The following is a 71,903-nucleotide window of genomic DNA, read 5'->3' as shown; positions in this document are numbered from 1 at the left end:
TCATGCTAGCTCTGTATGTGTTGAATTGGCTGTTTTGATTTGTTAAACAAAAATCTTGTTATTAGCCTTTTTAGGTACTCTTCTGAGCTGAAAATGAGGATAAAAACACCTAAATAAATAAATACATGGAGCAATGAATACAGAGCTAAAAAAACAGAGGTGCCCAACAGATTTTGGAAAAATGTCAAGAGAGGGGAGGAGACATATTTCTCTCTTTCCCAGGGCTAGGAAGTGAAATAGAAGGATGGGAAGGATGGGATTGTTTTGCTTAATTTTTTTTCCCTAAATGTACTAAGCTGGAGCATAAACCTTCTTGACCAGACCTCTGTACCCTTTATTCCTAATTCCAAATGTGAGGGGGATTATTATGGCTGCTCCTCTATAAGGAGCAGGCACTGTCCATGTGCCCAACACCACAGTCTTCCAAGGATAAAAGCACCGTATGTGTTGGAGAGGAAATGCTTTGTCAGTTCTCTGGATTGCCTCCTTACTCTCCCCATTCACCTATCCCTTCTTTAAAAAGTGCTACTTTGCTGTATAATTTTGGGTGAGCCCATTTTGAGGGGCTTTGTCACAATTTTGTGTGAGTCAACCCAGTCCAGGCAATGTGGGGTAGTAGAGAGAGTGCTGGATTCAAATCCCTGCTTAGCCTTTATGCTGGCTGGACAATCTGGACCCAGTTCCTATCTGCAGCCTAACCTAGCTCATGGTGCGGGGAGGACGGCCAAAACATTTTCTCCAGATTGTGCCTATGGGCTGCAAATGTCATCAATCCATTGAACTCTTTTGATTAGAAAAGTGTCCCTGCCATGATTAATCCATGCTTGTGTACAAGTACTTACAAAACCAACACATTGCAGATGGCACCCTAGAAGAGGCATTCCCTATTTTTCCCCAGAGAAGAAGAGAATGCCACTTCTTCCTTAATAACTGTGTCCTGCCCTCAAAGTCAGAGCTTCTCTGGGATGTTTTAGGGTTTCCCTGAATGCTGATGATATTTACTTGTGTTCTGGGCAACTGCCATGACTGCAGCTGTTTTGTTTTGCTGGTTTCCAATCACTTGGTCCTGTCTTTGTTTTGGACACTTGGACCATTTGGACTGGGTCAGAAGGGTGATTTTTATTTCAAGCAGCCAAGGGTGAAATTAATGAAGCTTAAGCTTCAGTGCCCCTAATCCCCAAGCAGCCCCAGAAGCGACTTTTGTCCACATTGCTTAAAATATTTGGGTCTGCTGTATGAGAAGTGTTCATAAAAAAAAAATTAAAATTAAAATTAATAGCACAGCATAGTAGTCCCACGACTGAAACTGATTAGTTTTTTGTTGTATATTTTTCAACAGTCCCCAAGTTTGAGAGTCAGTAGCACAGTTGTTGTAAAGGTGGTATGTCGCAGTATCCAATCCTACCCACACTTACCCAGGAGTATGCCCCATTGACTATAAAGGGACTTATTACTGAACAACCCCATTAAAGAAAGCAGTGGTTACCCAGACCTTGTTACTGGGGGGGACCCCCCATCACAGTTCAAACTTCAGGGTGCCCGAAATGTAGGTCCATCACTGCAAGCAGTTTGGGTTTCTTTGAAGAAAAGTGGGACATAGGGGTGGGGGGGAAAGAAAGAAAGAAAGAAAGAAAGAAAGAAAGAAAGAAAGAAAGAAAGAAGGAGGGAGGGAGGGAGGGAGGGAGGGAGGGAGAGGGGTGCTGTGTGCCGGAGTGGATGGGCAACATCTAAATTCTCTGCCCTGCTCTGGGCACCTTCCCATCAGCGCTTCTCCGCACGCACATCTCTGCAGATCCCACCGGCTATCGCAGTCACGCGATTCACCCACCTTGGCTCGCCAGTGACCCCACGCAGAGCCTCGCCCAGCCCGGCTGCACCTCCCCTCCCCTCCCCTCCCCTCCTTCCCCCCTTCCCCTCCCTCCTTGCCTGGCTGCCCCGTGGCGGGCCGCCCCTCCCCTCCCCCGTGCCTCTCAGTCCCCCCGCCCCTCTGCGCCTCGTCCCTCCCCCGCGTGGTCCCGGCACTCACCCGCCGCTCTCCGTGGGTGGCAGGCAGCGGCGAGAAGACAGCGCGCCAGCCAGCCAGCCAGCCGGCGACCCAGCCAGCGCGCCTCTGCTCCCTCCGCAGACACGCAGCCAACCCGGCGCCGCAGTGGTGGCAGCAGCCCGGGGAGCGCTGTCCGCGCGCTCGTGGTGCTGATCCGCCCGCGGAGCGCCGGCCACCCTCCTTCCCCGCCCCGGGGTAAAGGAGGCGCTGCTGCTGCCATGGGCGCCCGCCCAAGTTTGCCCCTGCGCCGAGCAGAGCCCAGCTGAAGACGGACAGTGGCCAGAAGTCCGTCGCCTCTCCGGACGGAGAAGGTAAGAGGGGAGGGGAGGGGGACCTCCAGTCACCAACCCCGAATTACTTACCCCGGAGCAGCATCCTTTGTGAGAGAGGGCAAGAGGGAGACTCTCCTCCCCCCTGTCAGTGCGCGCAAAAATTGGGCCGTAGGTACAGGGGGTGGTTTGCAATCCCACTTAGCGACTGGTCACACGGGAGCAGGATCCGTGTCAGTTACTCCGGATCAAGAATGCCGAGTAAGGGGATCGGAACATTTCAACTCTGCGCTGCACACCGAATCTGGGGTCGCAGACATCAGAGAGTGAGTGCATTGCCAAACCAGGGGGATGGACAGCCTGGGGGAGGGGGTAAGAAGATCCTGACAAAGCAGGGAGTGTACATATTTCTTCTTCCCCCCCACCCCCTAACCCAAGCCAGAAGGTGAAATAAAGGCAGAAGGAGCCCAATCCTATGCATGTCTACTCAGAAGTAAGTCCCATTATGATCAATAGGTCTTACTCCCAGGTAAGTGTGAATAGGAAATAGGATTGCAACCTAGAACTCGTAACTAGTCCTCAAGAATAAGGGCAACTCTTCCTGAAGCAGTGTGTTTGGAAAGTCCAGGAAAGACTGGAACAAGTGCCTACCACAATAAAATAAGAGAGAGAGAGAGAGAGAGAGAGAGAGAGAGAGAGAGAGAGAGAGACCTTACAGAGTGTAAAAGATTCTTCCACCCCCAAATATGATTTACAGATAGTCCCACCAGAGATAAGAGTATAAAAAACAGCTCCCCAACACCACCAATCAAGAGATGTGATTGATAATATCCACCAACCAGTACTATGAAATCTCCACCACCACCCCCATTTCTTTAAACCACATGCTTTTGGGAAATCCATAAGTAAGGTATGGGTTTGCTGTTGCCCTCCCACTCAGCAACTGGTATTCTCAGATATACTACCTCTGAACTTGGAGGTTCCATACAGCCATCATGACTAATAGCCATCATGATGGATAGACTTTTCCTCCACAAATGGGACTCACCCCTTTTAAATCCAGCTTTGTTAGTGGACATCACCACAAACCATCAGAGCAGCAGACAAGCAACAAAAGAGCAGAGCAGGGGCCAGGTGTGCAGGATTCTCCCCAAAGCCATTGAAAGTCTACTTTAGAGTAGGGTTTTGGGGGGGGGGCATGATATTTCTCCAAAATTAACCAGGCAAGAACAGGCGCTCTTGGATATGTTTGGGGAAGAAAGAGATTCCCCCTTTCTTACTCATGCATATCAGAACACTTGTTGAGTCCTTCGTTCCATGAGTATTATTGATTACATTTACACCCTGCTATTCTCCCATTATAGAACTCCAAACAGTGTACAATGGGCTTTGTGGTGGTCATCTGTCCTGGTAATAACCAGATACCACCCCATGTGTGTGTGTGTGATGAGACAGAACCCACAATCAAGGGCTGTGTACCAAAAAGAGTGAGACACAATCAGACTAGGGAGCTGAATATGAGAGACTGTCTAGCAATTGAGTAAGTTCAACAACTTGAACAGTATAAAGTCAAAAAGTGTGTGGTGTGGTGTGGTGTGTGACCTTGCCATTCCTCACTTCCCCACCCTCATGCACACACACACACAGATTGACTTCTAGAATAACTTCCTGTCAAGATTTGGGTAGATAGTTCAATAGAGGGGAAAAAAAATACCCTATATCCATATCATACCAGAGACTATGAAAAGTTATGAGAGCTTTCTTCTGACTCCACTGCCTTGCTTGAACAGAGAGAGAGAGAGAGAGAGAGAGAGAGAGAGAGAGCTCCTTCTCTGAGCTGGAAGTGGAGAGGGGGTTGTCTGCCAGAGTAAGAGCTCTTCTCCTGAAGGCAGGAATCTGTTCATCTTTTGTATGAACAAAAGATCCCACTTGGAAAACGGTGCCTGCTCTGACTATACATCAAACCCTTCTGAGCAGTGCTGTTCTGTATGAGATTCTCCCTCAGAGAAGGAGCTGCGTGTGTGAGAAACCTCCCAGCAAAGACTGAGTGGGTGTACGAATATTTGTCTGCGTGTGCTTTTTGAGTACACAGACGGGTGTTTGAGTGCACACGTATACCTTCATCAGACAGGCATCCCTCTGCAAGTGCCAGGCTGGCATGTCCTTCTCTCTCTCTCCCCCCCCACCCCATGCAATGGAGACAGGGGGGCTTTATCTCCCAACCCCCCCATGCAATAGAGACGGGGGGGGGGGGCTTGCTCAGGGCCAAGTCTTATGACGCAGTGTCTTTGGAGAGAGATCTTTGGGAGATGGCCTGGCAGAAGGAAAACAGGACTCTGCCAGAACGTGGGGCTCTTTCTCGCTGCTCTGTTCTGCAATGGCCTCAGAATTTGCCATTATTCCTCAGTACATATTCAGCCAGGGAAGGAAGCATGATGCAGTCATCGGCCCACTAGTCAGGGAGACCTTAATCTTGAGGGTGTGTGAGAGTCTCTCCAGGGGGTGTGATTGATGGCGTATATTTTGCGGGAGAGTCAGTGACAACTTTTGAGGGGAATATAAATGAAGAGGGCCTGGAAACGTAGACAGGAAACACACTCCTCATTTCTCGCCATCTTTGCCCCTGTTCTGAGGTCAACATTGTTGTGTGCATCTGCCAGTAGGATGTTTATGAACCCATTGCCAGATCCAGGATGTCTGTGCATGTTTTAGGCACGTCCACTGATTAAAGAATTTTTAAATAAACTCTTTTTAAAATGAGTTAAAATAAACTGCCTTTTAACTGGTTACATGATTGATGAACTGGTTCAGTTTCATTACATTTGCATATTACTAACATGTCAATATCTTTCCCTGGTAGGGGAAAGCTAAAAGAACAAGACACATTTTATGACCCATCCCTCCTTGCAAGAAGAAAAATTACATCAAATCTTATCCTTTTCATTCCCTTTTTCACTTTGCCATGGCTAAGATAGCCTAAAAGAAGAAAAGAAAAGAAAATTGATCAGTCCGTTCCATGAATTAACATCTCCCTTCACTGGTTAAAATTGGTCCCCACCAATTTATCACCTGAAGGCAGTGTGGTTTAGTGCATAACAGTGTTGGGGTCAGGGCTATGCAGAACTGGGTTCAAATCTTCACCCATTCTTGAAGCTCAGTGAATAACCATGGTCCAACCACCTGTTTTCAGCACAACTGACTTCACTGTTGTATGAGTGAACTGGGATTGCCCTGATAAACCTTCCATATAGGTCCTTAGGGGGAGATAGTATGACAGAAATGAGTTAATATGCAATCATTATGATCTACTGATTAAAGCTCACAGCCTCTGCATTTGATTCCTAGACTTCGGTTGACTTGGTGTCTACCAACACCCTTTCAGCCAGTTTAGATGGTTTCTTTCCTGGGTTGGGGTATACATGAACATCCCTAATGTTTGGGAGCATTTTGCTTAGTGCTGCAGGTGTACTGCAGACTGATTTTGTTGTTAGGAGAATGCAGCCCAGAGAATACTTATTGGTTTAACAGGTGGATTTACTAGGGAGAGACCAGTGTCCACAATTGCCTTCTTTGATAAATAGCATGGCTTTCTATAGATGTGCATATAATCACATCTCACTGTGCAACAGATCCTCTCTCCTTAGCTCAGGCAGACTATTAGCTCCAGCAAGGCCACTCTCTATTCCAGCTAGCAGAGCATTCCTGTAGCCCAAAGCGTCTTTCTCAGTGTGGCTATGTCTAGGGCCCTGCCTGTCCTGTCTAGGCATTACATCACTCTCCATTAAACTTTTGAGTATCAGATTTATCAATGACCCTCAACCTTTGCTCCCATTTTAAAGATACTTGATATTCTCAGCAGCTCTTCCTGGTAGCTAAAGGGGAGATGTAAGACTGCAAAATTTCAGAACTGGATTGCATTTTCCAATCTTGTATCTCAATGATAAAACCAAATTTGTCAAAAATCCAGGCTCAGAGATGGGCCTAGGCTGACATTGCCACTTCGGGGGGGAGGGGGGGATGGTAGATCAAATACTTTGTGTGCATTTTGAATTGCAAGATTTAGATTTGGGAAGCCAAATACAAACCCAGCACATGCAAGTCTTCCCAGGAAAGTACTGTGACTACTAGAAAAACTTTATTCCCTGCTAACCCAGTAGCGTTGCTAACTGAGCAAGGAGGCACTAATAGGTGATGCTTCTCTTCACCACAGCACGGGGTCTTTTCCAGTGGTGTCTCTTCTGCACTGTGAGTCCTTTGGGAACAGGAAAACCATTTCTTGATTTATTTTGCTACTTAAACCATTTTGTGAACTACTTTTTTGTTGTTGTTGAGAAATGCTATACAAACATTCTTAATAATAATCATTTTAATATTTGTTACAATCAATTGGGGGGGGGGGGGTAATGCTTTTGTGCCACTTTCCATAGCCAGCCACAGATTTGCACATTTACAGAGTCCATGGTTAAAACATTTTCATTTTACTTTAAACGTGAACAGTTTTGTGCTAAGAGAGGTTAAAATGAGTTTACCCTGGGAGCATTAAAGGTTGCTAGAATTTAACCTGTCTATATTTTTTCCTGAAACCCAGGCAGTCCAAGTGGTGAAATGCACTGAGTATATTTAATGCTGGTAAAAAGCATTCTTGATACTGATGCCTTCAAATGAGGTGCATATTATCGTTGTAATGGGTTGGCACACAGCAAAGAAGTTCCTACTATAGTGGTGGGCAAAAGAATATCATGAACCCCCTTCTTTTGATAACAGTAGTAAAAAAAAAAAAAAAAAAAGCAGCCAGGGAATCGCTTCCCCCCTCGTATCAATGACCATTTATTGGAAAATTGGGGGGGGGGGGAGAAGGGAACTTTATAAGTGGGGACCAGATACTTTCAGACCTTGGAAGACAGAGGAGTGGAATGGTCCAAAGCACATCTCGGTGTGAGTAGTCTATGGATCAAGTCTCTCCAGACTTCTCCATTAGAAAATGCAGACAGCCTAGCAGCATGGTGTGCCTTGTCAATTGCCAAAAACCTGGTGGTGTGCCTTGACCATTTTAGTGCCTTGTCAGTGTGCTGTGAGATGTAAAAGGTTGAAAATCACTGGTTTAGGGTATCAGTCTAGGAGTAGGGAGACCTGGGTTCAAATCCTCACTAGATGACTTTGGGCCAGCCACTCTGTCTTTCAGCCTAACCGACCCCATAAAGCGAGGATAAAATGAATAGGCCAGAATTATGTACATCACTTAAACTCCTTGGAGGAAGGGTGGGATATAAATAGGTAAGCTCTCAGGTTCAACTTCTCATTAAAAAGTCCAGATAGTAGAGCTGGGAAAGACCCTGGTGTCCATTGGAGTAACCAATCCTGTACTAGGCTGGGCGGATTGCATTTTTATATGTTCATTTTACTGAATGGTTTTAAACAAGCCCTACTATCCACTTCTCCAGGTCAAAAATACTGGCTTTCCTTATAGGGCAGTTGCAGAGATAATTGCAATAATGTATATTAAGTGCTTTGAGTTCTTAACAGTATTCGCTCATGTATGAAGAGTTATCTATATTGTCCAGCCAGAGAGATATGAGCTATGGGTTGTGCTTATACCGGCAGACCCATTTCAAATAGGCTGTTGAAAGGAAACAGGTTTTAGGCTGCAATCCAATTCACACCTACGTGGGAGTATGTCTCAGTGGGACCTCCTTCTGCTTCGACATGCATAGGATTGCACTGATTATCACTTGGGGTTAGATTTGGACTACTGTACTGTGCTATCAGTGAAAGGCTCAGGGTTTCAGAAGGATGTGACCCCTGAAGGGCAGTGATTGGCAGAGTAGATGGCAGACTGATTGGCAGTGAGTGGTACAGAAGATAGCAGCGAATTGCCAGAGTATGCAATTCTATGAGGAGAAGAAAATAAACTAATGACATTTGGATTTATCTGCTTTGATGAAAAAAATATTAGTGTCAAGACACCTTAAGAGGCACATTGCCCTCCGACCTCATGGCCATCTTCTCCATTTCCATGCCAGCATCAAGATCAGATTCTCCAAAGGGCTATGCCCCATTTTATTTCTCAGGGCAGATTTTTAGCAGGGTTCAATCTGCAGGGTAATCAGAAGGTGGGGTGAGTTCTCCGTTTTATAAAAAAAACACAGAGCAGAATTGTAAGTGGCTGATTCTTATTCAAACACAGCAAAAGAGCCCACAGAAAAAAATGGGTACATTGAATCCACGTATACTTGTACTTAATGATTCCACCAGGAACATTAATACTGTACAACTTTCCGAGATGGGCTGTTGTCCAGTGCAAGGTGAGTTTAAAGGACCTCGTTTATTGTCTCCCTTCAATGGCACAATTGACAAATCTCCTTGTTTCCCCGCAACTACTTTGCAGTAAGCGTACCTTACTGTTAATGATAGCAGCACATCTATCACTTCAATCCAGACATGCTTTTCATTGTAATCGCTGAAGTGATAGATGAACACCTTACAAATGGCTTTGGCATAACCATAAAAACAGACGCATCTGATGTAATCTATCAGAAATAAAACTTCATTTCCAGGATTTATGTTTTGGCAACCTGATTTTACAGCCCCCCCCCCCCAAATCCACCTCACAAAGCACTTGTTACTTTGACTCAAAGGTTGAAAAGTACAGCAGGGAGAAAACGTTCCAGGGTGAAACTCTGAAGGTGTCACAATCTATGCAGTGTGTCAGTCTTAGAAATCTGTCTCAACACTGAACATATGAGTCAGACCTTCAGTCCAGCTGAGGCAGTATTACTGACACAAACTGGCAGCAGCTTTCTGACTCCAGTCTTTTGCATTTCAACCAGAGATGCCAAGGCTTGGGACCTTCTGCACCCAAAGTATGTGGTCTGTAGCATCTCCCTGTAGACGGCAAAGGATGGTGGAAGTAAACAAATCAAATGAATAGTGCAGTCATTTTCAGCTACTGTGCCATGGCACACTGGTGTGTTGCAAGCCCTCCGCAGGTGTGCCACAGGAACTTGGGGGAAGGTCATTTATTAGTTAGGCCAATGGGGGTTGTGAGCCCCCCACTGGCAGCATGGTATGCCATGTCAAATTTCAAAAACCCAGTGGTGTGCCTTGACAATTTTAATGCCTTGTCAGTATGACTTGAGATGAAAAAGGTTGATGATTGCTGGAATAGTGACTTGCGGGGCTCATCTGCAGCTGATAATGGGAGCAATCTAATGGGAGGTAGATCAACCTGACCAACAGGTGGAATCTTCTCCTGCCCAAATCCTACTGGAATGAATTGAAGTTGTTGGGGTCAGAACACAGCTGTGCTAGTGTTGTCAGTTTTTTAACCAGCCACCCTTGCACTGCGCCTTTCACAGCCACTTGATCTGCAGAGATTAGAAAGCAAAGCTTTCCACAGGGTAGATAAGATAAAGGCTGAAGTCTGCTCATCTCTGCAGATCAAGCAGCTTCATTGAAAAGATGCATGGCCAGTAAAAAAAAAGCCTGTTAAGAAGTTGGCCGCCTTTGGGAGGATCTTCTGCAGCTTCCCTTATTTTCATTGTGGCTTGCACAGCAAGAATTCCCCAATAGATAGTGTACCATGTTAAATGGAAAGCGGGTGCAAATTTGGGTTTTTTGTCTTGAGAGTTCTTTTCTCTTACCCATTTAAAAGTCTCTTTTAATATTTATTTAGCTAGCATGTGCTGGTGTTTCCTTAATCTGTACAGTATATGCAGCTTGCCTCCTGAGCAGATTTTTTTTTTCCAAGGAAGCATAAAACACAGCTCCCTATAACTGCAGCTGTGGAAAAGACTGGAGTAGAACTAAATACAGGTTATTATTCCAAGTGGGGCAACAAGGTACAATAATTCATTACTTGCATTGAGATCTGTAGCCAAGATTATGACATTTTAGAGTTTCTGCTCCAAATCTGCCAACTTGAGACAGGGCATGGGTGGTCTAAAGCAAGAGAGCACATGACCCCGCAACCAGCGCATGGTTGGGTGATTTTCTGGGAGTGAGATGTACTGTGTGCTGCCATGAGTTCCAGGGAAGAAAAGCAAGATAGAGATGGAGTAAATCCTCTGACAGGCTAGATTCCTGTATTCCTGTGGTGGAGAGGTATGAAGCACCCCTACCTGCCTCTGAATTATGTATCCTGGGGAAGAGCAGGAAACTGAAGGAAGAAGCTTCATCCCACAGTGGGCTTGTTCTGTTGAACCCTGCTTTTATAAATAAATAAATAAATAAATAAATAAATAGTTTCATTATGTATTATTGGAGATTGGACATTCATCTCATTGTATTTGTATGGTGCTCCAGTTACAGGTTATAAGGTAAGAGGGTCCAAAATAAAACTCTGTTGTCCATTCCCCCTGCTGGTGTTAATACATTCTGGAATTAATGTATCAGGATGGCCTGTAACAGAGGAGAAGTATAGTACTGTATAGAATGAAGTGCTGTATAGAACAAGGATACAAAAATAACCTCCTACTAAAAAACTGCACCTTCCTCCCAAAAGATGCTGGGATCTTGTTTGTCTGCACATCATTATTACATTACAGTTTAAGCCCACTCTGAGTCCAAAGTATTCAGAGTGACAAACATTCCCCCGCCCCGGGTCATTTGCACAACAACCTTTCAAGGTAAGAGCTAGGAATTGATTCAGGGTCACCCCCTCCTGTAACCCCCTTGTCCCTCTCACAGCCTCCCCACCCTTTCATCTCCCTCCTCATCCAGTTTTGCCCCTCCTCTTCCCATTCCACCCTCTTTCTCTCCCTCCCGCCTTCCCCACTGGCTTATGTGCTTAATGGGGGCTGTGTGCTGTTGGGGTGCTCTTTCCAGCTGCTTTGCAGCAGTCAGCTCTGGCAGAATGTGTGCTCCACCAGCAAGGCAGCCCAAGAGGATCAGGCTGTGAGTTTGATATTTGTGAGCTAGATAGCAATTTGCAGATACAACTGATTAAGTATGAGGCTGTAATTCAGTGGTAGAGCACCTGCTCTAGACAGTACTGGACTAGATAGACGAAAGGCCTGACTCAGTAGAAAGTAGCTTCATATCAGACTTTGGGATATTTCCCCTCATTTTTAAGCCCTGATGTTTTTAACATCAACACTGTCATGTGGTATATCTAATGACCTAGCAATGGCCTAATAAGTTTAAACATAGCATCAATTTAAATCCCTCACACAAAGAAAGCAAGAAGTGATCTGCCCTAGACATTCATCATACAGAGCACAGTGAGATTGGATTTTCATTAGCTGTAAAATTATACACTGCAAAGCTGCTTCTTCATTCTGACACTTATGGAAACATTGGAAGAGAATGATGCTCCCATGCTCTTTTGCCAATACCCAGTTAAGCAATCCTAACTGGTTGGTATCAGGCAGTAACAAAGAACCTGAATTTCAGAACCTCTTTGAAGATGACCTTAGTGTGGGAACATAAGAACAGCCCCACTGGATCAGGCCATAGGCCCATCTAGTCCAGCTTCCTGTATCTCACATCGGCCCACCAAATTCTCCAGGGAGCACACCAGATAACAAGAGACCTCATTCTGGTGCCCTTCCTTGCATCTGGCATTCTGACATAGCCCATTTCTAAAATCAGGAGGTTGCGCATACACATCATGGCTTGTACCCCGTAATGGATTTTTCCTCCAGAAACTTGTCCAACCAGAGGAAGAAGACCAGGTTGCCCATTCTTTATCACTGATTTCCCTGCCCATTAGTTAAAATTCTATTGGAGCTGAAAGATACTGGAAACACCAAACCAGAAATCACCTTATCAATAAAAGTTAGATCCTGAATATAAAGTATTGAAAGGGAGGCATACAACATTTGCCAATCCAACCATCGTACCTGGCTTGAAACAAGTTGCTTCTGAAAGTAAATGCAGGCACCTCTCAACTTGCACTGTCTTCATTTACTTGTTGTTGAAATAGCATAATCTGAAAATTAATACCAGCGATCTAATTTACGTGCATAATTTTTGAAATAACACTTACTCCACTTCAGAAGACACAAAGTCTTCAGAGCTGATACTTTTGTCAATGTTTCTCAGTGCTACTACAGCTGTGCTGAAATGTAATTAACTCGCTACTCTGTAACTGCTAGACTTGAAATGCCTTCCCCTTGCTTCTGGGGGAAATGGTCAGCATCTGGTGAACTGGACTTTCACACTGTGTGATCATCAGAATATTGAAAGACATCAGGAAAAGACAGCTGAAAGTACAACTGAGTAAAATATTTGCAGTAAAATTTATATCCATCAAATCTGGAAAGTTTTACATAATGGAAATTGGTGTGTAAACTTTTTTCCCCTCTGTAAGCTTTGCAAACAGCATTAGCAGATTTAACTGATTAAGGGCGCAATCCTAACCCCTTATGTCAGTGCTTTCCAGCACTGACATAAGGGCAATGCAGCTCTGAGGTAAGGGAACAAATATTCCCTTACTTTGAGGAGGTCTCCATGAGTAACACCCAACTGCAGGATGCAGCACACGTCCCATTGGCATCGCTATGCCAGTGCTGGAAAGCACTGACATAAGGGGTTAGGATTGTGCCCTAAGGGCACAATCCTAATCAACTTTCCAGCACTGGCATAGCTGTGCCATTGGGGCATGTGCTGCATCCAGCAGTTGGGGGGCAGTCACAGAGGCCTCCTCAAGGTAAGGCAAAGTTTGTTCCCTTACCTCGGAGTTGCATTGCCCTTACCTCGTTGCTGGAAGGTTGATTAGGATTGGGCCCTAAAATAAACAAGTTAGCTAGGAAATATGACAGATGAACCAAATTTGCAAAAACAAATTAGAGCCCAAACCTGAGTCTTAGGGAAGCTCTTTGGAGGATAAGGGAACACTTGTTTTCTATTTACAAGAGTGACAGAAGACAATGATTATCAGAAAAGACTGCAATTCCCCTTTTACACTCTGTGTGTTCCCTTTGTATTACCTGCAAAAGGTTCCAAATTCAAATCCTGGCATCACTAAGTAATGCTGGAAAAGACCTTGGAGAGGGATTAGAGTCAGCATAGACTATCCTCATCCAGATGGGCCAATTGCCGCATTCAGTAAACGACAGTGTCTTGTGTCTGAATATAATAGATCAATGTGGATTTAAACTCTCATGGATAAGGAGGCTACTTAAGGGCATACAGTTCTGGAACAGACTTTAGTTTTGATGTTTTGGTCTGAGAAGGCACAGCACATTACTCTGTGGTTCCCAAACATGGCATTTACTGGTGTGGTCAAACCTGGACAGAACAGTGAAGGATGTAAAAAAAAAAAAAATGCTATAGATTCTAATCAGTCTCTGATAGCTATCAAACATGATCCATAAAGAAAGAGCCACATGTGAAAAGAAGCTTCTGTGCACAGGCTGCTGTGGCAGGTGCAATTATGTACTCAGTGCACATTCATATTGAGATACTCATGGCTATGGCTTTTGGTATGGTTGGGGATGTGCACCCCCATCTGAAATCTCTAAAGACCAGGTGTATGTGTAGGAATAGAGTTGGGTTGGGACCCCAGTGCCTAAAATGACCAAACAAAAAAGAGAGCAAATGAACAGAATGAAAAATGACAGAAATATAACTTGTGATCACTTGCTTCCATCCCATAATCAGGTCATGTGCTGCTGTATCACCGTTTTGTCAGGAAAAAGAATCGAGATGAAAAAGGAAGAAAAATCAAGGTGATATTCACAAAAGATCAAAGTATCAGCCCAGAAAAATAATCAGGAGTTTGGAAAATGTAAATATGATCCACAATTGGAAATAATTGCTTCAGGTCTATTTGAAGGGGTGCGTGAGACGCTATGGTGTTCGTACTTTTCATTTCCAAACACCACTCATGTCTAAAGATTAATTACCATTCTGGGAAAAGGAAGTCTTTGTTCCTTCTGTTAAAACAGAAGCTTTACCTCTCTGAAAGCTTCCAATGTCCCTAAAAGAACCTTGCTGGCTTCCTCAGTCTGGGAACAAAAAATATATGCCTATATGGCATGGCATATACTGTATTGTACTCCTGCATTCTCTTTCTCAAGTGGTTTGCAGTTCCCAGAGCAGCACTTTTCAGATTTGGTTCCTTTGGAAGTGAGAGCCCTGGAGACTTTTGGCCTTTTTGCAATATTGGCTGCTATCTACTAGTATATAATTCACCTCTGCTATGCTCCCAGTGCTGAAGATGGCTCCAAAAGGGAGGGGCCGCTTGCATGGTGCATTCAGGTACCGGCAAAACTTAGTGCTCTGCACCCCTTCTAGCTATGCCACTGAGATAAGGATGGTTTCGCATATGATGGTTTAAACAAGGTTTGACCTCTTCCCTTCTGCAGTGGAAAAGGCATTGCAGGATTGGCTTCCTGCCTTTCTTGCAGTGGCTACAGTTGTTTTGCACAAATGCTGGCAAAAGGAAAACCACCAGCCCCGTTTCAATCAAAAGGGAGTGCTGGGTAAGGAGAACGCAGAACCGAATTGCTTTGCGGAGCAAACTGGTGGCAAAAGCAGTCGCTGCCTCTGCAGTTGGCTCACGTCTCAAAGTCAATCGCTTGTCTGTGTCAAAATGAAATTTCATTTTGGAAAAACAACAGAGAGGCAGAAGTCCAGGTTAAGCACAATGGAAACATTCCCACCTGTTGTCCAGGAACAATTCCATTCACTTCTGTGGGAGAAAAATGGGGGCAACCAGGGAGAGAAATTGGCTGCTTGATGCCCAACAAGTGCCTGCTATTAAACTGTTTGCTTTGCTGTAGCAAGGCGGGGGGGGGGGGCGCAGGGATGGGATGCGCTCAGTCATACATGAAGGAAACATTAAGATGGATACACCACATGTTTAATATGTCTGTGGTACTGATGTGCTGTTAAAAAATGCACCCAGGCAAACGGAGGCGTTCAGCTAAACCCACTGTGGTATTGTCCTGCTGCCCCAAGAGGGCACAACTGTCACAATTAAACCCCATCATCATGCAGGCACCACAGCACAGCAGGATTTGCCAGGCTGCTACCCTGATCTCCTGACTGTCCTCTTCTACGGATGCAGGACATAGCCCGGCACCTCCAGATGACAATCTGGCAACATCCCGGAAGGGCCTCTGAGAGAAATTTTATCAGGGGTACAAAGTTTCTTTTGGGCCCTTTCTCCATTTGATCAAAATTTCCACCAATTCTGACATATAAAACAATGTAGACTTCTACAAAAAGCGAATGCTAGTCTTCACACAATATATGCAAACATTTTCTGAGAGATCCCAGGACATTTCCAGCTCCCCTCCTTTGGCTCCTCCTGGGCCCCCTTTTTGACCCGGGCTCAGGTACGATGTACCCCCTGAACCCCTCTCTTGGGTCCTGGTGAGATCAGAAAACGTAAGATCCCAGGAAATTTACCACCTGCATCCCCCTCTCATGGGTACTGTATCTCAGGGTTGCATCATGGCAATGGAAGTTTATGGGGAAAGGTGGGGGTATGCATACCAACACTCCAATTCTACACCACTGTGCCCCATATTATATGCAATGAATCCTGTCATATCATTGCATGGTTTTTGAAAGGAGGAAGTTTGTAATTCTAGTTATTTTGCATAATGAGTTTTGCTCTTCTTTGCTAGCCGTGGAAAAGGGAGAGCCTCACCCTTGATCAGCCAAATTCCTACTCAGCTCATTCCTTCCCAGCTCCAAAGGTTTCATCAAGCATTGCACATACATTTTCATGTTTACCTCCACAGTTATAAAGTCTAGACACTTTCAAAAAATAAAAAGCAGAGCTTCTCAGCATGCTGAATCCTGTGCCAGATACAAAATTTTGTACTTGCACATATAGGCTCACAGACCTACAGAATGCACATAAATGCAAGGTTGCCAGCTTTTCATTCAACTGCTGTACCTGTGTCTTTAGTTGCCATGGCATCTGTAGCAATGAGAAGAGGATAATGCTGTTTCCATGCGGTGTAGAAAACTTTGCCTTTTGACTGGGGCACATCAGGACATAAGAATCTGTCAGGCTTTTGTACTGGTCAGTTGGCAAGCCTAAGGAAAAGAACGGGGCCTGTAATAGTTATTACAGCATGGCAAGAGTTATATGGAAAACCAGCAGTAGTATCAGTGGTCACTGGATGGCCAGTGGCTGAGGTCTCCTGATCATTGGGGGGACCTCTGAACCAGACTGGCCTGTGAACCCTCAATATGAGTGGTAGTGACAACATCCAGTGCACCACCATGGGGCAGATGCTGGTACTATGGGGGGTTAGTGCAGGGCTCTGCCCCCAGCAAACACTTACTAAGCAGAGGTGACCATGAGTGGCTGTGATCAAGAATCAGAGCTCTGGCATCAGGCTTAGCAAAGGTCCAGGAGTCATATAAACCTGCCAGTTTAACACATAGAAATTTAGCAGGTGAAGCTTTTCCTGACATAGAAATAAAATGAAGGGCAAAACTCCCCTGATTTATTTCGGTACGACAGGGTGCTTTTAAAAGCAGAAGCGCAGCACCAGCAAAACACTGGCCACTCTTAGGCTTGATGTGATTTCTGAAAAAAGTGATGCAGTCTGCATGGGAACTTTAACACACACCCTCTAATTTTTCACAATGCTTGTGCACTTGCAACACCAGTATTTACACACTGCTTGAGATCTCCCCCCTCCCCTACGCCATTTCATATTGCAGAAAAAGTCTCCTTTCTGCCTTCATGCAGCACTCTGTGTGAAGAAAGGTTCTCTGTGCATGCTCAGAGGTGCTTTCTTTTAAAAATGATATGTTCTTTTTGGGGGGGGGGCATGACCTTGATAGGAAGATTAATGGCCTGGGTTTAAAGAAGAGAGAGTGTCCCAAGACCATTATTTGCAAGACATTGTCCTGACCTCCACCACTTCAATTCAGCTCTGATGCCTCATGAAGCTGTCATTGTGGGAGAGAGGCAAGAGAAAAAAGGTACCCCTTAAACTAGGAGCTATTGGCAAGCAAAAGTCTGTTCTGAAAATCAGAGAAATGTTGTTCCCTGAAGTTCTGATGGAAGCATCCAGAGGATACTGAGCTTTTGCATGCCTTTTACACATTATTCTGAGTGAAATGAGGTTGCCACTGTTTGGTCTAGACTCTAGATGAGCATGCTGGCGCTTTTAATAGATGCATGATAGTGATGACCACTGGTGTTCCTGGCAGGGGGAAGCAAAACACTAAGTTTCTTCAGGTGCCTGTCCGCTGGTGTAAAGCAGCCCCTCCTCACTTTCAGAGCCAGTCCCAACTGCAAAAGAAAAAGCCAGTGGTTATGACTAGCAGCAAAAATTGCCACAGCCTTCACTGCCAACACAGTCATTAAAGAGACAGGAGTCATCTTTGGGAGCCCAATCCAGCACCAAGCTCTGGCATTTGATGTCACAAGCCTTCTTGTGACACCTGGAGGGGAGGAAGCACCAGTGCCAGCCCAGAGTCAGTTGGTGCCAGCCGAAAGCCAGTTATTCAAATTGCATTCATTTTGGACAAAGCTTGCTATTGTATATTTATTGCTGAAACAGAGACGCCTGCGTTGGCTCGGTCATGTCGTGAGAATGGATGATGGCCGGATCCCAAAGAATCTCCTCTATGGAGAACTTGTGCAAGGAAAGCGCCCTACAGGTAGACCACAGCTGCGATACAAGGACATCTGCAAGAGGGATCTGAAGGCCTTAGGAGTGGACCTCAACAAGTGGGAAACCCTGGCCTCTGAGCGGCCCGCTTGGAGGCAGGATGTGCAGCATGGCCTTTCCCAGTTTGAAGAGACACTTGGCCAACAGTCTGAGGCTAAGAGGCAAAGAAGGAAGGCCCATAGCCAGGGAGACAGACCAGGGACAGACTGCACTTGCTCCCGGTGTGGAAGGAATTGTCACTCCCGAATTGGCCTTTTCAGCCACACTAGACGCTGTTCCAGAACCACCATTCAGAGCGCGATACCATAGTCTTTCGAGACTGAAGGTTGCCAACATTGCCCTATTTGTAGAGGTGTTTGTTTCTGGTGAGTAAAATAGAATTCCTCCCTCCCATGACTGAACACTGTTGGTCTAGGTCACCATGGGGGGAAAACACTGCAATTGCCTAGCGGCTACCACTAATTTTCCTTTAATATATTAAAATCAGTTAAAAAGAAAAACAAAAACATGGGCCTGCCATACTACAAGGTAAGCCCCTCCCATCCCTTTGTTATAGAAACAAATGGGAGCTAAATGATCCTAATAAGCCATGTACCAGGGGCTCGGTCAGCCCCACAGGTATTCGCTTTATGACAAATTAAAAGTGGACAGAATGGGCCTGATTCAGTCCAATTTTCTGTTCATTCCCAAACAGAGACACATCTGTGATAGACTAGATCTGTGATTTTCAACCGGTTCCCTGAGGCACATTAGTTAGCCATGGATGATCTGCAGGTGTGCCGCAGGAGTTTGGAGTAAGACCATTTATTAGTAGGACCATTACAAGATGTGAGCTCCCCACTGGCAGTGCAATGTGCCGTGTGAATTGTCAAAAAACGGGTGGTGCGCCTTGACAATTTTAGCCCCTTGGCAGTGTGCTGTGAGATAGAAAATGACTGGCACTGGATGAATTACAGGCATTTAAAAACTTCTTGAAAATTGAATACCATTTAGAATAAAAAGGTGGATTTAGGTTTGATCCAGTTGGGCACCTCATATGTTTTGAAGAGAAGGAAAGATAGCAAATCCTGCTTACAACTTTACACAACTTGTCACTGAAAGACATTTCAACAGGAGCTTTTATACGACCTCCATGCAAGGGTGCAGAGTAATCCTTTGCCAAGCAGCAGGAATCATGAGAGAGCTGGAACTCAATTCATTTTCCAGGACAAAGAGAAGCACAGCTCATTGGGGGAAATGGAAGGGTAGGGTCTAATCCTTCCCTAGAGTGTGAGCCAAGTGTCACAGACAAAAATGCCCTCAGTGTCCAAAGTGAAATCCGAGTCAGATGTTTCTGCAATGGACTCCTGGCTAACAGGCTAACTTCTGCAGGCTAACTTGCCAGGCTAACTTGCAGGCTAACTTCTGGCTAACGAGCGCATTGCTTCCTTTGGTGTCTTAGCAAATGCTACCAATCAATATGCAAATAGGCAAGCCTGATGTGAGCTTTGATCATTTTCTTTGTGTGCAAACAACTTTGGTCACATGCGCAGAGCCCATGAAGGTATTTTTCATCTTCTGCCTCCTTTGGAAGCCCGTACTCTGTACACCAATTAATTATGCTCTGTCTACAGTTACAGAAGGCAAGCGAGAGAATCCTCACTCCAGTGCCAAACATACCTGAGTGGGTGGAGGCTATATGGGCTTGTATAATCAAGTAATAATTCTTTTTAATCCAACATATGCTGAGAGGAGGAAAATGCTCCCCCTCTTGCAGTGATATGAAGGTTTTCTATTGCACTCCAGGCAACTAAAACAAAATAAAAAGAAGGGGAAGAGTTTAAAGAAACCTTGGAAATTAATAATAATATTTTCAGAATCACTACAGATCACGCAACCAGCCCTCCAATGAGTATGTTCAAGTGAATTGCAATGGGGCAGATTATCACTAGAAAGTAATCGAATGCCAAAATAATCACAGCTGAGTAGACAGCAGTCATAAAATGGAACACTGGAAGACAATATTGGCTACATGTATATTAACTGTGTTAAGTGCCTATTAAACAAAAAAAAAAAATAGCTTCAAGCTGAATAAATGGCTGTTTTGGGTTGTAGTGAATTCCATTGTCCCTCCTAGCTGAGGTGCAGTCAGATAATGGATTCTTATTCTTTGCATATTTATATTTGCATGTTTATCCTGCTTGTTTATTAACCCTGAGTGTAAGTGTAAAGCAGCAAGGATGGTCTGGTGGTTGAGTGGAACATTGCTTCAAGAATGGTCCTGGCTGAATTTTGAATGGTTGACTGAAAGCTGATAAGACGTTGCGGATTACAGCTTGACTGACCTGAAACTGCAAGCTCGGAAGGCATACCCAGATGCCAGGTGCAATGACCATGCTGTGAAGGATTCCATCTGGAAGAGAAGAGTTCTACAAGCTGCCCATAGTACAATTATTGTAAAAACTCATTTGTACTCTACTACGGGGCTTTGTAAGCCACCTTGGGCATTTGCTTTGGCATGGGAAAGAAGGGATATAAATTTCCCACATAAACCATGGCTAGCAAAATAAGATGTGTGGAGAAGTACTGGAAAGTGTCTGCATGCCGAACATGTACAATCATCAAACAGTAGAAGTGGAATTATGATGAGGAATCTTTATACTCTGCTTTAAAAAAAACTCCACAAAGTGATTTACATAGCAAAATAAATCAATAAGTGCTTTTTGGTCCAGAAAGGATTCACAATCTAAACAAAGATGCAGAACAGACAGCAACAGCTTTTAAGAGGCTCTTCCGCCTCCATGGGATGAACAAAGAAAGACCGTGGCTTAATCTAAGATCACATTCACAGTTGAATTGCCTACCCAGGTACAGTGAAAGGAAGATGTGCTTAGGGAGAGGTTAGAGCTATGCCCGTTTATCAGTGGCACGAGATGGCTGCAGGCCTGTTGTACCACACAGCACCTCTGGGCAGCTGCTGGGGTGCCAACACCCTAGCAAGGCCCAGCACTGACCACTCTCACAATCCATGGTCTGTGGTATCAAAAGTCACTGAGAGGTCCAGCATAACCAGTAAGGCTGCATCCCCTGCCCAGTTCCTGTGGTATGTCATCAACCAGAGTGAACCAAGGCTGTTTCAGGTCCATCACTATATTTAAAGCCAGGCTGGAAAAGATTAAAAAAAAAATCAGTAACATCCAGGGACAACTTGAGCTGACACATACTACAGCCTACTTGATCACTTTGCCGCAAGAAGACAGATTTGATGCCAGCTGATCATTATCTAGGGTTGCTCTTTTGGTGAAGGTCTTACATTACACCACAGAATATCAGTTAGTAGGGAGAGGGCTGTTGCCTTGATATCTCGCTTATGGGCTTTCCTGAAGCATCTGACTGGCCATGGTGAAAAATGGGGTGCTGGACTAATGGGCCCTTGGTCTGATCTAGAAGGGCTCTTCTTAATGTTCACTATCTGAATGCAACAAGAGAGAAGCTGACAGCTGCCCTTGTAATGGATGAGCCAGACGACAAGGTAGGTCCCCAATGGCCATGATGCTCTTCCATTCACTTTCCTTAGGGTCATGGTGGTGGTGGCACCCTACCTCCTCCAGGGCCACAGCTGCAGACCTATCCTTCTTCTCTTGCCTTGTATGAAGGAGAGTGAATAGAGGATTTTGGCAGCAGAGCTGGAGAAGGAGCAGGAGGTGATACTTCTGCTTGTTTCAATTGTTCGTGGGAAGGAGAGCAAGTAGGAAGAGGGAGGGAGTAGGCCAGCATGGGATGTGCAGCATCTTCCACCAGATTGCAACAAAGCATCCTCTTCATGAGTGGGCTGGCTTTGGTTATAGGACTCTAAGGTCACAATCCTAACCAGGTCTACTCAGAAGTAAGTCCTATTTTGTTCAATGGGGCTTACTCTCAGGAAAGTGTGGTTAGGATTGCAGCCTAACTTGGTCAAAAAATAAAGTATGCGTACTTAAAATAAACATTAACATTTTATTTATCTATTTTTCTCATTTCTGTATTACCCTTCCTCCAAGGAGCTCAGAGTGGGGTACATAGTGCCTCCCCTCTTTTTGTCCTCACAACAACCCTGTGGAGTAGGTGAGACTGAGAGTTAGTGACTGGCCCGACGTCACCCAGGAGGCCTCATGGCTGAGCAGGGATTTGAACCTTGATCATCCAGGCCTGAGTCCAACTCCCAAACCACTACACCATCCTGGCAAGAGATTTTACCATTTGATGACCATGACTTTCCAGTCTCCACATACGACCATGTTTCTGCATGTTTATCTCCCATGGAATCAACAAGATTCACAACTGACTGTTTGTATACGGATTGTGCAAACTGTAATCTGCAAACGGGTCAGTGGGGATTGGAAAGGTGGAATCTGCACCACCTTTGTAAATGTCTTACTTAAAATCTGCAAACAATCCTCAGTAACCTCCTGATACAGATTCCTTTTTCTCTCTCCCCCCCCCCCCCCCCAGCATTTGATCATTTGGCTCCCAGCAATGCTTTGCAGGAAGGCAAAGATAGCCAAACTATAAATACTCTTTGCTTCAGAGGCAAAAAGTCATGCCAGTATGTCACTGTGCAGCCAAGTAGCCGGTCATCCTAATCAGAACAGGAGTGTACTGGGTCTAGTTACACAGGGAACTAAAATCTATTGGCAGTGTGTACTGGCAGCTTAGCACCAATTAGCACATCAAAATACACTTACTCTCCAAGCCAATTTACTTGCCACTTGAAGTAATTAGCTCCATCTGTCTGAGTGGAGTGTTGGATGTGAGTCTAGCTTTAAAAAAAAAAACAACCCAAAAAGGATCAAGATAACAATTTGTGGTTCCTCCATTTCTGAGATCCAATGTTGTCAGCACCTCATGAAAAGAAACACTGCAGAAAAGTCTCTAGCATCTATTATATCTATCACCATCTATTAGTAGCATGGCCCAGGGAGCTAAGCGCAACCCTGGGAATCAGGAATATGTCAGGCTTAATCACAACCGGACGTTCATTTCCTTCTACTGAAACTTTCCCAGCACTTCACAGCTCAAATTAGGACCAAGTTTTATTTCAGCAAATCGAATGAGCAATGGATATTCTACCATAGCTCCACCCATGATGAATTCCTCCTGACTTCAGTGATGTCAGAATGGTACGGAGACATTAGCATACCTTCAGCACAGGGCACAAGGCAAGGTTAAGTGGGGATCCGTGATTAATCTTCTCATTTTGATCTTGATTTTAAACTGAAATGAAACTCCACAGCACAGCAGCGGGGAAAGCCTTTATCTCTCTTTCCTCCACGTCATTCCCAAGCAAAATCTTCTTCTCCTCCTGTTGCTGTTTCTTTGCTGCCAAAAAAAATCAAGCAGCCATTGATCTGCAGGTAAAATAGCAGCGAAACAGAGAGTTTTTTTGGGAAAACAGCACACAGTTTAAACACCCGTTCTCTCCTCCACTTGATTCTCAAAAGAATTGGCACGCATACATACAATGCTGCAGCTCATTTAAACCAATTAGGGCAGTCGTTCCCAAATTGTGGGTCTGGGACCTACCAATGAGTGGGTCAAGACCCAATTTTTGGTGAGTTGTGAAATTGACAGGGCAGATTAGGTTATGTGCATCAAGGATTAAACAACCTGCTGCTTGGGAACACTGCTGTCCAACCACCATCATAGCCTCAGAGTCTTTTGTATATGGTAAAGTGAAGCAATTTTTTTTTTTTTTGTGCATCCCTGTACTAAAAAGTTGGGGAACCACTGAATCAGGCTGCAGTTCTATACACACTTACCTAGGACTCAGTTCCATTTAACACAGTAGGTGTTACTTATGAGTAGAAGTAAGATTGCACAGTTAGTTATGATTTTCCTCCTTAACAAACAGTTTGGACCAAAGAAGTAAAAGATCTTATTTCATCTTATTTTTTCAGGTTTCAATAATATGCTTAAAAAGAAGAAGAAAAAAATTTAGACCAGGGGTGTCAAACCTAAGGCTCCAAGGTCAGATATAGCCCACTGAAGCTCTTTATCCAGCCCCCATGATAATTGGGCTCTTCCAGCATCACCATCAGTACCTGCTTAATGATATCACTTCCAGCCACCAGCAGGCACCACAAATGCTATTCAGCCCACTGTATGAAATGACTTTGACACCCCTTATTTAGACAAACGGAGGGCTCAGCCAAGAGTACAGTTAGAAAAGTTGGAAAGGTGAGACTGAGAAAATGCAAATGAAGAGAATGCTTACAAGAAGATAAAGGTTCACCCCAGATCCAGTTGGAAGCTGCTGAGTTTCACCGTATTAATGTTCTTAACATACCCCTGCTAACTGGGTAAGAGGCACTTTTTAAGTGGGTGCTCTTCTTTTATTTAGTGGGGGGGAGTAACCTCCTCACCCCAGCAGTGTCTTTTCTAGTGGCTGTCTGCTGGTGTTCTTTTGCATCTTTTTAGATTGTGAGCCCTTTTGGGACAGGAAGCCATTAGTTGTTTGTTTGATTTTCCCCTTTGTGAACTGTTAATAATTAACATAAGAACTTAAGAAGAGCCCTGCTGGATCAGGTCAAGGGCCCATCTAGTCCAGATAATTTCCAGTGGCCCACCAGATGGTTCTGGGAACTGTCAAGACAAGAAGATACCTGTATCCTGTTACCAGTCCTTTGCATCTTTCATTCAGAGACAGGCTACCTCTAAAGTCCCTGAGGTAACATACAGTCATTATGACTTGTAACCTGAAATTAATGTATCCCCCATATATCTGTCCACACCTGCCAACACAAACTTCCTGTGGCAGGGAGTTCTACAGCTTAATTACAATCTGGGTAAAGAAATTTCTTTTGATCTATTCTGACTCTCCCACCAGTCAATTTGAGTGGCTGACCCCTAGTTCTGGTGTTGTAGGAGAGTGTTTGCCAGGTTGACAGGAAAGGGGGACTTGACTCCTGTGCTTTCTCCATACAGGGTGGATCCACATGACCGCATCTGCTTTTTTCCCCCCTGAGACAAGTTCACCTTTTCCACTTTGAGAATTAGGGATGTTGCAAGATTAATGATTTGTCCCTAATGAAAAGAAATGCTTGTAAAGCATGACTATACCCCAGAGATCTTGTGAGTGCTGTCCTGTTTGCAATGCCTGCTGTTTTTATTGTACAGCCCTCATGGGTAATTTTTTTAAAAAAATTAACTAGAAAGTCTTGTCCTGCACAGGTGCACAGATATACAGAACAGGACGAATGTAGGCATTCTTGCTAGAGCAGATACAAGCATGCTAGCGCCCATTAAAGTATATTATAATGTCACTTCCTATGAAACAAGCAAAATACTCCCCCCCCCCCACAAACTTGTTATCAGCAGGGTAAAGGAGGGCTTTGAAAAAACTGCAAGCGTTCCACTCTACTACCCCCTATTAACTTTCTAAGCACCCTGAAACCTTTGCACAAAATACCAGGAAAACTAATTAGGGCAATAAAGCATGATGATTTTTGTCAAGCACTCTGAGAAGGCGAACATAACTTCCAAACCTCCACTTTATTGTTTTTTATGCATGCACATTAGCAAGTTAGTTTCTTCCCATCCTCTCTCCCTAGATTCTGTAATGAGAAATTACTTTGCAGCCAGTCACCAAAACAGAAGTGCAAGGCTTGGAGGCAAAACGAAAGCAGCAGGGCAAATGAACATTCTTAGCCGCCTTTGGGGAGGAAGGGGCTTTTTGCTTCCTTTTCAAACAGCCCATTCTGAGCTAAATCCCCACATGGCGATGCAGCAGCACCAGTGCCAGGCCACATTGCATCCCGCAAGGTTTTTTCAGCTGCTGGAGATCTTCTTGGGATAAGCCCAGCAGCTGCAACAAGTCTAAAGGGACCTGCACCAGCGATATTGCTGGTACAAGTCCACATTGATCCATGCAGGCAGATCAGACTCAGGATTCAGTGTGTGCCACTGCCAAAACCATCCAACTGTAGAGGTGAGGGGGTTGCAGCTAGGACTAGGGACTTCTTGGTGGTGGTGCTCCATTTATGAAATTCCCTTCTGCAGGAATTAAGAACAGCCCTCTCTGGAGACCTTTTGGTGCACCCTCAAGACCTTGCTATTCATTAAGGCTTTTAATTGATTCTTGGGGCTGGTGCTTTTTAGTTATTTATATTTAAATTGTTCTGAACCTGGGTGTTTGTTTTAATGTTTTAATTGTTTTAATGTTTTAATTATTTTTAATATGCATTGTATTGTTTTTATGTTTCATATTGTTAGCTGCCTTGAGTCCCCTTGGTGTGGGAGAAAGGCAGGATAAAATACTATGAATGAATGAGTGAATGAATAAATGAAGCACTTTACTATGCTTTTGCAGCAGCCTGTGCTGGCTGAATGCATGTTCCATCAGCACAAGCTTGGATAGGATTGGTCCAAAAAGCTCATTTTCCTTTACCCTGCACATGCCCGATCTCGTCTGATCTCAGAAGCTAAGCAGGGTCAGGCCTGGTTAGTACTTGGATGGGAGGCCGCCTGGGAATACCAGGTGCTGTGGACTTATACCATAGTCTTTCGAGACTGAAGGCTGCCAACCATATTAAATTTTATTTCCCGCTTGCGTTCTGTGGAGACCGAGGTGGTCTCCCAGGAACCCTCTTTTTTAGGCAATGTTCAGACCTATCCCTAATTTCAGCAAGGTTGTTGCATTGTGATTGGACCCAGGATATCTGAAGGACCCCCCGGCCCCACATGTTCCTGCTTGCCCTTTGAGGTCTGCCAGTGTGACAGCATAATCTGGAATTAGAAAAGATGTATCTAATGGAAAGAACAACACTGTATGTGTAAAGCTAGTTTTATGAGTAAACTAGTGGGGATAAGTGGATAAGACTGCAATCCTATCCACACTTTCCTTTGAGTAAGCTCAATTGACTAGAATGGAAGTTCTGAGTAGACAGGCATAGGATTGGGCTCTAAGTGACTTTATCCATAAGGGGATAAGTGACTTTAAAAGACCTAAAGCTCTTCTCTCTGAGGTAAAAATTTCCTGTCCTTTTCTACATGGCAATTAATGACAGTTGAAACATCTGGTCCAACTGCCAGTCATCACCACATATGGGCATTAAGTCCCCAGCCACATGCCCATGCTCACTTCAGCAGCACATAAAAGGGCAGAACAAGCTGTACTCGGGGCTCTCATCTCCTGCTGCCAACAGAAGGTTTTTGCCACTGGGCTGGTGCTCTGTGAGGCCAACCGGGGTGCTGGCCTGTTGTGGGTTAGTTCCACCAGACCCACTCCCTTTGTTCCCTCAAATCTTGGTACCCTGAGGCCACTGGGACTGTCGGGCTTCCAGCCTGGAGGCCATCAGGTTGCCAGCCTCCCTTCCCTAGGTCTCAATCCTTGGTTCTTGTTTTGTTGCCCTTCTTTGATACCCCTTAATAAAATCCTTGTTCCACTTTGAGGGAACCATGTCTTTGAGTGTCTTTCGCTCATACCTAAGCCTGGTCATAAATCAAACAGGTCCAATATACAAATTCATTGCTTGGGCCTCTTGGCCCCAAAATTTGGTTGGTACCAGGAAATCTCTGCTTTGTGCCTCACAACCAACTGAGGCATGTTGCCTGTATCACAGTTGTGTTAGCAGCAAAAATTCAGCAGATGACTTTTTCCTTGCCACTGCAGCAGCTGCATGATGAGAAAAGCATGTAGTTGTTGGATTTCTGCCTGCTGTGCAGCTGTCAAAGGCACAAGAGTCCTGCCAGGAAAATGTTGGCAATGCTGCTCGGGAGTAGACCCACATGTCCTATTACTGCATCCAGGCTATACAGAAGCCATGGAAGAGCAGGCAACTTCATTATTAGACATTGACATACCCTGCGCCTCTCAGCAACACACACACACCTCTCTCCCTGCAAGAGGAGAAATGTGAGAAAGTTCTACAAAGAGGCACCAGGGACGGCTGGAGGCACAACTAGCTTTGCTTAAAGCATGTGCTCCGCATTGCCTGTTTTCTGGTCCTTGTAGCTTGTAAGTCACTGCTCCCATTTGGTCCCTATTTTTTGGCTTTTTTGGGGGGGGGGTCGTCTTTTTGGCTAGTGTGAGTAGTTTTTCTCTGAGATTCAGCCTCTTCCCCATCTCTAGCAACTCAGCTCTGATGTGGTAAACGTTTGCATGGTTATAAATGCATGCATATGAGCTCTTGAATCTCGTGCAGTGTAGAGCAGAGGCATAACTAGAGGCCCCGGCACTTGGGGCAGTGATGTCACAATGTCATATGTTGTCACTTCCGGGTTCTTCTTGGAGGAGAAGGTGGAGATGCTTCCTCCGGGAAGAACCTGGAAGTGACTGCCTTGCATGTTGTATGCCCCCTGCTGTATAGTGCCCAGGGCAAATGCCCCCTAGTTACACCTCTGGTGCAAAATCTGCCATTTCATATTGCTGAAGTATGTTGTGAACAGTTGATAACAAGAGGTGTTTGGAAATGTTATTATTTATTTTACTCAGAAGTTAGCCACTGTGTTCAGTAAGACTAAGGCTGCAATCCTAACCATACTTTCCTGAGAGTAAACCCCACTGAACAAAATAGGACTTACTTCTGAGTTGGCCTGGTTAGGCTTGTGCCCTTAGGCTTTAATTCTATCTTATTCACCGGAAACAAACACCTCTACTGATAACCTGTTTGGGGGACAATGACTTTTCTAGTATATTTTTTAACCCAAAGCAGACACTTCCTTGTTTTTCTTCAGTCCCTGCAGGGTAGCCGCTTGTGAAAATAAATGCAATACATAAGATGACATTTAATCTTCAGTTAAATGGTACGGGGTACCAGACAGGCTTGAGCAGGGGTCCTTGATATGAGAACAAATATAAGTGCGTCCTCTTTTTATTTGTGGAGAGTTTATGGAAGGACATGAGGAAAGGAAGATTTCTGCCCTCTGCACTGATCCTCAAAGAGACCTTCTGGCAAAACTAGTTATCAGCCAGGTTATACTCCATATGTTTATAAGTTTAAAGCGACAGTAGAGGTAATAGGAATCTTTATGACGCTCTCTTCAAACTCATTTCAGAAGAAGTAGATTTAAAAAAAATAAAAAAACCAACAGCTGGAATTTGGCAGTAAGGATTGCACAGTCAGTCATGGCCTGGAGATTCACTGTGCTATGCTCAGCATCTGATGAACAATGAAATTTAATGGCATCATAAAAGACAATGACCATAAGGCAGATGTTTCTTGGTTTGCCTCAAAAGTTTGATCTAATCTCTTGCATAATGGGACATCTCTCTTCGGTGGGTTTGTGCTGCCATCACTGTGTAGGGCAATATAGAGTGACCGACTCAGGAGGGGTTGGGACTGGTGGAGACATGCTCCACAGGATCCTATCCTCTGTGTTGGGCTGTGAAGCCCAACATGGAGGTTCTCAAGTCTGCACCAGCAAAACAATCGGTGCAGTAGCCCCACTGTAGGGCCAGCACCCTCACTTGGGGGAAGGGGATGAATGATCCCTTCCCCCAAGGAGACCGCCAGCAGCCTCCGCGAGGGTGCAGAATACAGCGGTCACAATTTTGGCAGCCCTGTACCCAGGGGCCCCAGCAGGGATGGGATCAGGCTGCCCACTAGTAGGTCTGGGAAAGATCTCTTCCTGAAAGAGCGATGGACAGCGTGGTATGAAAATGGAAATTGTACTGAACTGTAGCAGAAACGGGTCTTTTTTGTTGAATCCTGGAACAATTACTAAAGTATTTTCAGTTAAGGCAACTGACTTACGGCTCCTCCTCAAAGTGGCAGCATGATGGGGGGTTTCAAAGGAGTACTAGAAGGTACTGCCCCCATACCAGTTTTCCTGGAACGCAAATCAATATTAAGTCACATTTTTCCCATTAAGAATATGTTCCTTAACTCAATTTTTTTAATCTGTTTTTTTTTTTAAATAACATTGGAGGATGTCCGTGGGTGAACCCAAAGGATTGACATTGCTCTCTTATGAAGCTGTTTTGTTTTTTTTCTGACTAAAGCATTTTTAGCTCCTGTTTTAGGAAGCCAACAAAGATTAGTTCACATCCTTTCATTTAATGAAAGTAGAACCAACGCAAAGCCTCCCCGTCAACCATTTGCGCTGTGCTGGAGGTAGCGAAAAAAGTTGCTGCCAATTCTCTTGAGGCTTAGATTACTCCTCACAGTAAAACCTCCCTCTGGTGGAGGCTGTTCTGTGCTGTTTTTGTGATGTTCTTTTAAAGTCAAGAACTGTCTTGTTGTTCAAACCCAAAGTTATATTCAGGGTTTCTGAGAAGGGGTTACAGGGGGTACATCATGCCTGGGCCCAGGATCATGGGGCAAGAGCATAACTGTCTCTGAATGAACGCAGTGGTTCCAGTGAGGTATCTCCACTGCAGATCTCCACTGCAGATATCTCCACTGCAGATCTCTTCTCCATCAATTTGTCCAATCCTGCTTTAAACCCATCTACAGCAGTCACCATAAGTTACATACAGATAGATGTATGAAGAAGCATCTGACTCATCTGAATGTATCACCAATTCACTGCTAATCCCTGAGTTCTAGTGCTACAAGATAGGAAAAAACTTGCAGTTTGACCGCTAAATACTAAGGAAGGGCGCAAAAGATTTCAGCTGTGCTCTTTCTCCCCCACCTCAGGCCATTGTTAGCTTTACCCAAAGTGGCAGATAGAAGCTTGGCAGCAGATGTGGGGTCCAAAGAGAAGCTATGGAGCAGGGGGCACAGGGTTGAACCCCCCCCCACACACACACACACACTGGAACCCAAATGAGATTGGAAATTTTCAGCCCCCTTTGAGAAAGAAACTCTGTGGTCCCAAGCATGGAACTCTGCATAGCCTGTATGGCCTTCAATTATGCCACACTAGCCTCTTTTCACTCCTTCTTCCCCACTCCATCTTAGGACAACGGGCAGCCCAATCCTAACTTGTCCTGGAGCAGGCAGGCTGGCAGACCTGTGCTGCATCCAAGGCAGGATTGGAGCTGAAAGCTGCGCAGCCTGGGGCAAGGGAAATCACCCCTTACCCCATGCCATGCTGCAGCAGTCCCAATGGATCTACTCGGATCTGCACCACCTAAAGAGGTGACACAGATCCAAGTAGCCCAGGGTTGGCCCAGGCTGCCCAGAAACAGCGTTAGGATCTGGTATAAATGCCAGATCCTGGTCCCGCCCCTCACTTACCTCCCATCTGCCCACTTATCCAAGGTAACTCACTGAACATATTTGATGCATTTGGCCTGAATCCTCTACACACATTTCTGAGTAGACCTGCACAGGCTTGTGTGGTTAATCACTGAACCACTGATTAAACACAGTTAATCACATGCACTCCTAATCTCCTGTAGTGGGTAAAAATCATGTTCAGGGCTCCAGGCAGAGAAACGCTTGTGCACTGGAAGAGAGAAGTTTAATTTAGAGGTGCAAAAAATTGTTCTGCATTTCATTCTTCCATTAATTTTTGCTATGAAAAATCATTTGTAATTCATGAAAAAGATACTTATTTCATCACCTTTTCATTGCTTATTCATTTTTGTTTCTTTTCCCCCCATTGTTTACAATATTCTTTTTTTCCACCCTCTTCGCAAGTGGTAGCAGGGGATCTCAATTTAATGGCTACCTTCTGGCAAGGACAGTTTTTTTTCCACCATATACCCAGACCTTGCATTGTTCTGGGGGTCTTCTCAGGAAAATGGTGGCTGCCAATGGGGGGAGGGGGGCACAGTCCATGAGCCACAAAAGTGAGTATGAACAGGCTAGGAAGAATGTTTAGCAAGTTAATAGCTTTCCAATAGCCTTGCTTGCCAGGTGGTTCTGCAGTGCCATTTAATCTGGCACTGAAGCAGAGGCCAACAGGACCCTGGCCACAAATACTATCTTTGCCTGCTATCTTTGCCTACTCCGGTTCTGATTAAGCTGGAAAAGTCCACTGCAATTAGCATTAAGGCTCAGACAAACATTCCCCAGAGGAGCCACAAACAGAGGGGGTCAGAACTGCACAGCATCCTCATCAAACAGTATTGACAGAAGCACAACCGCTGAACTCACCAGGGGGCCTTTTCTGACTGCAAAGTACCTAAGTCAAAACATTTTTGTTTTTGAAGATGACCTTGCAGCTAATCAGCATAATCTGTAATTAAATGCACAAGAGTGAAATCAAGGGGGATTACCAAGAGTTGGGCAAGCCCACCCGATCCTATATCAACCCACTGCGCAATCTGCTTCTCAGTACCACCGTCTATTCTATATACAAACTGTCAGTTCCTTTCTTTAGTTTGCACTCGCAGCCCGACTTTGTTTTAAAGCCACAGACTGCCAAAAGGCACCTGGCTAAAAAAAATGTCGGCTATTTGGATGACTGCTTTATTCCCGGGGGAGTGCAGCATACCAAATGTTTCATGGTTAATCCACATTTATCCTAATTTTCTTTTGCTTCCTTTTTTTCCTCTTAGATGGAAAATGTCTCCAGCTCCTCAGCATTTCTGTCAACCTTATCTGAAGGAGAAGACCTGATCTTTGGAACCCTCTATTCCCTCTTTGGTAAGGAAAAACAGTTGGTGTTGCAAGAAAACCGATCCCTAGGAAATAGCAGTACAAGCCACCAGCCAATCTAGCACGGTCATGTTCTGGAGACCTTGCAGTTTGATTGCACACACTTTATGCTGTGGCTTAGAAGAGCTTTGTTTTGTACTCCAGCATAAAGTCATGAGACTCCGTTTCTTGTGTCAGGGAAATGCCATCTGATGCAAACCCTAGTGCTTGAAATCACTTGGGCATTAAAGTCCTGGCTAGGGGACCTGACAATATCCTTCAGCATGATATGTCCCCAACATCCCTCACATAGAAAGATGCTGAGAACTTCAAAGCCCTGAAAGGGAACTAGTCATCCATGTGTTGGGGAAAATTATTGCAAAGGGCATAAGGTAAAAGTCAACTTTCTCAACATTTGTCCTCCACCATATCACTTCTCATGGTCCACTTATTAGAAATAGCACCAGAAGTAACTGGTGATAATGTCATTCCCAGCTACTTCCGAATTGGGAGGCCAGATACAATGTGACAGACACCAGTAAGAAGCTCAGGACAGATGGGAAATAGGAGGGATGTTATGGAGCCAGAAAAATGGCCGAAATAGCACAGATGATATCCACAAGATAGCTGGGTCACAAAACAAGAAACTGGGAAGGACAGGTATCCCACCAGCCAGGTAGCAATTGAGCATTTGTATAATAGGCCTTGCAACCCCACATTTTCCGGCACATCAGAGGAGGCCTGATCCTGGAAGCACTTACGTTTGGTCTCATTTTTAGGAGCAGATCTTGCTAAAGGGAGGTGAGTGCTCCATCTCTCATGATGGGAATATGTCAGAGTTCACAACAGTTTTTGCCCTTGGTGGCTAGAAAGTGATCATGGGAGGAGGGGGTCCTGTGACATAGGAAGAGCTCAGGGATGCATCATGTGGTGCACATCAATGACTGTGGATTTAATGGAATCCAAGGATGGGGCTCCACACTAACAGTGGCTGCTGTGTCCTCATTATAAGAAGCCAATTTCCCCTCATCACTGGGATCCCTAGGGGACTCCCTTTCATCTTCGGAGGATGTCTCAGCCAAATCAGGCTTCAGGAGCTGGGGCAACCTGACAGTGGGGTCATCTAAATGTTTCTTCAGAGAACCATGAGTAGTTTGGAAGCCAAGGGAGAACTTTTGCTCAAGCAGCTAAAGCCACAGATCTGGCTCCCTGGAAAGGGTGCACAACAGAGCAATTCCAGGTCTGTTGGTTGTAATAGATAGCAGGTTGAGGATAATGTCATGGCTTTTAGGAAATGAAAAAGAACTGGCATTCTCTGTTGCCCCAAAGCCTGATAAGAGCTCCATCTCTTTTTCCTGATTGGCTCCTAAGTTGACATTTCCATAAGTTTTGTTTTGTTTTGAACCTTCCGGGTTGTAAGATCTGTACCTTAATTTCAAATTAGTTTTTTCAGGCACCTGCCCCTGCACTTAGAAAACTAGCAAGTCATGGAGTAGCATTCAGCCCTTTCCCCTGACATGCTATTTTTCTATATGCAGCTAGAGTTTCTTTTTATTTTCATGGGAAAGCATCCAAATATGTAAACTCATTAACTGAAGTGATAATGCCCTGAAAAAGCTCGACAACTTGATTCTGCAGATTGTGCAGAATGTGGCTTACAGGAACTCTTTCTGAAGAGTGTCCATGGAGCCAACATACACAGATCATTATAGTCACCTTTAAAAGCAGAATAAATCCACTGCAGCCAATCAGCCCTGGACCAACAGCAGAACTGAAACTGGTCCCACATGATCCCAGCCACCTGCCTTCTCAGGGACTTGTCTTCAGACTTCCAGAGGCAGCAGGAGAAATTAATCAGTCTTGTCTGCTTCCTGGAGATGCTTAATGATGCACTGAAAAAGGGATCACTGCTGTCAGAGAGAAAAGGGATTGATGTTCCCCTGGCAAAAATAACTTGCAAAATGAAAGGATCAACCTGGGTGTCTGATCAGGCAAGCACTCAATCAACCAGGTTCTGCATTCCCAGTGAAAATTCCAAGGCATGAGTTTGCCATATGGGATACAGGAAACATTTCATATGGCAGCCACTCAAATACTTTAAAAAACTGTGCTAATAAAAACGATGGGTTACCTGAGAAAATGTTAATATTTGTTTGTTTATTTGATATCATTATCCCATTTTAAAATATAAATTTATAAAGCAACTTACAAAAAAATAAAAACAACATATGACAAAATGGTAAACAATGTTATACTGTGCAAATTGTAGACAAGGAACCACAATAACCCCAATTAAGCAGCAGCAATCTAAAATTGGTCCTTCAATACACTAAGTAAAAAGCTCTCAGGAACAAGAAGGACTTTGGCCACCATCTAAAAACTGGAAAAAAAAATACAGCAAGAATTTCATAATTGCAGTGCTACCACCAAAAAGGCCCTGTCCCTGGTACCTGCCAATCAAATATGTATAAATATGTACCTGCCAATCAAATAATCAGATTGGTGTAGTATGTGCCACATAACCATCCTATAGGACCACAGGCTCAAAATCTTTCACTCTCTAATGAGGGCTGTGTGTGTCTACTTTGTACTAAAACAACATTCTTATAGAATTCTTTGAAAAGGTCAACAGGCATGTGGATGCGGGAGAACCCATGGACTTTATATATCTGGACTTTCAGAAGGCGTTTGACACAGTCCCCCACCAAAGGCTACTAAAAAAAACTCCACAGTCAGGGAATTAGAGGACAGGTCCTCTCATGGATTGAGAACTGGTTGAAGACCAGGAAACAGAGAGTGGATGTCAATGGGCAATTTTCACAATGGAGAGAAGTGAAAAGTGGTGTGCCCCAAGGATCTGTCCTGGGACCGGTGCTTTTCAACCTCTTCATAAATGACCTGGAGACAGGGGTGAGCAGTGAGGTGGCTACGTTTGCAGACGACACCAAACTTTTCCGAATGGTGAAGACCAGAAGTGATTGTGAGGAGCTCCAGAAGGATCTCTCCAGACTGGCAGAATGGACAGCAAAATGGCAGATGCGCTTCAATGTCAGTAAGTGTAAGGTCATGCACATTGGGGCAAAAAATCAAAACTTTACATATAGGCTGATGGGTTCTGAGCTGTCTGTGACAGATCAGGAGAGAGATCTTGGGGTGTTGGTGGACAGGTCAATGAAAGTGTCGACTCAATGTGCAGTGGTAATAAAGAAGGCCAATTCTATGCTTGGGATCATTAGAAAAGGTATTGAGAACAAAACGGCTAATATTATAATGCCGTTGTACAAATTGATGGTAAGGCCACACCTGGAGTATTGTGTCCAATTCTGGTCACCGCATCTCAAAAAAGACATACTAGAAATGGAAAAGGTGCAAAAGAGAGCGACTAAGATGATTACTGGGCTGGGGCACCTTCCTTATGAGGAAAGGCTACAGCATTTGGCCCTCTTCAGCCTAGAAAAGAGGCGCCTGAGGGGGGACATGATTGAGACATACAAAATTATGCAGGGGATGGACAGAGTGGATAGGGAGATGCTCTTTACACTTTCACATAACACCAGAACCAGGGGACATCCATTAAAATTGAGTGTTGGGAGAGTTAGAACAGACAAAAGAAAATATTTCTTTACTCAGCATGTGGTTGGTCTGTGGAACTCCTTGCCACAGGATGTGGTGATGGCATCTGGCCTGGATGCCTTTAAAAGGGGATTGGACAAGTTTCTGGAGGAAAAATCCATTATGTGTTACAAGCCATGATGCGTATGTGCAACCTCCTGATTTTACAAATGGGTTATGTCAGAATGCCAGATGCAAGGGAGGGCACCAGGATGCAGGTCTCTTGTTATCTGGTGTGCTCCCTGGGGCATTTGGTGGGCCGCTGTGAGATACAGGAAGCTGGACTAGATGGGCCTATGGCCTGATCCAGTGGGGCTGTTCTTATGTTCTTATGCAAATTGTGCATGCAGGGAACCCAAATTCTTCAGTCAGAAAAGGTGAATTCTGCAATCTTCATCAGTTATGCAAACTGTGCAGTTTTGCATAATGTCTTTTATTTTGCATCATGTAGATTCTGGATATCTTAGGGATGAAGAGGGGCAAAAGGCTATGGAAGAACCTGAAGTCCCAACTGAAATTATATTCTGCCCCCTCTCTTTCTTCTTCTATGATTTCAGCCACTATTACCATGTCAGAAATGAATACCTTCGTAGCTACAAGAGGTAGACACATCCACTTCCTTTTAAAAATGAAAGCTAAAGTTCTTAATTAGTTTGATTCTGCACCCACCATTGATGATTTTTTCTGTCCACTCCTGTGGAATCATGTCATATGCACAGGCTACAACTCTTCCATCTCAGGCAGATTCTATACCTTTTTATCTCCCTTTCCAGCCTTGTCTTACTCAGCCTAGCCTCTCTACTTGATTGACTCCCTTAGTACTCATTCCAAGCCCAGCCCAGTCCAAGCCAACCCAGCCCAGTTGGCACTTTCTGCTTCTGGCCAGCAACCTGGTACCTGACTCTGGTCCATCCTCAGCTGCAATTTCTGTCTCTGTCCCTCAGATTCTTGGTGGCACATGACTCTTTAGACAAGGTAAAAAGAGGCTGTTGGGGAGGATGGGAGAATTACACTACTCCACTACCTCCGAGCATTTGTGCTGGATGATCCAGAAGTGCAACTTCAAAATGCCTTTGAAAAGTGCCTTGCAGATGTGCTCTAAATGCAGATGTGCTCTGAATGACCGTGGCTCACTGGCCAAGAATAGTCTGACATTTGCTTTGCACTGCTGCTACAGATGCCAAGTGTGTGTGTGAGAGAGACTTCTGAATGGAAAGTGTGGTAACAATGCAGAAAGTTTCAATGCACAATGCAGTCTCCATGTGCCCCCCCCCCCAGTCGCTCACTTACCACCACTGACCTAAATCATTGCTTTGTCCTTGAGCACCAAAGCAGCCCTTAGCAATCATCCTGATGTTTTGAGTCAGACTGGCAATATCCTTGTAATTCCAATCCAGGCTTTCTTGGTGACAATTTATTCCGAAGTCAATCTTAACAAAAGGCAGGCTCCCTCCAGGGAATCACTTCAGCAGAAGGCAGATATTATGCCCTGTCTGCTCCGTGTTACAAGGAAAGAGGAACAGCCAACCTTGCCCTGCACAGTCTCTAATACCACAGACGTTGGATGACACAGAGTTTAGTGCTGAACAAGAAATGCAGTCTTGTCTTGTGGGGTGGCCTGCTAAACCTCAGCCTCACCCTCTCAATAGCAAAGGGGCAGATCAATATAGGCAAACCTATTCAAATTTGCCTGATTATGTAATTTGTCTCTTGTGCAGAATTTTGATTTTGTAATTGTGGTGTGTGTCCCCCGCCCCCACACACACACAGTTTTAAAGTGTTGGGGCTGAGTTTGATACAGGCTTCTAGCAGTTCTGATTACCATTTTCCCCAGAAGCCAAAAGAGCTATGGGCAAAATAACTTTACCTGTGCAATATGTTTTATATGACTGCCATCAGCATTTCATTAGTTGCCCCCAAATTCCCTGAGTAGTGAGAATTTTCAGAGGCAGCTTTCTTTGGATGAGAGAACTGTAGACTCATGGCAATTCTTGCTATCTGCACACTCCGTTCCTGTGGATTTGTTTATCTGCGGGAACAGGAGTTATTTGTCACACCATCTACTGCCTGTTCTCAGTTATCTGCAAACATTCTGAGGCTATCTGTGGCATCCACAGCCACCCTGAAGCTATCCATGGTGATTCTGAAGCCGTCTATGGCTATTCTGAAGCTAGCTACACCATTTTGAAACTATCTGCTACTAGCATTCCTGACCAGGTTAGCTACCCTTTCCTCTAATGTTCAATGGTTCTGTATCTGCTGATTTGGTATTCACACCAGCAGATAACAAGAATTGATTGTATTTCTGTTATGGGCAAATATACAAGCAGAGCATGGGGGAGGCAAAGAGGTACTTGCAGAAAGCAGAAGATGCACTTCTCCACCTTAGGCCCCTGTAAGGACATCTTTACTTCCCAAAGTACTTCACCTACAGCCAACTCAGAGTGCAGCCTGCCCCCAATCCAAACTCCTGCTTCTACCATCCTCATGCTTTTCCCATCTAAGCTCTGAAGGGGTGTCTCATTAATATATGTGCAGAGATTCCTAACTATCAGAGCACTATCTCCTGACTGTTCACTCCCATCAATGAAACACCAACCCATCATCTTGGGCTTTTAGCCAGTAATCTCCTACATGAAGGCATGATTGGCCAGCAGCCACAACATCACCATCACCATTGTTATTTTTATACAGGGTGTACCTGTCCATTGCCTTTTATAGGATAAAATAGACAACTCCCTGCCTTGAGTTTACAGTCTAAAGTTACAACCTACAATGACACACCAAGGGGTAGACTTGGAGGCTGCCATAAATTGACTCCCTGAGTTGAGTTCTTGTCCAATTCACTGTACTGTGTAAGTAACACCTTATGATAGGACATCATTGTGTCAGGCATCTCTTTCCCGTCTTCCCCCACACCATCTCAGTGACTGGCTGGAGCCAGAAAAAGCCCATAAGAGAATATTATGGTCTTGGCCAGAGTAACCGCTAATACACATCATGCTGGGTTGTTTTTCTCAGCAGAATTGTGTGCCCTGCAATGTGGGGATATTTTATTTTTAATCCAAGGCAGGGGGAGGAGACAAGAGAGGAAAGGAAGGGATCAGAGAGGTGAGAGCAGCAAGGAATGAAGGTGATTGAGTGCATTAACAGAGACATCCTGATTCTGATTGCATTATAATCACAGCAATGCGGAGAGATAGCTCACTGCCTTTCCGTCTCCCGGTGTTAACGTATAAAGCAGCAACACACAATAGGACAGCAGCTTTCCAATCAGAACAGCTTCCTCAGGGCTTTCCTTTTTCAGCCCATCCAGGAATAATCTTCAAGTCATGGGACAAGAGAAAGTCCAGCTCAGCAATCTTTGCACACTGCTAATAAACAGCCTATAAGATAATATACCTAGTGTGTATGGTTAATAAACGACAGGTAAAGAAATAAGAAATTGCTGTGCAGTAGAAACCATGGAGAAGGGGAGAAGCAAGAACATATAGTCCCAGATCATTCACCTGAAATGATTTACCTGCAGCTCTGAAATGCACTTTGCTTAAGAATGAGCTGGCGCTGTCAAGGATTTGGTGGTGGATAGTGTGGCTACCGCAGACATTACTCAGCTTTGGCATGCTACTGTTATAATATTTAATTTGCAAGCTAATCTATTAGGAAGCCATTCCAATATCCCATAGCCTGCCCCTTGAGCAATCAGGACCTCCTTTGCGGTTACACAGGAAAAACTCTTTTTAAATGAAATTAGCATGACTTAATAGAAAAGGAAAATCCTGGGCATTAAATTTTAATTACCACTGTTGTCTCAACTATGTTCAAACAAAAGAGCAAGCATCTCCCTGCAGCTTCAGTGGGATTGTGCATAATCTTCATCATGTTCCTTTTCATGTTTACTTTGTGCATGCAATATATTATTGTATAAGACAGATCCATAGGTGAGAGAGATTGCCAGGAACAATATTTGGAAGTCACCCATCTCTAGCTGGGAGGGCAAATCTCACTTGAAAATGGCTGCACCGTGTATTTAGCGAGCAGAAGATTGGATTTTGCTTGTACTGGACATCACTTGGCTCACAAGGTTTCTAGAATGTCACTGACGTTAACTGGGAGAAACATTAGTATTCAAAGAAAATTTAACCCTGTGTTCTTTGAATTCTTTTTTATGTGTTTGTTATTTTGGCCAGGTCTTCTGTAAGTAAGATCTCCTGGAAATGGATCACGCAGATGGAAAGGAAGCTACGATTGGCATCTTTTTGAAAAATGCCAGTTGGAGCTCCCTTTCCATCTGGGTGATCCAACAATTTGCATTTTCCAAAAAACTTGGAAAATTCCAGTAGATTCCTCAGTTTATGTTAAAGAAATGAGTGTTTGTGATCAGTGTGACCTTGTAACTCAAGCCGAAAGATGATAAGGTCCAAAACAGATATCCGTGAGTGAAGAGTTAAATGGGCATCTACAGTCGTGTCTTTTAGGACAGATGTACACACTTCTTAAGTGAATGAAGTCCAGGAGAAACCAGTTCTTTCTGTTTCCAGGAGAAGGTGGTTGAGCAAAGTGCTGATTGGCTGGTCCTTGTGTCCTGTTGTTGTCGTCGTCCCCCTCCCCACTTTTTTGCATGTATATACTACTTCCCTGCCATGGCACCCAAGATGGTTTACATGTAAAATGCATGGAAATTCACCTTCCCACTGGCTGCACAGACTGTTGTTTGGCTAGTTCTTGTTGCAAAGCCACTCCCGTCCCCAATTTTTAAAAAAGCATTTTATGAAAACCCCAACTTGCATTATATAAAAAGTGTAGAACAAATGTTTAAATGGATATACATGCCAGGGGCAGGACAGGTGGGCAGGTGAGCATCTCTTAAGTCAGAAATGTGATCAAAGCAGTGAATCCACTCCACAACACCTAGATATTTCTGCACTAGAGGCAAGTCAGGTAAGTGTGTCAGTGTAGGAGTGGAAGTAGTAGAAAAACCCAGAGGGAAGTATGTCTGCGTTGGCCCTAAATGAATTCCTTGGAGAAGTTGTGGCATAGAGATTTACCTATAGCTAGATTTATCTATCTAGTTGTTTGTCCATCACATGATTTATCTATAGCAAGGGTGCACCATGTGAGGGTATTTGGATGCTTTAGCACAGTAAACAAGTAGCAACTTCTCCGTTGTCCAATCAATAACTATGGATTGCAACTGTATCATTATACAAAAGTGCATGTTCTATGAAGGCCATGATGCAACTCAGATGTTCGAGGATGGTACGTAGATACTACATACTGTTTCTCAAGTATCTCATTAACTAAATAATATCTTAATAACTAAATAATTTCTTAATAAATATATAAATAATGATGCAACCGCTGCGGAATATGGCTTTTCAATATGGGTTCTGCTTTTGTTTCTCTTCAGGCGTAGTGGCTCTGTTTGGAAACTCTCTCCTCCTGCTGATTGCCTATCGGAAGAGAGCCATCCTGAAACCTGCCGAGTTCTTTATTGTGAATCTTGCCATCAGTGATGTTGGCATGACTGTGACCCTCTTTCCACTGGCCACACCATCTTTCTTTGCACACAGGTAGTTTGAGTCGTGGAGTCACTCACTGTGTTACTTGTTGTGTTACACTCTTCCTTCATCAAGCTCGGAGGGGCTAACATGGTTTCTCATTCAGGCAGTGCTCAGATCCCTCCTCTGCCCAGCTTCCATAGTGTCATAGCATTGGTCTCCAGCCCTGGAGATGATTGACAAGATCGCTCTGCCCATCAGTGTGCCCATTTCATTTCTATCTAGATCCAATCACTTCTCATGGGAGATGGGTCCACCTGAACCATTTGCCATGATTAGAAATTTTGGAATCTGACTACAAATTCCTGCAGTGCTTGCACTCTACAACACCTAGATATTTCTGCACTTCAAAGTCTACCAAATGCATGTGGGACAGAGATGCATGGCTTCAGCAGCTTCTTTGCCATGCTTAGGCAGGCATGGTGAGTTCATTTCTAGTGCAGAAAAGCTGCTCGTTTGGGAACTGGGTATGGAATTTAGCATGCACACTATCCTTGCTTTCATTTTTAAGAAAATCAGGAGTCCTCACAGTTACAGCATATTTTGGAAATACCTGACAACATCTGACAACATCTCCAAAGTCAAATCTGGACTCAGTAGGATAACTGAGAGTCAAGGGGTGGATCACATTGTTGACTGCCACTCCATGCAGGTGGCAAAAGCAGAAAAAAATCAAGCACATTAATGGAATATATGCAAATTTGCATAATTTTCATAATTTATACAATTTGCAGAATTCAACATTTCCTGTAAAATCAGCATCACCACACAAGCGGTATTCCCTCCTACATGTGAGAGAAGGAATGCCTATTTTAAGGCAACGTTTGCCACCTACTGTTTTGATTAGTATTTTCATTAAAAATCATGTACATCTTTTCTTTAAAAAAAAAAAAATCTGCTACCATGTAAATCAGGGACACCTTTTTACAGTGTGATCCTAAACATGTGTACTCAGAAGGAAGTATCACTGTGTTCAATGGGGTTTACTCCCAGGGAAGTGTTATAGCAGTGGTTCCCAACTGTAAGACAGGGTTGGAACCTTCAGAGGACCCTTAGACAATGGCCAATTCTCTCCATCACCGACTACAGGGTGGTAAAAGGCTCATAAAAACCCCTTTCTTACTTGCTTATAGTCAACAGCAGTAGCTGTGGCATCAGGGAAAACCTGGAAGTGGCAGGTGCCATCGCCAACGGGTCTCTGCCAGTTGCCACCCCCCCCAAAGGATTTTTAAAATGCGGTACCTGAGGGGTCGCAACTCCAGGTTGGGAACTGCTGCGTTATAAGATTTCAGCCTTAGTCAGCTAAGTGTTTCTCAATCCATCCAATTAAATTATTGAATGCTGCAGTCCCAAAATAATGCCTTCTGGAAAGGTCAATTCCCCCCCCCCCCCGTTATCTCTCCTCTGCAGGTGGCTATTCAACCATGCCTTGTGCACCTTCTATGCCTTTTGCGGAGTTCTCTTTGGCCTGTGTAGTCTTACCAGCCTGACGGCACTGAGCACAGTGTGCTGCATGAAGGTCTGTTATCCGGCGTACGGTAGGTGCTGGGACGTGTCGCTCCAACCCCCTTCCTTTTTTTTCTCCTGCTAAATATCTCCTTCTCTGCATTGCTTCATACACACACACCCCAGATGGGCAACCCCTTCTACAGGGTTAGGCAAGTCATGAATCTCTTAGCAACATCTCTTCTGGGAGGACTTTCCATTAGTGAGCCTATTCATCAAACGTTTGAAATTGCAGTAATTAGCACAAAGAAAAAAATAATACAGAAGCTAGCCATTTTCCCTTTTCATTCGTTTGTAAATTAATCATCAGCCTGTCTGCTGTTTTGTGTTCAACCTAAAAGTGCTAAGATATATGATTGCAGGAGAGAGAACTTATTTTTCTCCACAACCAGTCACCAGACATATTTTTTTTGATCTCCTTTCCAGCAGCCAAATAATTGAGAATGTAAATAAGGGCAAAAATACTCATGATGATGAAAGAGAAAAATCAAAATTGCTCACACAAACTAGTATTCGATGACAACTGTGGAATTGTAGAGCTTTAAAAAAACCCTTAAAAGAACACCTGGTTCAGTTCCCTCTGAATTTATTTTATTTTTATTTATTCATAAAATAACTTTGACCCCGCCTTTTCACAGCCAGTCTGGAAAGGCTGAATGCAGCTTACCTATCATAAAACATGTACAATGAAAAACCAAAATCAACACACTAAACATGACAAACCATAAACAAAAAGCATCATTAAACTAAGAAGGCAGCCCTAAAAATGAAAGCAGTCTGGCCCAGCAGACAAATAAAGGGCTTGCTGGAAAAGGAAGGTTTTCAGACAGCAATGTAGCACTGGCAAAGTGTGGAACAACCACACCTTCTGTGTCTGCCACCCTGGCTGGAAAAGCAGCATGAAAGGCAGTGATCCAATCCCCTACCACCTCACCCCTTCCTCATGTGGTCCCTAAACAAATCAGGAAGTGTGAAGCGTGCTGGGAGCATTCTGAGGCATTCTGAGCATCTGAGGAAGGGGTGAGGTAGAGCGAGAGGGGGCTGGATTGCTGCCTTCTGATCTGCTTCCTGCTCACTTTTAGCAAGTGGGAAGTGAACCACAGCATTCAATCTGCGGCAGGGTGGAGGCAGGCGGCAGCAGACTTGCGAGAAAGGCACACCAAGTCTGTTCACCGCTAACCACAACTTGATACACACCACACTGTTCACATCATCAATGGGCTGGCCTTGCTTGAGAGGTGTGTGCTTATACTTGCACTGGTGGATGAATTTCTGGGAGACAAATATTGAGGAAGCAGTGGCATCCACAAAAAGAGGGGATGTTTCAAATGTACCCACTACCTTTGCACGTCCTTCTGCACAACCCAGTTACCACGATCTAATTTCGGCAGGCAAACGAAGCCACATTCATCTTCTTTTGCCCAAACTGTGATTGAAGCAGAAATATAATGCATATAAAGAAAACTCACTTGATTTGCAGACAAACTCGGCTAGTTATGTTGTCCAATAAATTTCTTCTGCACCAAGCTGGAAGGAATAGCATCAATCCTAAGGATATGAATTCCAGCACGCTGGTATCCATCTTGTGTGCTAAGTATGATGCACTGCTGTTCATCCTCACTAATGCACAGTGATGTATTTCTTCCGATACATTGTACTGTACCTGGGTTGGGAAAGCTGGTCTGACTGTGAAAGCCTGTTCTGTAAAGAGAGTTTAAACTGAAGAGATTAAGTTCCTACATATAAATCACCTCAGAACTCAGGAAGGGTTATGTTCCACCTGAAGGGGGAAAAGCAACCACCATAGAAGGCACCAGGTCAGGGGTTGGCAACCTTTGCAGCAAAGGAGCTGGGCGTTCGAAAATGATGCCATCTCGTCATCGCTGAACTTGCAGGTTGCCAAGGTCCTGAAGGCGGCAGCACAGAGCTTGGCATAGAGCCTCCTGTCCAATTTGCCACACACCAAACAGGGAACAGCAGACCCTCCTGCTGTTCCTTATCCAGCATGCGGCAAATTTGGCAGGAGCAAAGCCTCCCAAGCTGAGTTCTGCCCAGGAAGTATGACATTGGGTGGTGCACTGGATCCAGCCTGCGGGTCGTAGGTTGCCAACTCCTGCGCTTTGTGGATGCTGAATAGAACCAGCTGGGAGATGCTGCTATGGCCCAGTTGAGGAGGGCAAATCTCCAACCAGGTTCACAGTGGGGCTGCTTTTTCAATGTTAGGAATTGTTCTGCCAAATTCCCAGTCAAAGCTTAGAGAACTTATGCTCACTTTGAGCTAATTAGCTCCCCAACAATGGCCCTAGTTCAGCACTGCAGCACTACTGGACCCCACCACCAGAGTAGCTCTCCTGTTCAACCTACAGAGGTCCTCCTTTCTTCCCTCTCCCACCAGCAGCTTCTCCAGCCACCACAGCAACACCTTGGTCCTCAGCAGGTCTTGGTCGTGGCCTGGTCGTGGTCGTGCACACACCAGTCTGCAGTGTCTCCAGCAGTCTCTGTTCTGGCAAACCTCAGAAGTCTATTCACCTGTCTGTTCATTATTCAGTTAGTGGCCCAGTAGTCCATCAGCCAGTCCATGAATCCATCAGTTTAGTTTTCTCTCCCTTCCTCCAAGCTTTCCTCCTACTACCCACCAACTCTCACTGCTCCAGGTTCTGCTTTTATCCTGAAGTTGCCTCCAAGTGGCTGCTCACTGCTCAAAGCCTAGGTTTTAATCCCATGCTTGCCTGCCAGAGCAAGGGGCCGCTGTTGACACCACACCCCACCTCCTCTTGGGATCTTCCGCATTTCTATTACAGGCATATTCTCACATTGCAAGTCCATCCTGTAGTGAGAACAACCATAGTTAGGACAAACCCGTAAAAAGTTTGTAGCAGGCTTCATTCATTCAAGTTCAAATTAGTGATAACACCATCGCTTTCCTCCTCCCTACTTCTGGCCCTTCACTGCTGTAAACATGTGGCCCATCTCTCTACTTAACTTCTAGCCTAGACTTTGAGAAAAGAAAATGTTGAAATTCATTCAGCCCCATCCAGATTAGACACAAATGCAAAATGCTTCTGTCAACAACTTCATCTGGAGAAGATACAAGTCCATCCAGCAAACAACAGAAATGCCTTTATAAGGCCAATCACCCTTTTATAGAGTTGATATGTACATCAAGGGCCCTGGGCTATGCAGGCAACATGGAGCTTAAGGGACTACTGTCCATACTAGATAAATTGGATGGAGAAATAAAAGCTAACCAGCTATTCACTAGCAGCCAAAATGTGACCTTTTCTTCTTCTATTTTCCCAGTTACTGGAATGCAGTTTCAAGGCCTCATAAGCTTATCTGTTCTCTAATGCACTTGTGTGTTTCCCTGCTAAGAAATAACTAATCTCAGTATATCTCTAATTGCTTAGTTACAAAAGAAATGTTATCCCTAAATATGTCTGAAGACTGGCTTTTTTTTTTTTTTTTTTTTAGTTAAGCCTTTAGAAGATCAGAGACTTTAGGATTTAAGCAGGGGAGGAAAGGGTGAACAGAAATTCCAGCTTTCGTGGCACAAACCGACTTTTCTGATACAAAAATGTTTGATTTGTATTTGCATAAAAGTGCTGCTCTTCTGATATTTTAAATCATTCTATTTAGAATCTCCTCCTTCTTTAAAGCTTCTTACCAACTACATAAATATCACCTAAAAGTCAAAGACAAGTACAAAAAATGGCATGGTTTCTTGACAGGAAAAAAAACCCATTTTGGTCCAGTTGCAAGTCCTTGGCCTTAACCTTTGAACTAGTATAATTTTCAGCCCATTCCATTCCTTCCATTCCTGCCTCTAACTTCTCCTCTTTGCTACCTGTTCCCATCATTTTTCAGCCTGAAGAGGCTATACTAGGTTATTGTTCCCCCCAAGTTCCCATCAAAATGCATATTTCAATTATGTATATCATGGTATACTTTAGGTATTCTAAAATCCAATGTGCAATGTCTGTTATTGGGCTACCTTATTTCTTAAGGATGTCTCATTCAGATAGATAGACTTGGCCACACTCCAGAAGGAAGCAATGGAGAAGACCATTTGATCACATAGTAACGCCATAGTGTGCTCATAACTACTTGGTAACCTGCTGGTGGTCTACTAAGTGGTGAAACAGGTTTTGCTGTGTTCCTTGTTTTCTGAGCAGGTGCAGAAGTGTGGTAAGTTAAGATTATTGGACAACACAGACTGCTAGCTTGCCAAGTTGTTCTATGCATAGTGTAAATGGCAATCTGAAGCAGCAGGTACTTCCAATGGACTCCTGTTCACATGGGTTGTTCATGCACTTACAGTCTGCATACAGTGTGCATACAACCATGTTGAACACTCAACACACATTCAGCGGCAACCGGATCTGTCCCATGTTAGCTTTTTTATTGAATATATATGGTCATATTTATTATTCACATTTTTATACCACTCTTCCTCCAAGAGCTCAGCTGTACACAGCTGCCCCCTCCTTTTGTCCTCACAACGACCCTGTGAGGTAGGTGAGGCTGAGAGAAAGTGACTGGCCCAAGGTCACCCAGGAGCTGGGGGGATTCAAACCTGGATCTTCCAAGTCTAAGTCCATCTCCCAAACCACTACACCGCCCTGGCTCTCATTCATATGCACATGTGGATGTGTGTACAAATAGCTAATGTGCATAAAATGTAATGTGTGAATAGTCTTACTTGACTGTCTACACTTGAGTGTAACACTGAACATGTACAATTCCACACCCAACCTTATGTCTTATAGTAGATATAAAGGAACTCCAAACATTTCTGTATGTAAATAAGGCTGCAATACTATACACACTTACCAGACAGTAAATTCCATTAAACTCAGTTGAGTTTACTTCTGAGTAAACATGCTTAACCTTGCACTGTGTGAGAGTGGTTTCACACATCACACAGCTGGATTTGCCAGTGAGTGTACACTTGACAGGGAGTGGCAATCAGCCACAGCTCCTTGGTTATTGTACTGCACTTGTATGAGTTGCAGGTCTGTGTTGATTAAATCACACTTTACATTTTTAGGTGTGCACATAAAACTTTGCATCCTTGTCAATTACATTGGTCTAAAATCAATGTAAGTTGGGCCCAAATCCTAACCCACTTTCCAGCACTGACATAGTGGTGCCAATGGGACGTGTGCTGCACCCTGTAGTTGGATGGTACTCACAGTGGCCTCCTTAAAGTAAGGGAATGTTTGTTCACTTACCTTGGAGCTGCATTGCCCTTATGTTGGTGCTGGAAAGTGGGTTAGGATTGCACCCTTTGTTGTGTAGTTCTCTTTCCCAGCCTCTTCCTGCCTGTTCCAGAGAAGGGCTGTTGCCCTTTTGCAATCACAATCAAGTCAAAGTGAGTTTTATCAACATGTTACTGATCTGTCCACACACTGCCGCCTGACTCGAAGTAGCCCATTTACTGCTTTTGATCACTGCACAGATAAAGGCATGTCAGAGGGAAGGGTGACAAGGTTGCCTTGATACAGGCGGCATCCATATGGCGTGCGCTGCCTTCCTAAGGCAGGGGAAGACGCAGTCATATGATCGTTCATCTTGAAGCAAATGGAAGTTACTCTTGCATACTGAGAGAGGATAATACGGCCCTCACATCTGAAGCTTTCTATCAGACCTGACATTAAAGGTAATGTGTTGAAAGGGCTTTGGAAAATATTTGCCAGCGCAGCGCTGTGTGCACGTGTAAATATGCAGTTTCGTGCTCAAAGGGCTATTTGTCAGAGTGTTTGCGGCAGAGGGAGGGAGGAGGCTGTGCATGCAAATAGTGCTTTTCCAAGAGCTCTTTGGAAAAGGTCATTTGGAGATGGCATAAATCTCGAGACCTCAAATGTAAATCTTGTCCCCTGGCAGAGGGTTAGTTATAGTTTCTGAAGATCAGTTCACCAAGAAATGGAACACTGAAAATAATAGTTATTCCAGATAATGACACTGACTGAAAATGGGAAGGTAGAAACAGCTCCTATGAGGATGGGGGTTTTGTACAAAGAAACCTAAACATCCTTCTTAGCAAGGGAGAGGTGGCACAAACACCGACTCGGGAGAAAAGCTTTCCTGAGGAAGTAGTAAGTTGCACCTACCAGCCAGCTAAACCAGTCCACAGATTAGCACTGGATGCAAACTGTCTTGATTCCAAACAAGGGAGAGGAAGAAAATGTGGGATGGAATATACAGCTGGCATCCAGTCCTTAGACGCTTCCTATCTGAATTGCAGGGCACCCGTGCTCTCAAGAACATCCCCTGACCATGCACCTTCAGTGCTCAGTCTCAGGCTGATCTAAACATACAGCAGATGATGGCAGAAAGACCCCTGAGAGGGTAAAGTGAACTGGACTACGGCTGATGTGGTACCACTTTGCAAAATGAATTATCCGCTTCATACATCCAGTTTGTTTCATCTGAATCTCTAAATATTTAAACCTAAAGAACTTTTCATCACTTGCCATGTCCATAGTCCAGCAGATGTTTGAAAAGTTGCATTGGCTAAAACTCTCTTGTCTGGGCAACGTAAAAATATGGGCATTCCTGTGTCAGCAGGTTGTTTGTCCCTCTGCTTCCAATTACACCCCTTCTTCTGAACGCCACTGTCTCCTGTTTTATAATTGTTTGGCAATGTCCTGACCAGGCACACTCTCTGTCTCTCCTAGGCAATAAGTTCTCTCCCACATATGCTGGTGCGCTCTTGGCATGCGTCTGGGTCTATGCCCTGATCTTTGCTGTGGCTCCTCTAGCAGAATGGGGTGGTTATGGACCGGAGCCCTACGGAACTGCTTGCTGCATCAAGTGGAAAGCTTCAACCAGAGAAGCCAAGTTCTACATTGTGGCCCTCTTTGTCTTCTGTTACATCATCCCTTGCATCCTGATCTTCATCTCTTACTCACTCATCCTGTGGACTGTGAAAGTGTCCAGGAGAGCAGTGAAGCAGCACATGTCACCACGGAGCAAAACCAACAGTGTCCATAGTCTGATTGTCAAGGTAAGGGGATCGACCGGGTTTGGTCGGAAGGGGAGCAGAGACGGGTTAGTGGTTGTCAGAACAGCTTCTTCACAAGCTATTTTTTCTGCCTTTTCACGCACACCTCAGTTCTCTTGCACAGACATAAAATACTCAGTCCAAGTATACACTGTGTCTCACCTCGCAAGCAAGCACTGCTTTTTACTTGCTGCCTCAACCAACTTGTCAGGGATCATTTTGCTGTCTCAAAATAAGAACCACCCTGGGGGGCAAGAACCATTTCTGGCTCTGTCCCACTACATCTTTGGATTTCCCTTGCTAAACTGAGCCTAAGGGCGCAATCCTACCCTGCGCTGGAACAGGCAAGCCAAGAGGTTTGCACTATATCCAGCGCAGGATAGGGGCACAAGGTGGCTCAGTCAGAGGCAAGGGGGAACTTTTCCCCTTACCTCCAGGTAAAGCACCTTAGCTCCAATGGGTCTCCTTGGACTTGCACCACCTCCTGAGGTGGCACAAGTCCAATGAGAGAGCAGCTTCTTCATGTCACTCCAAAGTCCCCGGGAATGAGGGTTGGGAATCGAGCCCTGCTCCCGCCCACCTGACCCCGGGACTGCCCACCACCTGCCCTCCCCCCACCCAGGAACGCCTCCTCCCCACCCACACCAGAGCCTTACGTCAGCTCGCAGAGGAACCTGGCTTGGAGGCTTGTGTCACCCTCCACAGGTCAGCGCACCTCTGAGCACCAGCCCAGCTTCCTCCAGAGGAGGCATAAACATGCCTTACAGAGTTCCATGGGTGCCTCAAGGTTGTGCCCTAAAGCTCCTTTCAAGAAAGTGTGTAACTACAGATACAACACCCTCTCTTTTGTCATGCAGATGTTGCCTGAATAGTCTTTGGGTAGCTCTTATTTCAATGCAGAATTGTTATTATAAAGGAGGAACAAAAATTTGCAGCATAAAAGAAATGGCAAAAATAAAGATTACTTAGGCTGATGTCTTTCTTCACTTTATGGCTAGAATAGGTTTACCAATCAGGGTTCCAGTTTTATATGTTCCAAAAGTCCTTTGTTCAAGTTATTTCGAAGAGTCTGAGCACATGGTTTGCCTAGGTCTCCTAAGTAGCTATCAGGGTAGACTAGAATAAGAGAGGAGAAGAGCCTCAAGTCCCTTCTCTTGTCCCACCTAGATAAAAAGAGCATATACCTCCACATTTCCAGGACCTTGGTGAATTACAGCTGAGCAAGTCATGAATGACATCACACCTCATAGCTGAGTAACCAAAACTCTGCAAAGTAATGAACTGATTAACCTTTAATGTGAAACCTGCTAGAGTTCGCCTCCCCTAGATGGCAGGTGGAATACACAAATACTTCCGAGATTAAACCAGATTAAATAAAAGACATATTATGATTGATGAGTCATCCAAGTATACTGCATTTTTTGCAGAATAAAAAAAATGTCCCTGTCCCAGAGCTACACACTTTGATATATGCCGCATTTCTTTGGCCAGACTGGAGTCTGGGCAAACTCACCACATCAATCAACTCAGCATCATTACAGTTGGGGCATTTAACTTTTGCCCATCTGGCATCACTTCCTCTATTCCTTTCAGACTATATGTTCACTCTTGCAGCACAGTACAGTTGCCCTTGTTGGAGTTGGTGCAACTCTGTCTCCAGGGCCTTGCTATTATTAACAGTATTATTATTATCTCTAAGTATTAGCTGAACCTCTGATCCTAATCAGATGCTGTAAATATACATTCAATGGAACTGCAGGTAAATAACTTTTTTTTTTGCAACTTTAACAAGCCAGTGCATCTTTGTCTTTTTACTGATTAGCAGTCAACCGGGTGAGGGAGATTCCCTGGGGTGATACCTAAGGTGGGGGGGGGGGATTTGCTGCTTAAGTTACTTTGCTTCCCCCAATCACCAAAGAGGAAACTATTTAAATTTCCTCCAACAGCCCTGGAGTACAGCATAAGTTGTGTTTTAATTCAAAGGCCTTCCAAAGATCCTTCCAGGTGGTGGTTACAAGGCAAGAAAATACGGTCATGAACCAGAAAACCAAAATAGTATCCTCAATACTGTGTTCAAGAAACACTGACATGCAGGTTTGTTCAATCGTCCCTTGACAATCTGGCTTAAGCGTACCCAAGGTGATCCAGAATAGATGAGACGTAAATACCTGAGAAGATAAAAATAAGAGAGAGGAAAAATCGGTTTGGCTGTTTCTCCAGCAAGTGACACAACGCAAACATTACCAGAATCATGACATAAACCTTCATATTCTCATTAGGGATTGGAGTAGTTGGGGGTTTTGGGGGGGAGGAGAAATGGGTTTGGGTAAAATAGAGCTTGTCCTTGATCTAGGAGCTGTGCATACTGCCGCACGTAAACAGCGCCTAGGGAGCAAATTTGTACATAGATTTCCACCTGGGGATGTGAAAGAGATAATAATGCATTATGACTGCAATACAAGCAGTTCTAAACACTGCTGTTGGCACAGAGTGGTTGATTCCATGGCATTCACACGGCAAGGATAAAGGAAGGCATCAACTGGCCCTTATTTGGGCTGCTGTTTCGTTCCTCCAGGACTCGACTCCTGGGGAACACAGTATGAAGAATCAACTGCACAGACTATTTCTCCCACACAGATTTTCCGTCTGTCATATCAGGGGGAAAAATATGATACACGCACTGAAGCTTGCAAAGGTAAAGTGTAACCGAGTTCCATCACGCCGGGATGATTTGCTCACTCGTGTTGCAGGGCTGTCTGTTGTGACAACTTAATTTCACTGTGCAGACGCCTTACCCTCCAGATTCTCAAGCATTTTATCATCAGTAGATTGGGGACTGCTTATCTAAAGGGAAGAGAAACTCCAGGGCTTGTTTATAATCCAGCTGAGTGCACTAACCAATTCATTCGTTCAGTTAATTAACTCATTAATTACAAACTTATGCAATTAAGACATGCACTTTTACTCTGAGCCACGATCTAGAGATTCACTTCAAAAGCAGAGTAGGTGTTTTTCCCTTTTTTTTTTTTTTGCAGCTCCTTCTCTTGACAGCTGAATAATATCATGGTGCAGCTATTTACTTACTAGGAACTTCTAGGCTCTGACTTCTGGTTTGGGGGCAAGTCTATTAAAAAGCAAGTCAGATTCCCATACACGGGGCTCACAGGTTCACTGCATACGAGGAGCACATTTCCCACATAACACCCCAGAAAAAAGAGCATTTTTACCACTCACATGGCACTGTAGTACTAAACTGGATATAGTACATACCCTGGGGCCCAGAAGGGACTCTTTTCTCCCTTCAGAGCCACCGTACTGATATGGAATGATTCCATTCTCTAGTATGGGCTGCAAAAGTTTAATGTGGTACTAGCAATTCCTTAGCCATACCCATGCCATATTCTGAAATGAGGATTCTCATTTAATCTGTTCATATCCCACTCTTTAATATAATAACATCCCAGGGTGGCTTCTAGGATAAAACTTTAAACAGCAAACAATAAAACCAATAGCAATTATAAAAGCAGCGATATATAATCAGCAGAATAAAAATGACAGCAATGAAGAACAGTTTCTAGCACTGTTCAAAAGCCTTGGAAAACAAAAAGGTCTTTGCCCAACACAGAAAATTCATAAGGGTTGACACCAGGAGAACATTTCATAGTTGGGGATCTACAACTGGGAGGGTTCTCTCTCTGGTCTCCACCTCACTTCAGATGACAGGGGCTCCTGGATGACACCCTCCAAAGGCAACCTGAGTGCACAGACAGGTTCATGTGTAAATGTCAAGTTGGCTTAAGCCATTTCTGCCCAACGTTGCATAAACGCAACAGGGACCAAGTGTCAAGGCCTATAAGAGGAAACTTGTCAGGGGATACAAAGTTTTTTCTGGGCCCCTTCCCAAAAGGGGAGGGGGCAATGGGGCAGGCAGAACAGGGGGCAAACTGGCAGGTGGAGGGTGCTGACAGCCACAATAGCCTTTGCAGCCCAAGTCTACTAGGCTTCTTGATGCAGAGCCCAGGTCTACCTGATCATGCGGCACTGGCAGCTAGATAAAGTAATATGGAAAACCAAACAAACTCCTAAGTCACTCTAAAATCTTTGAAATATAGAAAATGGATTGCAGAAAATTAGCATCATTGTGTTTAGGCTCACACTAGAATGGACCAAAATGAACTTCTGCAGCAGCAATAGCCCCAAACCTGGGTCACTGAGCTTCTATACACTCCTTCATGGTTATGGGATCCACAAGCCAAAGAGCTACTGTAGCAAGCCAGCTTCCTCCCAGATTTGACTCTGTGTTTAGGAAGGTCATGGATGCATTCCTGAGCCCGATGTGTATGGCTTGCAGCAGCAGTTAACACTGCATGCACATGGTTGTGCTCCAGCATTATGTGCTAGCAGTTAGTTCAGGTAAGACAGGAAAGTGTCAGGTCCCAGGAACTTTCTGGGCCCCTTCCTTTGACTCCTGGGCCCCCTTTCTGACCCTGGGCCAGGGTACAAATTACCCCCTTTACCCCCCCACCCCTCCTAGGCCCTGCTAAGTGTGTACACCTGTAGGCTGGGCAAAAATTGGTTAATAGGCATTTTGTTTTTCCCAGGAGCTTTCAGGACAGTAGTTCTGTGATGGAGCTATAGAGATGTCTTAGCACGCTCAACAAACCATAGTCCCCCAATATTCTTTAGGTGAAAGTGAGAATTAAACTAACATAAAGCCAATGTAAATTTGTAGGGCAGCTATGCCCCAGATTTGTGCTAACACTTTTCCAACCCTGTGCTGATGTGCCCCAAAGCTGGACAACCCACAGCCATTAAATGCATGCTACATGGTGGCTAAGATTAATCAAGGAACCAATCTGAGTAAAGATTGACAATCCTGGAGTCTTGGCACAGGCCAAAATGCTAGCAGGCCTCTACTATATTCATATAGATTGTTCTCTCTTTTTCTCTCTCCTCTCTCTCCCAGCTGAGTGTTTCTGTGTGCATTGGGTTCCTGGCTGCTTGGACCCCTTATGCAATTGTGGCCATGTGGGCAGCCTTTGGAGATGCCAGCCAGGTGCCAGTCTTGGCCTTCGCCCTCTCTGCTTTATTTGCCAAGTCCTCGGCAACTTACAACCCCCTGGTTTATCTACTCTTCAAGCCCAACTTCCAAAAGTTCCTGTCCAAAGACCTGTCATTGTTGCAAGCAGTGTGTGCAGTCTTCTGCTGCAGCAGGCCCCGGATTATCACGCTCCAGTCCTTCCATACTGGAGAAGGCAAGGCTTCCATGAGGTTCTCGAGGGCTTTCACTGACCACCGTGGATCCTGCAGGAATTGCACTGACACCTTTGAATGTTTCAGTAACTATCCCCGGTGCTACAGGCTCACTTCAAAGCCTGGTACAACCCCCAAGACCAAGCCCCTGGCAATTCTGGGAGATGGAACAACTTGCCGGCCAAGTCTGAAGAGAACCGTGCAGGTCATGGTGCTCGTCACGCGGAAGAAGACCGGAATGGGGACTGTGAACATGGCAGGGGATGTCCTGCCCTCAAATATTGTGAGGGACCTTATCTGAGCACGGCGGGAGGCAAGGGTTCAAAGGCAGGGGTAGCCCCTTTCTGCCTAGACAAGCAGGAATATCGTGTTGCAGTCTCAGTCCATCTTTTATCCATATGTACGGTGGTTCCCAAAGTGTGCTTTGCAGGTTAGAGGATACTGCAAATCTTACACCAGCATTTTTCAGATCTCTCCTCTATTTTTTGTTGCAGTTGCAATTTTGTGCCAACAATTTTGCACCCGCTAACAAAAATTACAATACCAGAGTGGAAAAATCTGGCTCATAGGCCCTTGGGGCATTTATTGCCGTTCATGTGCCACACTTGCAAGTCCAGCTGTGTGACACAAATATGGGGACTGGTTCCTCATCAGAGGCACATGGCCAACCTGTGTTCTCTGCACTGTGCTGTGGCTCAGTTGCACAGCAAACGTTCGGTCAACCCACACTGTTGGCATTGGAGGCAGGAACCATTAAATGCTCCTGCAGCCAAGCCAAAATGTTACACTTTAATCCAAATCAGGCTGAGTCAGCCATGGTGCAAATGCACAGGGTCAGTTGCTTATCAGGTACGTGCAACTGGGGCTATACTGTGATATGAATCAGTTGCACATCCACTGTCCAGTCAACCCAGCATAGCAGGCAGGTACAATTGCTCAATTGGTGTTAGTGTCTGCAGATGTGGCACTCTTGGGTTCTCCTCTGTTCCACAATGCTCTCTTTCAAAACACCACACAATGCACTCTGAGCCAGCACTGACCTCACTGCAGGACAGACACAGTCCTCCAATTCCCTGGAGTGTATCCTTCCCCTATTTTTCTTTTAACAATGAAAGAACACAGCTCTCTCAAATGGCATCCAGGGTCAAAACATAAGAAATCTATGGTGCTATTTCAACCAAGTTCCTCCAGTCCCGAATTTTGTAGTTTGGACTCCACTGTGGAACAATAAGGTGGAAATGTCTAATTTCCTCATCTGTATCTGGGGTGCCATGACACCTGTCTACCTCACAGGAAAGTCTTGTGCAGAAGAAGCACCCTGATGTCTACAGTGCTTTGAACATGACAGTGTTCGGTGCTACTGCTTCTGAGTCTCAGTCCATCATTATTTGAGAGAACCATCACCCATGGCCTTAAAAAACAAAGGCCTGTTGTGCAGGGGAGGATTACAAAAAAAAGTCACTCCTTGCAAGAACATATTTGGTTGCCATCAAAGGCACAGAAGATACTAGACACAAGTACACAGCATCCTTTCCAGTTGGACTGCAACTGGACAAGTAAGTCTGAGTTGTACAACTATTAGCTCACTCAATATATTGTCACCATGGTAAGAAGAACAGAAGGCAGGAACCAGAGATGAAGTTGTGGGAGAGATGAATTGCATGGCTCTTGAGGTCCGTAAGAAGACTCCCATTGATATATGTATGGGTTAAAAGAACAAATCAGTTTTCATCTAAAAATCATGACGGTGTTATAGCTACTCTTAAGAGACAACTGTTATCACAGTTTTACTAAAACAGGCAAATGCAAGACTCTACTAATGACCTAGAAAGTCATAGATAGGACTGCCAAGTCCTATTTCTCAAACTTCAGCCTCTAAAAGAAACAGGCCAGCCAACATAGATCTGTGACAAACTTAAGTTGTGTTTAAGGAGAAAAAAAAAAGCTGAACAGTTTTTCCTTTGTAGAGAAAGCAGTATGCTTTAAAAAGAGAATCTTGTTTTTTTGTTTTGTTTTAAAAAAACAATTCTTTAAAATCTATAAAGATTCTGCTCATAGGAGGAGATGAAAATCCTGATACTTCCAAGCTATAGAAAAGCCAGTTTGGAAAATACTCCCTTGCTCACATTTTATAACAAATTGGAAGAGAAATGAGATTTTCCAATATATTTAGCCATTCAGCGAACTACTGAAATTGTGTAGTCCAAATGGGGAGAAAACAGAAAAGAAACTGAACTCGGTGCCCTCAAGGTAAACTGGAATAGCATACTGAACATAGCAACAAAACTGCAGGCTACCAAAACAAATGGAGAGAGGTGTACACATTAAAGCTGAATTATATTGTGTAGGAGAAGTTAATCCACCATGTAACTGAGGTGTCATCACCAAAGTATTTTTACCCCTTGTCATAGTGCAGCAGCTCATAGGATCAGTTCACAGGACAAACTACACTGTGAACATATGAAACTACAGCTGCAATCCTAACCACACTTTCCTTAGAGTAAGCTCCATTGAACAAAATAGAACTTTTTTGTTCTGAGCAGACCTGGTTAAGATTGCGCCCTACCTTATATGAGTCAGATGATTGATCCATCTATATCGGTATTGTCCCCAGGGTTTCAGATAGGATTCTTTCCCAGGGAGATGGCAGAGTGTGAGCCGGGGACCTTCCTACATGCAAAGCATGTGTCCTGCCACTGAAGTATAGCCCCTCCATGGGGTCCAGCTTCTGTGTAAAACCTAGCCCAGAATGCTAAACCTGTTATTAGTTCACTTTCATTGTTTTTCACTCCCCTCCTCATTTATCATGACCATAATAAACCTCCTCTGCAGTTTTCCATTTTATCGTCCCCAGAAAGTTGTGCTGCAGCAGGGCAAAGTGTTAAATTTTGAAGTGCAGGAATTTGCACCATACCTCCTATAGCTACGTCACACTAAGAACAAAAAGTCTTCATTTGAATGTTCTCTCCTGTCACTTATTGCATATCATCCTCTTTTCCCCTGTCACTCATTGCAAATTATTATCCTTCATTTAGAGATGTAGTTCATTTCATCCCAAACCTTTGGGGTGGGTTGCAAATAGCAATCAAATGTATAAACACTGGAAGGTGGGATTAAAAAATAGCCAAACAAATATTAATGAGCCCTCGACATCTGTGGGAGGTCCATTACAGGACACCAAAGATACCAAATTTCACAGAAATTTCTTGTCCAGAGGACAAGAAAATTAAATCTGTGAGGAGGGGGCCTTCAGAGGACCTCCAAGATGAGACCGGAAGTCTCCAGCACAAACCAGAACTCCTTCCAGTCGGGTATGGGAACCTTCAGAGGCATTGGGAGGTCGGAATGGCCTCCCCGTGCCTCAGAACACCATCCAGATGCAACTGGAAGCCACTTCCAGTTGAATTCAGGAGGTCCCAGCTACACCCTTGCCCTGCAATCACCAATGCACCACATTTTGTCTTACTATGAGGTAGGCAGGCTTCCTACCCACGTGGGCAAAACAGACCAGTTGAGATGCCGAGAGATCAAACGGTTTGCTCCACGTCACTGCAAAGAAGCCTGGGGAAGAGATGGGGGGAAAATCCAGAGCCTTCCCATTCCTCCTCACTCCTCCTCTCCATTGTTAATGAGATGCTTATTGCCCCTGTATGCTCTATCAGTTGCTCAATATCATTAGCAGTTGTGCTGCTCCACACCAGAATCTGTGGCTCATCCAGCAACCCTGGAGGGCAATGTGAAAAACGTGCACACGCACAGTAGAATGCAAAGAACACTTTGCTCTCTAGTGAGCAATCAGAAGAGAACTTCTCCCGCAGTCTAAGCAGTTGTTGCATTGCTTGGCTCTGTCTATTTTTTCCACAGTATAAGCCAAAGGATCTGTCTTTCTGAAAGATCGGATTTTCATCTTCTTCTCCAGACACAGGCATAACTATTCTCTATGTGAAGTATGATGTTGGCAACTGTATCTTCTTATTGGCCATCAAAGATAGTTTTGCTGCCAGGGGATTTAGAAAATAACTCTCCTCCATTGACTTCCAAGAGTGCCCTCACTGATGAACTTGTTGGAAGGGTACATTGCTCACATACCCCTTTTACAGCTAGAAAAACTGGGGCACCTCCAGAGATGCAACTTGAGCAAAAATTTGCATCAGGCTGATGGCAGGAGGAACACACTGCCTGCCTTTTTGGGATGCCGTGGAAAATGCCTATAAAGCTGCTTTAAACCATTGGGCTGACAGGCCCCGCACCACCCACTTTCACAAGCGGCAACTGTCCAAAGTACCAATCAGAGATCTTTCTCAACCGGATGACCTGGGAGCCTTCGACCAAGCAACGTCAGGGATCGAACCTGGGACCTTCTGCATGCAGAGCATGTGCTCTACTACTGAGCTATATAGCCCCTCAAAGCGACCTGCCTCTGCTTCCACTATATAAAGTCCATTCTGTTTATACCATGATGAGTAAGGCTAAGAGGAAAACAAAGTAAAAAAAAAAATCTACTCAGTAGGAGTCCGTCCAGGAGAGGAGGGGAAAAAAAGAAAGAAACCTGGACAATATCTGAAGTGCTTTCCTCTTGTTTAACTGAGGCACAGAGCAAGAAATCTGTAAGCATGTCACTATTGGCAAGTAATCTCCTTTGCTTCAGTGAAGCACTTTGTCTATTCAAGGGAGATAGTGTCAGAGGAATAGCTACATCCAAGGAAGACAAGATGAAGAGATACAAAGGGGGAAAACACACACACACACACACACACACACAAAGATACCAAGTGGCTTCTGCTATTGGTGGCTACCTGATAAAGCAATCTGTGTACATTTGAGATCACAGGAGCAGTGAGGAACGTCTTCCCTTGCTCTTTGTCACAGAGGATCATCGCCGAGGTCAGGACCTCACCTGTGGTTGCTTTTTCTCAATGCCGTCTATGTTTCAAAGCAGGGCCAACTGAGGGCCAGCCACGGCTGCCATGTATTACTGGGCATGTGCTAGCCCATCTCAGTTTGTAGCTAGGTCAATGTGCTACTGCATTCTTGTTGCAAAGGTAGAATTTATGCAAAACACAGCAAGCATCCACAGAAGAAGAAAAAAGCACAACCAAGTAGATCCAGCTGATGGATAGTTTCAGGATAAGGTCTGTTGATCCTGTCAAAGAACCCTGGGTGAGTGAAAATGTGGGGTTTGCAGCTGAGGCAGGAAATGGGTAATATGCAGTCCTACATATGTCACACCGCATGTTGACAACAATATTGGCAATGGAGATTCCTTCTCTCTGGGGGCCACCCTGGGTACATGGTGTTAAATGCATAATTATCTAGCTTGGGGTTTATTTTTAAAATAGGACCCACACGCGGCTGGCACCACAATCCAGCCACATCCAGACTGGGACCATGGCACAGCAGTAGGGGGTGTTGAACCCCCTTCTCACTGAAAATCTGTCACGAAGCTGGTATATTAGGAGATCAGCTGGGATTGTTCGGCAACCTAAAGGACAAATCAGGCTTGAGTACTGTAAGTGGTTGACTTCAGGGATCAAGTGTGGTTTATGTGCGGGATTGCATTGTTGAGCTCAACCAGGATTTGTGAGCATGAATGTAGTTCCAACCATGGCCTGGAAGTGACAACTTTTCAACCAGCCGCTCTTCAACTGTGCCTTTCACTGCAGTTTAAACTGCCAGTGTTAGCAGATGATAACGCTTATCTCCCATGCAACAGAAAGATTCACCTGCTGATTTCTGCAAATCAAGTTGCCGCTGAAGACATCGGAGCAGCTTGGGCCATTTTTGTCCAGACTCACTGGCAATTCTACTCCTGGCCCCAGCTTAAATTTAGATCTAGACATGCCTTCCCCACGTGGCACATGATGCAATCTTCCAGGTAGGACACAGAGCTCACTCACCCCTGAAGGAGACGGAATCAGAGTGGAAATTTTACTTCGCTGTGGTTGCTTTGTATCTCCCCCTTCCAAGCTGTTCTTCACATCGTGTTTCTTGAGAGTATTAGTCTCATTTAGGCTGAAAGAGGAAGACCAATAACACAGGCACTACATGTATTTTGTGCTGGTGTCTTCATCAAATTCCAAGCTGCCACTTAGACGCTTTGTACCTGAAATCCCCTTGTGCCGTTTCCATTGGGTAGAGTGTTCTTCCTCGCTTGCTGTCCTTGAAAATAGCATGTAGCATTGCTGTGGGTTGTCGGACAGTTGCTGCACTTTACTCCAGAAGTGGCTGCACTTCTGCAGTGTTTGCAAAGTGACCGCTGTAGAGGTTTCATTTTTTTACAGCCAGTCACTCAGAGGCTTGTAAAGCACTTTGGGATCCATCCAGATGGAAGGAGCTTTCTATATGTATATGCATTATCCTCGAGCCAAGAAAATACTGGCCGTAGCTCTAGCTAGCATGACAAAGCATGGGTCATGCAAAAGGTGGCAGACGCCTTGGTCCACTGGTGGTCTCAGCTAAGCTGCTGTAACTAGCATGCCATCTATGATGCGAGTGGGACAGTGAACACGCATGGGATGAGACTTCTGGTTTCTCCCAGATTTCCAGGATTATAATGCAAATGAATGCACCCAGAGAGTCTCTAATATCGTGCACATACAAGCATGAGCATATGCAAATATGTAAACCAGCCCAGATTCTGCAAAGTTGCATGCAGATTGCCAACTTTACTTACCATAATGTGTCTTAGCAGGGTCCACAGGATAATAATACTATATAGGCAGGACTTTATTAACATGTAGCCTCAGTAGGCTACAGAGTAGAGTCCTGGCACAAAGAAAGTCCGCTGCTGTAATGAAATCACTATAGAGTATCTCTGTGTTAGTGTTGGGACCTCAACAGCCTGATATACAGTTATTTAGCAGGTGAAGTTCTCTTGATATAAAGATAAGCAGAGGGCATAATTTCATCTTCTAAACTCCTGTGTGTCAGACTGGAACAGGGACAGCAAAAAAAGTTGCAATGATTTTTTTTTTTCTGTATTGCAACCCACATATGCCCCTTGCAGCTTTAAGTCCACTGATGACCTGGGAGACTAGGAAGCCATGGTGTCTTCTACCCACTTATCTCTAGGTTCTTTTGTCCAACCCCTTCCCTGATCCCTACAGCCAGCATGACTCTCTAAACTGTATGACTGTAGATTAGAGAAGAAGTCAAAAGACCTGGGGAGGGAAATGAGTGGAAGAAGTCATGACTGTGGCATCTCCCAGTTTAGTGGCCAATTGAAAAGTGCCAGGACAAAACCTAGGCTGTGATTTTGTATCCTTTTGGGCCAAATAAAACATTACATTAAATGCATCATTGGCCCCAAAGGAGGAAAGTATCTTTACTAAATAGCAGCATGATGTGGCAGCAATCTGGGTTACAACAGTGATATGGGGAGAGAGGCTCCAAGTTAATATTTTGCCTTTGCTGCCACCATTACAATCCTGAACTGGATCTCCCCTACCCATGGCTGCAATTAGCTCAGGGAAAGAAGCTCCCAATGGCACCAGTGGAAGCTTCCTTCTTGGGGTAGAAAGTGATTACAGTTGGCCTCAATCTGGACTAGAACCATGGCAAGTGCAAATGGTTAAAGCCTCCCTCCCCACACTGCAGTCTAGACCGAGCCCCCAAAGCAGCTGCTGTTTAGTAACATACTGGAGTAAGTGACAAATTTAATGTATCTTCTCATATAGTCCTATCTATGTTTGGTTTCTTGAAATTTACTCACAATTCAGCCCCTGCAGACTATTTCCTCATCACATGACAGGAAGTCAGTGGCTAGAGAGGGAGAGAGAAGCGATATGGGACTCCTGATTATGGTTTAGCTCAGGACCCCTTTATTCCTTATCCTTGGTGCTGGGTCCATGTGAACATGTCTAAGTACACATGCACAGCTTTGCACAACTTTGGTACCTAACTGGCCACCATGTTTCTAAGAATGCCACAAACAGGAGGTCAAGTTAGACACAACGTTCTGGGCTTCCACCCTTCTTGGTGCTATGCAAGGACAAACTCTTAGATCAGGGTAGCAAGCAAACAAAAGAACACGTTCCAACTGTTTGCAAGCATTTTATACACCCTTCAAAATCTGGAAATCCCTCCCAATATCCAATACCTCACTCCAGACTACCAGTGGCTGCCATTGAACAACCAAGGGCTACAGCTGTGGCTTCCACAGCACCACCTCCTGCCACATGAAAAAAAAATACCAAACTCTTTCTCTGCTTAAGAACTCAATTGTCGTGCAGAAATGGTGCGTTTTTCAAATAAATTTGCTCATGCAAAACTCCTATTAAGCCCTGGCTCAATTAAGTGTGAGTCTGTTTCGCCGCACGCCACCTTCCGCCGAACTAATATAACGGCTAATGCGAGTCCCTTCAGGGCATAAGAATATGGAAAGGTTTCAATCTCCTTGGTTAATGACACCACATCAAGGAGAGGGGAGGACAGCTCATTTGTCAGTGGTACAGAGGCTGGGACTTTGATTTAAGCTGGGAGAGAAATTTGCCTTCTCCACAAATTGCTCCCTCCATCCCCAATACGGGCCAAATTTTCATTCCAGCTGATCTGGAAATAGTTTCTACATCTCTAACTGCATACTAATAACCAATGAAGAAAACTTAGGGTTGTCAACTGTTCAGCGTCTAGCGGTAGCTGTGTGCTTGACAGCTGCTCAAAATGTACCCATTAGCAAGTAATAATGTTCATTCACATGGGCTTGAAACAGTTTCATTGCCTGATTTCTGCAGTCCAAACTGTATATTGAAAGGAAGAGAAGCAGACCAGATGGTTGACTGGTCTGCTTCTCTTTTCCCCTGGTCAGTTGACACCCCAACTTGGATGGGCAGCCCAGTCCTAAGCTGCCTGGCACGCAGGGCTGCCACAGTGCCAAAATGGCTGCTGCAGCATCCTAAATGCACCAGGCAGCTGCCACTGGCTCCTTGGGGGAAGGGGACATAGTGTCCCATCCCCCCCCCCCGGGTAAGGAAAATAGTCCCACAATGGAGCTACTCAACTGCGCCAGCTATTCAACCTGTGCAGAATAAGAGAGTCCCATGTTGGGCCAGGAGGCCTGACGCGGGGCTTTAAATTTGGTGGAGGCACACAGCCTCAGTTCCCCTTCCACCCAGTCAGCACATTCAGGGGCAGTCCAAGACCTCCTGACGCAGCATGTTAAATGCTGCCCTTCTTACCCCATGATGTGGCAGCCTTTGTTCCTCCCACTCTCCAGCACCTTGGCCCAGCACTCTCCTCCCCTCCACATTTCTTCTTCCTTTCCCAATTCAGGAAGGAGAAGAGGGGCAGTGGAGGCAAGCAGAGCTGAGCACCCCACACTAACCTGCAGCCTGAGGCAACCACATCAATTGGCCTCATGGGTGGGCTGGCCCTGGGCATATTTGTGGGGAACAGAACAGGGCTTAAGTTAAGTACATGGATCAATATTTATCAGGTCCTTGCCTCTGTTAGGGCTCATCCACAGATGATCAGCTGCGAAGGAGGGGGAAGGAAACTGCACATCCTGAACTTTCCACGACTGTACAGTTAAAGAAACAGAAACCAATTAAAGGAATGGAAACCCTGTCCTCCTTTGGAATAAGCAACCGCACGGACTCATGCAACATTTTTGGCACAATGCGCTCTGTCATCAGTGCCCTGGATAGTGTCAGAATCACAGGATCATCACTTTCACATCTGTGTTAAGATTTACTAGGATGTGGCACAGAGGTTTTGCACACGATGGCTTCAACACACTGGTGGCTCAACACGGCAACGTGACTTGGTCCAACAGTGTGACTTTGCCTGACCAACAAGCTGTTTTCTCCTCTGCCATCTCTCGGTTCTTTTTGCTCCCTTAGCCGTTACACACCCAAGTCTATAGACCCTTCTACAGCTGCTGGGCCATTGTAATTACCCGTGGTCAATGAGCCTTGATAAAATGAACCCACTTGAATATCAGGCAGGGGAGCCAGCTCCTGAGCCGACAAACCATGTTTGCTTTTGGGCAAGACACAAGCAGCTTTTCTCCGGAATCAGCAAGCAGAACAGGCCATCTGCTCTGACAGACCTTAATAGGAGATCATCTGCTGCTCTCGCCCCTACAGCCATTGTGCCACACACTTGGCCAGGCTCATAGTACTTCGGTAGAGCTCCCTAAGTCGTTGCACTGTTTGTGCTTACTAAGTGTTCTTGCCACAACAGCTTTGGGGGGAGGGAAACTGTATCAAGGCGGCAGTGCAAGGGAAAGGGTGCAAACCCCACATCCAAATCCCCGCAACAATGACTGTTTAAAAAAAAAAAAAAAAAGATAATAAGAGTTCCAATAGTGTAACTCCCATACTTCATTTAATCTGGCCCCAGAAGCAAAGTGACAAACATATGATAGACATAGGAGTAGGTCCAAGACAGACCTACTTCTGCACTTCTTGTCTTCTTCTGCACCTGAGCATCCTAATTAATTAAAGCCCTTGTTTTTGAAAGCAGAGGAGTGCTTGGCAACTTTCACCAGCTCCTGTAGTTATCCCTTTAACAGAGATTGGATTTGGAGTAAGGAATCATTCTGACTTCCAAGCTATGAAAAGGCTGCACCTGCTGCTATTTACATATCAAGCCTCAGTTAAAGGCACCAGAGCAGGCCAAGGCAACTTTTCCTGGCCACTTGGCAGTCCCAGGGCACTCTGAATCTTCTGGGTCAGACTGTAAAGATTATACTCCTATGCACACCAGGAATAAACCTAATTGAATTCAGTGCAATTTACTTCTCACTGGAAATACAAAGGCTCATGCTGGTTAATCTATTGCTAGCCAAATCCTGTAATTAATTCCAGCCAGGGTAACTTATGAAAAATATGGCATTAAGTTGCTATCATTATTGAACCAAATATATTAATCAGCTTTGGTTTATAAGATACAAGTCATGCCTACAGGTCTTGCCACTGGAAGCCCGGGAAGATTTAAAAAAAAAGTGGATATAAAATCAGTGGAAAAATAGCTTTAAAAGACCCACTTCCAGGTTTTTTGCTCTGACATTGTAGCCCCAGAATGTATTTGTATAGACACTATACTACATTCAGCTACTAGATGGGTGAATAAGGGAATCTAGTGAAATGAAATTTTATTTAAGAACATTTAACAGCACAAAGGTGGAAAAATGGATTTTGGCTTTTTTCCTTGTTACAAGGTATTTAAAGGTTGACCCCAGTATCAGTGGTGAATCAAATCAGTGGATACCAAGGTTCCTTCTGTACCGTAAACAGGGCTGTCTATCTCTGGGGTGGACTGACACACCTACCTCCATCTGATTGCCAGTTTCTGCCATTCCTCTATGCCTCCCCCATTTGAAAGGGAAGAAGCTCTCTGACACTCCAGCCCACCACTCTCCTCTCCACCACAGTTCCTTTTCCAATCCAGGGAGCAGAAGAAGAAAGATGGGTATAAACAACAGCTGCTGCCCCAGCCGTAGGATTACCAGATACAGAGTGCCTATACCTTTAATCAGGGGTGCCCAAACCCTGGCCCTGGGGCCACTTGCGGCCCTTAAGGCTTCTCAATGCGGCCCTCAGGGAGCCCCCAGTCTCCAGTGAGCCTCTGGCTGGAGATTTGTTGGAGCCCGCACTGGCCTGACGCAACTGCTCTCAGCGTGAGGGCAACTGTTTGACCTGTCGCATGAGCTGTGGGATGAGGGCTCCCTCCACTTCTTGCTGTTTCATGTCTGTGATGCAATAGAGGCATCACTGTGCAAGGCCTTTTATAGGCCTTGAGCTATTGCAAGACCTTCATTCATTTATATAAGTTGATCTTTAATATATTCATTTATGTAAACTTATGTAAATTTATTCAAATTTTAAATGTAAATTAATTCCCCCCCAACACAGTGTCAGAGAGATGACGTGGCCCTCCTGCCAAAAACTTTGGACACCCCTGCCTTTAATCATTGTATAGAAGAGGAAAGGTGCAGCTTTTTAAACCCTTCCATGTTGAGCTGCACCTGCCAAAATTCCCTCTTCTGTACAATGATTAAAGGTATAGGCACTCTGTCCCCCTTTGTATCTGGTAATGCTACCCAGCAAAGAAATGGGGGGTCACAGCTGGTGAGCCTCAGGCACTGAGGTTGGACTTAAGCAGCAGGACTTAAGCTGATTAGGACTTAAGCAGCCCTAACAGACAACAAGGTTAAGCAATGGAACAGGAGTTATGTTCCAAAATGTTACTCAGGCTTGTTACTGAAATAACACAACATTAAAAGGAACACAGGAGTGGTAAAATAAGTTATTAACTGGCAGAAGAACAGTGGCACCATTTTGGGAAAGAATTTAAGCCGCCTACCCAGTTATATTTACAACATTGCGTTTGTTCTTTAGGAGGTGTCATATCTCTGTGTGTGTGTGTGTGTGTGTGTAAAAGAAAACACAAAAATGCACTTAAATATCCCAATAATATGCCTCTAACTTTGCTGTGAATCTTGGTCCCTCCCAGGGGTGTCAAGTAACTAGAAAAAGCTGCCTAATCTGGTTCTATGCCTATAATGGCAGCTTTTTCTTATGGAAATCAGCTGCCAAAATTTTGTCACGTGCTCAGGTCTGCAGATCTCGCTACTACAGGTGGATCTGCGGATTTTACATCTGCAGATATGGCTCAATGTGGGTCCCCTGATCCACTTTAGGACAGGCTGGGGCCCCACCTGAACCCTCTGAAAGGGATCGGAGCTGCACTCCAGTCCCTTCTGAAGGGCTTTCCGAAGCCCACAGAGGCAGTGCATATCCACCTGCTGCCTCTGCAGGCTTCAGAATGGCTCATAGAACCAAAAGAACGTGACTTCTGGTTTCCTGAGGGAAACCAGAAGTGATGTTTTTATGCCTTTTAAGTCATTCTGAGGCCTGGGGAAGCCTCCCAACTCTACAAGTCATTCTTAAGCCCGCAGAGGCAGTGGGCCAATGCACACTACCTCTGGAGGCTTCAGAAAGCCTTCCAGAAGGGACTGTGGCACAGCTCTGCTCACTTTCAGGGGGTTCAGGCGGGGCCCAGGTGGGGCCCCGGGTCAGGTGGGGCCCGGGTCCAGGGGACCTGTGTTGAGCCACATCAGTGGATGTAAAATCTGCAGATAAACTGGCTCCAACTGTAGCAGCAGGCTTTGCAAACTGTAGTTTTGGTGGAACTTCCTACATCGTCAAGCTTGCTCATTTGCTTTGATTGAACCCTGTAAATACTATGTTTTGCTCCATTTAGTCACTCAGAAATATCATTCCCAGCTGTCTTTTCCTGGAAGGGGCATTATGATTTAAATAACTGCCAAAATGTATCATGTGAAGCTATCACAGCTGAAAACACAACGGCCTTTTTCAGATGTTCAGTAAAGCAGAAACAGGATGACTTTCTTTTACCAGAAACTTCAAGGTCCACCAGCCAAAGGGAGATGCAAGATGGGGAGTCAAGGTTGTCTTCAGAATCAGAACTGAGTTCACAGTCCTCTGATCCACTCTGATTTTTATCCAATCTTCCGTCAGCTCTCAGTTTAGCCTAATGTAGAAAAAGTCTTTTTGTAGTTGTTGTTGATAAGCAATTGGGTCCTCTGTCCTGGCCAATCTAAGATCTACCAATGGATTCCTCCCCCTGACTAGTGTGCATTCACTAGAATCTCTGTAGGGAGCCCCCTCCTTCTTACAGATGCACGTGCTGGGCTCTCTGCAGATGCTCTAATAAACAGGATAGGTCAGAAGCAAAGCCTGCCTCTGCCATGCCCCCATCACGCTAATGAAGGCCTGAAAAGGACTTGGGATGATTGAGTCTCAACCTGTTGAACTTCTGCCGGCTTGTCAGCTGTTAAAAGCACAGCAGAACCTTGTGGGGAGGGAGAAATGATGACATAGTCCTTTTCACAAAACCCAGTCCAGGGATAGCTAATTTTCCTTTTCGTCTTTCCCTCCAGTAGGTTCAGGTTGTCATCCCAGCACTGAGGAGGTTGGAAAAACAGTGGCTGCAGCAGAAATCTATACATAACTGTCAAAAGGGGCAGGAGGTATAAATAATACTGAAAGGCTGGCCAACCCTGATCCAGTGATTTTATTCAAGGATAATTACTTAAAAAAAACACATCACTCCCAACTTTTGTCCTCACTGCCATTAGTCTGGATTACAATCATCACTCCACTCTTTGGGGGAAATACTCAAAAATCATTTATCACAGAACAGTTCTTCCATGGCGTATTTCAACCAGCAATTTGTCCATAAATGGAGGGCTGATTAAAAAAGGGCAGATCCAATTCTTTACCAGTCAGGGGGCAGCCCCTTGCAGTCCTGTGCCTTTGTAGTCCAAATAAATTAACCAATTTCTGCCCAGCCCACAGGTGTACCCATTTGATCCCTATTGAGTATATGCAACATTGAGCAGAAATGCCATCTGAAGTTTCTGGAGCACCCTCAACAGAACTTCTGGTTCCATGGTGAGGCTCTGTGCAACCAGATAAGTTGCATGTTGCAGGGGGGTGGCATGTTGCAGGCCTGTCCCCAGGCCCTACAGCAGCCAGACCCATAACTGATTACAATATCCTTCTTGAGATATAACTTAACACATATTCCACATGGAGTGACACCATTGATTTGTGATGTGGGCAATATTAGCAGTCTTATTCTCAATCCCTTTTCTAATGTGACATGCTGGCCTCCCTCTTTCTGTTTAACTTTGACAGCAGAAGAGGAAACCCCAGTGGAAGGTGTGGATGCATGGAAGCCCACAACACAGAGGAACAGGAGAATGTTCTCTGCCACTGGAGTTGAGCAACTAGTGCTGGTCCCTTACTATGGAGGTGCTTCACAACCATCTGGGAAAGTGTTGCAAGCCTGAGCTCTGCATACCAGGAAGGAAGATTTTCACTTCCCCATGGATGGGTGGAACCTGACCACCACCCCAAGGAGAAAAAGAGAGGGACAGATACAGCAGCATGCAGACTAGACACAGCTTGGGAAGTGGGTTGTCTTCCTGGCGTATCTGGGATGTGTAAGGAGAGGTGGCCAACTTCTTGCATTTAGTAACCACTTTCCCTTCCTGCTGCTTCACAGAGGAACAATTGACATTGCTAGAAGTCACCCTGAAAGGCTCTTGACACGATGAGACTCTGCAAAGGGAAGGGGAGGTGTTGGGGACACCAGTGTTTTGTTTTGTTTTTGTTTTGTCTATCCTTCCAGCTGAAGGGCAAGGCACAACCGAAAGCAGCAGGACCCTAGAAGTGAACAGCTAGCTAGGAAGGTAGTGTTGTCAGGGATACATTGGTTTACTGCACCAGATCCTGCATGGTTGGCGTGTAAGTCTGAACCCCCAAGCCCTAAGAAAGCTTGTCATGTTAGCACTTGCTGCCATTACTGGCATGGTGCTTCAGCCAGTAGAAGAACAGGTGGCCACCTCATGTGCTCAGATGCACTTGGGGCACATTAGCAGTCTTCATGCATCTGACTTCTTGTCTGACTCCTCTACCTCCATTATCCACATCTCACCTTACCTTTCCTCCCATCCGGGCCAAGTCACAAAAGCTCATCTCCCCAAATGCATTGTCACTTTAGATTGCATTAGTCTACACGGCAAGCTTTACACCGTGAGGAAGCAATCGATCTGGTCCTCCAACTGTCTCAGGTAGATGCAAACAAAGACACAGGAAGCCTCATTCCTGGGCCTGGAGACAGAGAGGCAGTAAATAGTCTTGAGTGTATTAAAGAGGCTCATTTTATGATGGGCGGGCCAATCCATTTAAGGCCATAATGGGTCCAACTGTGTCTTGGCCCATCAGGTATGACGCACAAGATGGGGGCTCTTTGTCTTCTCATTTTAGCAGCTTTTGGTTTATAGCTCTTGGGGTGGGGGGGGAGGATCAGCTGTAAAGTCACTGCTGCAAAGATTTATCATCCTGGCTGCTTGAGCAGTACTTTGACTCAGAGGCTGTTACAAGGCAGCTGCTCAGGACAAGGTGTATGTGTTTTTGGTTTGTTTTTTTTGGGGGGGGGGGGTGTCAGTAGTAGACTCCATGTGGGCCTAGAACTGAATAAGCACTTTATTGTCAGGCTGCTGGTCAACCAGGTGGGAATTACCCTCACAGGGAAATTTTGCATGAGTGGATCTTGCAGTCTTAATTCAGTGTTTTAATGCAAAAAGGCATAAAAGTAAAAATCCGCCCACCCAGGGATCCATTTTGCACATGCAGAGGCAAACTTAACAGGAGGTGCTAGCCAATCACAGTTCACTGATGAATAATATAATAATAATAAACAGTATTTATATACCGCTTTTCAACTAAATGTTCACAACTGAATATACAGGTTCAGTCTCATTATTCCTGTGGGTTCCATCCCAAACACTCTGGTGGATGGCAAAAAACTAGTAAATCAATTTAAAAAACAAAGTTTCTTTGCTCTGGTGATTTAAAAACAGCCTTGCTGACCTTTGTAATGTAAGATAAGAGTCATTGAGAAGACAATCCATCAATCAGTCCTCCTCCAAGCCTTAGAAGGGTGCTTCACTCAGTCCCTCCCTTCCCCAATGCAAAGTGATCAGCTTTCTTTCAGTGCTCAGGGGGAAGGGAGGGGTCTGCTGGAGAGAGAAGGATTGATG

At 44.8% G+C, this 71,903-nt stretch overlaps 1 protein-coding gene, 1 long non-coding RNA gene and 1 pseudogene across 3 annotated transcripts; 2 read left to right on the top strand and 1 right to left on the bottom strand.

The window, feature by feature from the left end:
- Window positions 1–12,157: 12,157 nt before the first annotated feature.
- LOC136648174 (uncharacterized) lies at window positions 12,158–49,234 on the bottom strand. 2 transcript variants are annotated; one of them, XR_010794326.1, is made up of 5 exons: window positions 49,182–49,234; window positions 44,541–45,898; window positions 23,062–23,269; window positions 16,166–16,308; window positions 12,158–12,241 (listed from the first exon to the last, which is right to left on the bottom strand). It is a non-coding gene; the product is annotated as an uncharacterized lncRNA (long non-coding RNA). The 2 variants fall into 2 exon arrangements; XR_010794325.1 differs by lacking the exons at window positions 44,541–45,898; window positions 49,182–49,234 and adding an exon at window positions 37,305–37,547 and having other exon boundaries at window positions 23,062–23,240.
- LOC136650168 (5S ribosomal RNA) lies at window positions 26,292–26,409 on the top strand (annotated as a pseudogene).
- LOC136648173 (opsin-5-like) lies at window positions 32,313–55,958 on the top strand. Its single transcript, XM_066624219.1, has 5 exons — window positions 32,313–32,401; window positions 41,415–41,577; window positions 42,976–43,103; window positions 49,749–50,077; window positions 55,041–55,958. Exons 1-5 carry the CDS (start codon window positions 32,314–32,316, stop codon window positions 55,626–55,628), a joined length of 1,296 nt encoding a protein of 431 aa, XP_066480316.1. The 5' UTR covers window position 32,313; the 3' UTR covers window positions 55,629–55,958.
- The last annotated feature ends 15,945 nt before the right edge of the window (window positions 55,959–71,903 follow it).

Source organism: Tiliqua scincoides, chromosome 4 (genome assembly GCF_035046505.1).
Source record: "Tiliqua scincoides isolate rTilSci1 chromosome 4, rTilSci1.hap2, whole genome shotgun sequence".
NCBI classification, from domain to species: Eukaryota; Metazoa; Chordata; class Lepidosauria; order Squamata; family Scincidae; genus Tiliqua; species Tiliqua scincoides.
The sequence above is the reverse complement of the archived record's forward strand: the minus strand, read 5'-3'. Positions and strand labels throughout refer to the sequence as shown.

Bases quoted from the DNA above. Each gene is read 5' to 3' on its own strand.
- LOC136648173 (XM_066624219.1), top strand. From the start codon at position 32,314: ATGGAAAATGTCTCCAGCTCCTCAGCATTTCTGTCAACCTTATCTGAA. The intron at 32,402-41,414 runs GTAAGGAAAAAC...GTTTCTCTTCAG, and splicing joins AACCCTCTATTCCCTCTTTG to GCGTAGTGGCTCTGTTTGGA. The intron at 43,104-49,748 runs GTAGGTGCTGGG...TGTCTCTCCTAG, and splicing joins GGTCTGTTATCCGGCGTACG to GCAATAAGTTCTCTCCCACA.